Source organism: Oncorhynchus mykiss, chromosome 17, assembly GCF_013265735.2.
Source record: "Oncorhynchus mykiss isolate Arlee chromosome 17, USDA_OmykA_1.1, whole genome shotgun sequence".
NCBI lineage: Eukaryota > Metazoa > Chordata > Actinopteri > Salmoniformes > Salmonidae > Oncorhynchus > Oncorhynchus mykiss.
In genome coordinates, this window is record NC_048581.1 from 69,143,047 (window position 1) to 69,215,135 (window position 72,089).

General features: G+C 42.7%; 1 protein-coding gene across 1 annotated transcript; it reads right to left on the reverse strand.

Annotated features, from left to right (window-relative positions):
* Positions 1-21,541: 21,541 nt before the first annotated feature.
* LOC110494474 (solute carrier family 2, facilitated glucose transporter member 1) lies at positions 21,542-40,908 on the reverse strand. Its single transcript, XM_021569565.2, has 10 exons — positions 40,467-40,908; positions 33,889-33,984; positions 27,365-27,525; positions 26,997-27,237; positions 26,701-26,863; positions 26,278-26,465; positions 25,762-25,866; positions 25,563-25,664; positions 25,209-25,412; positions 21,542-24,321 (listed from the first exon to the last, which is right to left on the reverse strand). The coding sequence occupies exons 1-10, from the start codon at positions 40,482-40,484 to the stop codon at positions 24,121-24,123; spliced, it is 1,479 nt and encodes a 492-aa protein (XP_021425240.2). The 5' UTR covers positions 40,485-40,908; the 3' UTR covers positions 21,542-24,120.
* Positions 40,909-72,089: the final 31,181 nt, after the last annotated feature.

The following is a 72,089-nucleotide window of genomic DNA, read 5'->3' on the forward strand; positions in this document are numbered from 1 at the left end:
GCAGTAGGGAGTACAACATGTTTTATTGATATGTGTGTGAATCTGAGCATAATTCTGTCCTGCATTTGAAATGTAACTAGTACTTTTTGGTGTCAGGGAAAATGTATGAGAGTAAAAAGTACATATTTTCTTTAAGAATGTAGTAGAGTAAAAGTAAAAATAGGAAAAAATATATATATAAATAGTAAAGTAAAGTACACACAGCCCAAAAACAGCCCAAATTTTTTTTTACTTAAGTACTTCAGACCACTGTAAAGCACACTCTCGGCTTTCTGAAATCCCTTTCATTCCGGGGCTAGAGTCTAGAAGGCCATACAAAGCTACTTACTCTGTTCAGAATTAACTGTGTGACTTCAGAAACATATGGTCCCTTTTTTATCTAAAAGTGAAGTGGTGAAGGACTACCCTCTCGGCTAATCCTCCTGACTTTAAAAACTCTGTAAAAGTGTATATTTGATGGAGGTCCAGCATGGTGAGGCAAGATGTGGCCTTAAAATCCATCCAGAGCAGAGCCTGCTGTGCAAATTCTATTTATTTCTTTCTCTGGCCCACCTTCCCACTCTCTCTCTCTTTGTTTCTCTTTTGCTCTCTCTCTTTCTCCCTCTATGAATCAGGCTATTGGCCCAATCAGTCCTCCCACACAGCAATGGATTTTGGCTTGAGATATGGCACTGATCATCAACGATCATGTCAAATCAATATATACACAGATTAAACATTTGCAGCTCTTCTCAGGAACTAACCTTTTTCTTTGCTTTTGAAAACTACAATAACAAATCGAATTGATCCAGCTTTCTAAAATAAATATACAATTGATTTGTTTGGATGATGCTATTTTTCCACAATAACTAAAGAGACCACAGAGTATTTAGTCTTCTGTCCAGACCAAAGACTGAGAAGCGCATGAAAGAATATGGTAAAAAAAGGTCGACCTCCACCCACAAATATAACCTTTGACCCTTCAAAAAACCCTACCATCTGCTGCACAACAAGGCCACTGGACTGTGATGACTGCTGTGCCATAATAAGTGGCTGCTGTGTAATAATAGCAACACTGCTCTCTGCATCAGTAGAGAGAGTCTGGGAGGCGGACGTGCCGCGTCAGGCTCATCAGCACTTGAGAGACCTGGCTGCAGATACACTAAGACAACTTAGATCCACATGCAAACCATTTAATTCTATATATTTTGTCTGGGTAAAGATGGCGGGTATCTCGTAGAACTAATATCTGGGTTAACCTCCTTTATGGGGGCTTCAACCAAATTATGCCCAACAGCTGTCTAATGGATGGGATATTGAAACCCATAGGACTGAAGCCAGTGCTATTCTCCAAAATTACATGGAAAGGCCCATTTCTTGTTCAAAACAAATACATTTTCCTCATATGATTGTTATTCCCTTTGTTATTGCCCTTTTTGTTATTGGATTGTTTTTTGTCATGGGAAATTCAATTTCAGAAATCAAAGCTTGACATTCAGAACACAAATGGTGATTATAAATTAATGTCATATTGAAAGTTGTTTCCAAGGGAAAAACTCATTAAACTCATTACATTTCCATATAAAAATGTTTCTATCGGTAAACTTTGATTGCTTACAATATGAAAGAGGTCATTACATTTGAAACGCTAAAGTGTCACTGAAGGTACATTTCACACCCAGCGTACATTCCATGCTTGGGAAGCAGCACTGCTAAACATTTCCCTTATAACAAGGAAGCATGTTCCATCCACTAAATCAAATCAAATCAAATTGTATTGGTCCCGTACACGTGATTAGCAGATGTTATTTCAGGTGTAGCGAAATGCTTATACTTCTAGCTCCGACAGTGCAGTAATATCTAATATCTAACAAGTAATATCTAACAAATTACATAACATATACCCAATACACACAAATCTAAGTAGGAATGAATTAAGACTATATACAGCGATGCATAGCGATGTCAGAGCGGAACGGACTAAGATACAGTAGAATAGTATTGAAAACAGTATATACATATGAGATGAATAATGCAGATATGAAAACATTAAGTGACTAAGATACCGTAGAATAGTATAGAATACAGTATATACATGTGAGATGAGTAATGCCAGTTATGTAAATATTATTAATACTGGTACCAATAAGTATTGGTACCAATGTTACTGGGGCTCTAAAGGTGAAAGAGCACTCAATAGTGTTCCATAAGTTGCTTTAAAGGCTCATATAGTGAGTGATCTGATATGGCTGGAAGCACTATAAGAATGTGAGTGGCTGTAAGCCTGATTGGGATTTCAGATGGTTTGGTAACATGTTAATGTAGAAATGAACACATTTACTGCACTCTGCTACTGCATTCAGCCACTATTGGAGAGTCTGACTGGCATTGAGATGTACAGTACCCCAATGTATTGTATTACTGTACCATGCTCTTGATGTGCATTTCAGGGGTAGAGACAGAACACACAGTCTGCCAGTCTGTCAGGAGAAGTGGATCAAGGCTGCCTGATTAATGTAGACTCATTATTCATGTCCTGCCTGGCTACAGTGGAGAAATACGCAGAGAAATGTCATCATCATCTGCCAAGGAATTAGCTGCATTGTCATCCCATTTAGAACCATGGCTTCTGAAACAGGAGGTACACTACATTACTAAAAGTATGTGGACACTGCTCGTCAAACATCTCATTCCAAAATCATGGGCATTAATATGGATTTGGTCCCCCCTTTGCTGCTATAACATCCTCCACTCTTCTAGGAAGGCTTTCCACTAGATGTTGGAACATTGCTGCGAGGACTTGCTTCTATTCAGCCCCATAAGCATTAGTGAGGTCGGGTACTGATGTTGGGCAATTAGGTTTGGATCGCAGTCGGCATTCCAATTCATCCCAAAGGTGTTCAATGGGGTTGGGGTCAGGGCTCTGTGCAGTCCAGTCAAGTTCTTCCACATCGATCAAACCATTTCTGTATGGACCTCGCTTTGTGCACAGGGGCATTGTCATACTGAAACAGGAAAGGGCCTTTCCCAAACTGTTGCCACAAAGTTGGAAGAACAGAATCATCTAGAATGTCATTGTATGCTGTAGTGTTAAGATTTCCCTTCACTGGAACTAAGGGGTCTAGCCCGAACCACTTAAAGTTGACCTTGGCAGCTATAACAGGGCAGAAATTTGACGAACTCACTTGTTGGAAAGGTGGCATCCTGTGACGGTGCCACGTTGAACGTCACTGAGCTCTTTAGTAAGGCCAATCTACTACCAATGTTTGTCTATGGAGATTGCATGGCTGTGTGCTCAATTTTTTACACGTGTCAGCAATCGGTGTGGCTGAAATAGCCAAATACACTAATACACTAAGGGTGTCCAAATACTTTGTATATATAGTGTAAGGTGAGGCATTCTTTGTGCACTAGCATCTAAAACAAGTTATTTAAGTTTTGATTAGGAGAGGGCATTTCGCCTACTTTATTACACACACTCTTGAGAGAATGCCAAGTGTGCAAAGCTGTCAATGCAAAGGGTGGCTACTTGATGTAACATATTCAGTATTTCATCCCCACATTCGAAGGGGCTGATAATAATAATGTATTTCCACTCAATACCTCCAACTCCATACTGGGGTAATTAAGTTAACACTCTCACTGACCTAATTCACCACTCTGATGTTATGAGTCCTATCTGATTATGTGGAATAATAGCCTTTACCTCCAACACAATGATCTGAGCATGAGTCACGCTCTCTTTCCAAGTCTCAGGCATCAGTAGCTAGTACTCTCCTGCTGAACTATCACAGAACATTATGTCCCATCAGGAACATGGTACAGTATTAATAGGTTCCCTTCCAAACAATGTTTTCTATGAGTCAGGCTGTGCTTACATATCAGAGAGGGTTGTGAGGAGGCGTTCAATCATGCCTGCTTTTGTGGTAGGTTCTGGGAAAAACATTTTTGCTGACTTGATGATGATAACTTCCACAGTATCACATTTGAGGTAAGACCCAGATGCAGACAGTGTAGAAGTAACAAGAGTCTATTACAACCACAGGGGCAGGCAAACGACAGGTCAAGGCAGGCAGGGGTCAGTAATCCAGAAAGGGTGTAAATGGGTCCAGAACGGCAGGCAGTCTCAGGGTCAAAACCAGGTAGGACTAGAAAACAGGAGCAGGAAACCAGGCAGGAGCAGGGAAACAAACACTAGTAGGTTTTACAAACAAAACGAACTGGCAACAGACAAACAGAGAACACAGGTATAAATACACAGGGGATAGTGAGGAAGATGGGCGACACCTGGAGGAGGGTGGAGACAAATACAAAGACATGTGAAACAGATCATGGCATGACACAGTGCTTTCTTTGTAGTTACTTTTCCCTTAGGTATATCTGTGATGATGCAACTGTGCAGTATGTTATCAGTGAAGGACTAATATTAAACAGCACGATGCCTGGGCCAAAGCATTCTTCTATAATCATAATCATCATCAACATCAATATAATTTATGTTTACAACAGACTATTGTTATTATTGACAATGTTCACGTTTATGAACAGGCTGAGAAATCACATAGGAGTGAGAAAGCTCCAGCCAGCATGTCTCCTAAAAGTTTGTGATCGCTTTTTTTGTTGCCTTGGAAGACCTTAGGAAAGAAGGATGAATTATACTGTTGGAATGAGCTAATTCTAACAAAACATCTTTAAATTTACTTTATCATTTACATCAACTCTCTCCACTCCACCCCCCCAAAGAGAGTTTGCTGTGTGTAACTGTCGATGGCTGTAGATTACGGTTGTTTTTTTCTAAGATGTCCTCTCTAGGGCTGGAGGAGAGCATTTCAAATCCTCTGGGCAGGAAAGAACTGGGAGAGGAGAGGCTGGCTGTATGTTCCATTGAGTGGGGGATCAATACGTTCCTAGTTTAATCGGTGACCTTGTGTAATCAGCTAGCATATTAGTGGTGGGCGCCCCTGAGCAAAGAGCCTCACTGACTGGTGCACCCCATGATTGCAGGCATGCCCATGAAGAGAGAGTGGGGTGTGTAATTGTACTTTCTAAGGGTTGAGGTACAAGGGGTATTTGTTCTCAGTCAAGAACAGGTGAAATTTGGTAAATGGTTTGGTTGGTAGGTGACTGTGCTGTATATACAGTATGTTTGTATTTGTGGGAGAGAATTCATTGTGGACATAGTCCTCTACAACATTTAACATTTTAGTAATTTAGAAGACACTCTTATCCAGTGCAATTTACAAGAGAAATTAGGGTTAAGTGCCTTGCTCAATGACAGATTGTCAAATTTTGGGGAATTGAACCACCAACCTTTCGTTACTGGCCCAACGCTCTTAACCGCTAGGCTACCTGCCACCAATATCTCACCATATTTAACATTATCTTGGTTCAGATCAAAATGCACGGACAACCTGGTAGCCAGTAGTGACATGAGTGTGTTCATCATCAGTGTACTTGAACTGCTACACTATGCATGAAATACACTTTTGACATGTCTGTAAGGATTCATCAAACAAAGCTGATATTTACTTTCTAATCATTTATCACATGGCAGAAGGCGTTCTATTGACCCCACTGGACAGACAAGGTCAGACAATAGAGAAACTACCTAGCAAGAGCATAGCTGCATAGATACACTCATTGAAATGCAACATCCCTACCTCTCCCACCTACTGTGGTCATATCAGCCTTTTGCAGCATCCTACACGATCACTTCACCATCACCATGCAGCTCCATTCCTCCTACCTCCTAAGGCCTTTCTAACCTGTATCCACAACCAGGTGGGAGCAGCCCAGCAGGAGCTCCAAACCAAAGAAGTACAAAACCAATCCGCAGTGGTTAGTCACTCCAATGTATACATAGCTCATTGACAGGAAATTTGCAATTACTGGGAGAGCTCTGATTATTTATCTATGTAAGCATTCTTATTAATGGGCCAGTGTGAGATGCACCATGCACCACACATTTAGCTGGGCTTATGCTCTTTTTCTTCAGCTGGCTGGCATATTTTGTGCGTTGAGCCCTCTGAAAATGTGAGCAGTGATAATTGTATAATTACACATAAAAACTCATCCTATGTAATTACAGTCACTGTACGCCAGAGATGAGATTGTCTTTAGAGTCAAATTGTCGCTGATACCACCCCTGTGTGTTTTCCTTTCTAATTTGTGTGCGTTGCACAGCAACATCCTGAAAACCTCTGGCCCGTAGGTGTGCTGTGCACTATGCTGAATGTCCTTCTACATCATGACTGAGCTGAGGCTCAGAGTGACTCCTGGTTGTCATGGTGACTGAGTTAGTTCCTGTCCTGGTGGTTGTGGGGTGCTGGGTTCAGGGATAATATCCCCCAGACAGGTCACCTTGGGTCTGCCACAGGCCAAGAGAAAGAGAGAAAGAGAGAAAGAGAGAAAGAGAGAGAGAGAGAGAGAGAGAGAGAGAGAGAGAGAGGAGCAGCAATGCATATGGAAGCTGGGTGAGCTGTCCTGTACTACAAGCTCAATATGGCTCCTGTGGGACAGAAAACCTCCTCTCTGTTGCAGGCCTGCTGAATTATGGATGCCTTCCTCCCTGCAGCAGACCCACACAGCATGGTGTTATGACTGTGACCATTAATCTCTCTCTCCACCTCCTGAGTGGCGCAGCTGTTTAAGAGACTGCATCTCAGTGCTAGAGATGTCACTACAGACCCTGGTTCGATTCCAGGCTGTATCACATGTGATTGGGAGTCCCATAGGGCGACGACCAGTTGTCCTGGTTAGGGTTTGGCTGGGGTAGGCTGTTATTGTAAATAAGAATTTGTTCTTTAACTGACTTGTCTAGTTAAATATAGTTTAAAAAATATATATTAAAAATAAACACCTTACTAAACCTTCAGCCAAGCATTTCTGGGGCGGCAGGGTAGCCTTGTGGTTAGAGCGTTGGACTAGTAACCGGACTTGCCTAGTTAAATAAAGGTAAAAGGTTTTTGTATTCTGTGCAGATATTTGTAATATCTCCAAACATCCAGACCCATTCATTGAAATTAAGTGAAGGCTGTTAGCACCATGAAAGTGGGCCAGCAGATGTTAGTAATTTGCCTTCCTAATAGGTATATTACTTTAACGTACCATTGACAGAATTACAGATACTATTTAGAGCACGTTTAGATCACTTTTGTGCTCTCATGCTAATTAGTACAATTCATTACAATATGTTGCTAATACAGTACTATGAAATAATTAGCACACACAAAATTAGCAAGCATGCATGCACACACAAACACTCATACACACATGTTCTCTCTAAGCATTCAGCAGCACGCACACACACACGCACACACACACACACACACACACACATAAACCACGAGTGACCAATCTTACATTTCTATCTTTCCTGGCCTGGGTGTGAAAAGAGGGCTCTAAATTGTTCTGACCTTAAAATATTGAAGGGAAAATAATATGCTTCAGGGACCACTTGTTCTCTGTGTAGCTTTTTTCTCTCTCTTTTTTCTCTCTCTTTCTCTCTCTTTCTTTCTCTCTCTCTCTCTTCTCCTCCTCTTAAATGTCAATTGTGCTTCTCACTTAATGGTCTGCAACACAATACCACCATATATACCATCTCAATGTTTGGAATGATAATGGGGATGTGGTATACTGCTCATTGACATTCATGACGGTCCTAGCCAGAGCGCCATCTAATTAAGACATTCACACAGCCTTCAGGGTAACTCAAGTAGAGTTTTATTCAGTGACTTGTATGAGACACAACTGTCAAGGGGAAATGGATGCTTCATAAACAACAGGCAAATGGAATTCCTTATGTCTCAGCAACCATGCTATCAAAAATACTTGATACTTTCCCCATCTTGCATCACAGTGCTGTACAGGAGATATCTGGGTTAGAAATAATCTTAGGAGAGAATGCCACCTTTCTCAGCCCTGGTTTCTAATACCATGGTGTCTGGCCTTACATCTATCTATGTTTTTGACAGTTTTCACTTGAATGGGAATCATGGTCACATTAATTCAGTGCCACCTTCCCACCTTTTGTCTGTGGTTACCCTTTCGAACCCAGGACTCAAATCCCAGCACTGGGGACATGATTCGAGAATATCCCCTGCTGTGCTTTCAACACATAATAAGGTCCTCTATTATGTTCCCCATAGAGCTCTCTCCTCCCCCATGTCCTCTTCACTCCTCACTCAGCATCCACCCACTGCTGCCCTGCTTGCTGCTGCCCTGCTTGCTGCTGCCCAGCTTGCTGCTGCCCTGCTTGCTGCTGCCCTGCTTGCTGCTACTGTCCTACTATTGCCCTGCTTGCTGTTGCTGTCCTACTGCTGCCCTGCTGCTGCCCTGTTTGCTGCTGCTGCCCTGCTTGCTGCTGCTGTCCTACTGCTGCCCTGCTGCTGCCCTGTTTGCTGCTGCTGCCTTGCTTGCTGCTGCTGTCCTACTGCTGCCCTGCTTGCTGCTGCTGTCCTACTGCTGCCCTGCTTGCTGCTGCTGTCCTACTACTGCCCTGCTTGCTGCTGCTGTCCTACTTGCTGCCCTGCTTGCTGCTGCCCTGCTTGCTGCTGCTGTCCTACTGCTGCCCTGCTTGCTGCTGCTGTCCTACTGCTGCCCTGCTTGCTGCTGCTGTCCTACTGCTGCCCTGTTTGCTGCTGCTGCCCTGCTTGATGACTTTTGTCCTACTACTGCCCTGTTTGCTGCTGCTGTCCTACTACTGCCCTGCTTGCTGCTGCTGTCCTGCTTGCTGCGGCTGTCCTGCTTGCTGCTGCTGTCCTACTACTGCCCTGCTTGCTGCTGCTGTCCTACTACTGCCCTGTTTGCTGCTGCTGCCCTGCTTGCTGCTGCTGCCCTGCTTGCTGCTGCTGTCCTGCTTGCTGCTGCTGTCCTGCTTGCTGCTGCTGTCCTGCTTGCTGCTGCTTTCCTACTGCTGCCCTGCTTGCTGCTGCTGTCCTGTTTGCTGCTGCTGTCCTGCTTGCTGCTGCTGCCACACTTTCTGCTGCTGTCCTGCTTACTGCTGCTGTCCTACTACTGCCCTGTTTGCTGCTGATGCCCTGCTTGCTGCTTCTGTCCTACTACTGCCCTGTTTGCTGCTGCTGTCCTACTACTGCCCTGTTTGCTGCTGCTGCCCTGCTTGCTGCTGCTGTCCTGCTTGCTGCTGCTGTCCTGCTTGCTGCTGCTGTCCTGCTTGCTGCTGCTGTCCTGCTTGCTGCTGCTGTCCTACTACTGCCCTGTTTGCTGCTGCTGCCCTGCTTGCAGCTGCATTCCTACTGCTGCCCTGCTTGCTGCTGCTGTCCTACTACTGTCCTGTTTGTCCTACTACTGTCCTGCTTGCTGCTGCCACACTTTCTGCTGCTGCCCTACTACTGTCCTGTTTGTCCTACTACTGTCCTGCTTGCTGCTGCCACACTTTCTGCTGCTGCCCTGCTTGCTGCTGCTGTCCTACTGCTGCCCTGCTGCTGCCCTGTTTGCTGTTGCTGCCTTGCTTGCTGCTGCTGTCCTACTGCTGCCCTGCTTGCTGCTGCTGTCCTACTGCTGCCCTGCTTGCTGCTGCTGTCCTACTTGCTGCCCTGCTTGCTGCTGCCCTGCTTGCTGTCCTCCTACTGTCCTGTTTGCTGCTGCTGTCCTGCACCAGTAGCCTTGTTGTGTGCTTCGTGGGGCTTTCTCGCTTTTTCTCTCAAGATTTATGTCATTGTTGATTGCTGAGATTGTGTCACTCCCTGACATCTTTCAGAATTTCAAACTAGATTGTAAAAGCTGATGTATGATGTCTACAGACCCAATGGAAGAAACAACTAAAAATAAAAAAAGAAGGAAAACGCTAGTTAGAATGATAAAGGCATATGGATTTGGTTGAATAAGAACTCATTTTAATGAACTCCCTGCAAAGCACAGTTGCCTGTCGTACATTCTAAAACCAAATAACATAACACCAGTAAGCCATTTGGAGGGCAGAGAGAGAGAGAGAGAGAGAGAGAAACCCAAGGAATGGATGGTTCTTTACTAGATTCACCCAAGCATGGGGATGGCTTCCGGGCCTCTGGGAATTACAGGATTTGCATAACTGTGGCCTTGATGACATGCCGATGTTGTAATTGCTATCAGGAGGGAGACGTGTTGTTAATTAATGCAACCCATTTAATGTGAATGATATACAGTAAACGAGGCTAGAGATGGCTAGAGGTTTTCTCCTCCCCTTCCAGGTGTCATACCTCTGTGATTCCTGTGACTGACTCTCTTCGATAACAAACCCTAAGCATCTGTCAAGGATCTAACACATATATCTTAGAGAGGAGAGGTAGGCATAGTACGGTCTGTTATCAAAGAGACTCTTTACAGTTTAGTTTTTTTCCTGGCAAATTATAATAATTCCTCTGATTCCTCTGAATCATTGGATATCAAACGGAGAATGTCAAATTTAGCTGACATGGTTGGTCAGAGCTGTCTGTTGGGCTGAGAGTCAAACTGTGGGTTTCATTTGAATTTCAACCTCATGTAACTGCATGTGATTTCAAGTGCACATTAGAAAGTATAATGTATTTGAACACATCCAATCTTGTTCAGAGAAACAATAATATGAGTCATCATGGTAGTACATTTTCTTCAGATGAGGAAATTATAGAACACTGTAGACTGCAGAGAGAAGCATGCATGCACGTATACGCACACCGACACACATACACGCGTAACAGAGTTCAGAACGTACCGTAAACTCACTCCACAGCTAGCTTGAAATGTCGCAGATGGAACCTTTTTGGGTGGCTCAAACCTTTGGAAGGTTGTCAAGGAGGGCAGTAACGTGTGTTAGCAAAGCAGAGGTCCCGAATTCCAGCCAGGTATGAGTCGAATCAGGGGGAAGTGATACTCGCTAAGCAAGCAACGCAACGTCGGGTACACACACACACACAATGCACCCTATTTTGAGATTACTCTGGTTGCTGTCACACCTTTATACAGTATAGGTCACTATACAACTCAAACAGATTTACATCAGCATCATCTGTGAGTGTTTAATTGAAATATGATCCAACTTCCGTGTTCAGCATTATATTGTGATACATCATTTTTCCATGAATCAGGTAAAAATATACAGCGGTCATTCATGTGGCTGCAGGCAGCGGGCCAGTGGGGAGCATCTCTCATGGCATGACAGGGGGTGCACAGGAATGGCATGATCACCAGGGGCACGAGCTAATGAACACACCACAGGAGCAATAACAATAACAAAAACAATGGGAGGGCACAGCTACAGGACTCTAAACAGGGGAGAATAGGATTATGTATATTTGTGGTGTGTGTATGTGTGTGTGCGCGTGTACATGCGTGTGTGATATGTATATGTGTTTGTGCTTCACTGCAAGGGCCGTATTCTGACCTTGACTTATTTCCCTAACAATTCCACCACCTTTACACGTGAGGAAGACATGAATAAGTTCTAGTGAACCTACCAATTCCAAGTGGAAAAAGCATCTACTTAATTTTTTCCGATAGAAATAATACTATTTTCCATGCAATGTAATTTACAACTTGTTAAGAGATATTGATAAGATCTAGGTAAATGAGTAATATGTTTGGCTAAGGGAATTGTAAATATAAAATTACACTTGTTTTAGATCTATTTTACCTTATAATCGCAGGAGACAAATGTGAAACCAGTCATATGGCAGCAAACAGGAGCATATCAACTTTCCAACAGTAAAGTTTATGAAATATTGTGCCTTTAAGCAGATTTTAAATTGTATGGCTTTTTAACTTGCAGGGATGGAATAGTGGACCAAAGCGCAGCGTGATAAGTGTTCATGATTTTATTCATCAAAGAAACACTCAAACAAAAATAACAAAACGAAAAGCGAAACCTGGACCTATAGGGGAGGGTCTGGGTGGGCATTTCTCTGCGGTGGCAGCTCTGGTGAGGGACGTAGCCTGGTGCGTGGGGCTGCCACAGGGCCCACCAGGAGGAGGCCTGGTGCGTGGAGGAGGCACCAGATGAACCGGGCTGTGGGGGAGCACTGGAGCTCTGGTGCGCAGCCTTGGCACCACTCCTCCAGGCTGAATGCCCACTTTAGCCCGGCCCCTCCAGAGTGCAGGCACAGGTCGAACCGGGCTGTGGGGGAGCACTGGAGATCTGGTGCTTACCACTCGCACCTCTCCCTTAAGCTCAATGCCCACTTTCGCCCGGCAGGCATAGGGCGAACTGAACCCTCCCAGCTCTCCGGAGACACAGTACACAGAGCCGGCAGGATACCCTGGGCCGAAACGGCGCACCGGAGACCAAACGCGCTGAGCTGGCACAATCCGCCCTGGCTGGATGCCCACTCTCGCATGGCACTTGCGGGGGACTGGCATGTAGCGCTACGGGCTATGAGCGTGCACTGGAGACACCGTGCGCTTCACCGCATAACACGGTGCCTGACCAGTACCACGCTGCTTCCGGTAAGCACGGGGAGTTGGCTCAGGTCTCTCGCCTGACTCCGCCAATCTCCCCGTGTGCCCCCCTCAAAATAAATTGGGGGCTACCTCTCGTGCCTGCTGCGCTGCCTTGCCTCATATCGCCTGTCCGTCCAATATCTCCTCCCGTGTCCAGGAGTCCTGAACCCTCTGCTCCCTGTTACCATGCTGCTTGGTACGTTTGTGGTGGGTAGTTCTGTAACACTCGTCGTCGTAAGGAATAGTGGACCAAAGCACAGCGTGATAAGTGTTCATGATTTTATTCATCAAAGAAACACTCAAATAAAAATAACAAAATGAAAAGCGAACAGTTCCGTCAGGTAACAGAGACTAAACAGAAAATAGCTACCCACAAAACCCATGTGGGAAAAAGCTACCTAAGTATGGTTCCCAATCAGAGACAACAATAGACAGCTGTTCCTGATTGAGAACCATACCCGGCCAAAACAAAGAAATACAAACACATAGAAAAAGGACATAGAATGCCCACCCAAATCACACCCTGACCAAACCAAAATAGAGACATAAAACAGGGCGTGACACTCTGTTTCCTATTTGTATCATTAAATACTAGCAACTAGCATTATCGACCGTCAGTAGGCCTAATAAACAAAAATGTTCAACTGCCAATTTAGTTCCCTTCAGTTTGTATAGCTGACATTATCACTCATTGTTTTGTTCACCTTCATTTGCTTCCTCTGTAAACGGCATTACATCCGTGTGGTTGTTGCTGGGCATCATTAGTGGTTGTTGCTGGGCATCATTAGTGGTTGTTGCTGAGGATCATTAGTGGTTGTTGCTGAGGATCATTAGTGGTTGTTGCTGGGCATCATTAGTGGTTGTTGCTGAGGATCATTAGTGGTTGTTGCTGGGCATCATTAGTGGTTGTTGCTGAGGATCATTAGTGGTTGTTGCTGAGGATCATTAGTGGTTGTTGCTGAGGATCATTAGTGGTTGTTGCTGAGGATCATTAGTGGTTGTTGCTGAGGATCATTAGTGGTTGTTGCTGAGGATCATTAGTGGTTGTTGCTGAGGATCATTAGTGGTTGTTGCTGAGGATCATTAGTGGTTGTTGCTGAGGATCATTAGTGGTTGTTGCTGAGGATCATTAGTGGTTGTTGCTGAGGATCATTAGTGGTTGTTGCTGAGGATCATTAGTGGTTGTTGCTGGGCATCATTAGTAACAGTTGATAACATAAAAAAATATATGTAGGCTAATTAAATCGTTATGGAGCAGAGAGCAGACCAAGCTGTAACAATTTGAACCTGACCCTTGCTGCAATACTTAGCCCTGTCATTACAGTTCCATTGTTAGTGCAGGCAATAGATGAGGGTATAGCCTATTATTGTACACTATTCTCCCTATTATAATTATATGTACACTGTGTGGCAATTTTAAGAATTAATCAAACTACCGTTTTATTTCTTTCGTGCATAAAGGCTATCCAAACTTGTTTTTTTTATGATTCATAAATACTTTCCTAATATATTTAGATGGCTTTCTTTCATTGATCCCTAATATTCTGAAGATGTTCTCTCGATATATTCTAGTGAGACTTGACAAAATTTAAATTAAAGGTACACCCTGTTTAAAGGGATGGCTTAAGATAAATGTACTGAAACTCCTATTGAATGAAAACTCCTTAAGAAAATCTGTTGGCCAGCAAGCGGGAGGGTTTTCGGCAGTTAAATTAAATGTATTCAGCGTTTGCAAGGGAACCACGCATGTAAAGCCCATAACGCACCTGCATAAGGTAAGTCTGAATACCAACTACTGAGAAGTGCGTAGGAAAGCCGTGCGTAGGAAACGTTTACATTTCCTAAGTCTGAACCGGCCCCCTAGTGAATTACTCCCATATTTATTTTTTTCACCAGGTAGGCTAGTTGAGAACAAGTTCTCATTTACAACTGCGACCTGGCCAAGATAAAGCAAAGCAGTTCGACACATACAACAACACAGAGTTACACATGGAATAAACAAACATACAGTCAATAATACAGTAGGAAAAAAGTATGTATATATACAGTGTGTGCAGATGAGGTAAGATAAGGGAGGTAAAGACAATAAAATAGGCCATAGTGGCGAGGTAATTACGATATGGCAATTAAACACTGGAGTGATAGATGCACAGAAGATGAATGTGCAAGTAGACATACTGGGGTGCAAAGGAGCAAAATAAAGAAATAAATACAGTATGGAGATGAGGTAGTTGGATGGGCTGTTTACAGATGGGCTATGTACAGGTGCAATGATCTGTGAGCTGCTCTGACAGCTGGTGCTTGAAGTTAGTGAGGGAGATAAGAGTCTCCAGCTTCAGCGATTTTTGCAGTTTGTTCTTGTCATTGGCAGCAGAGAACTGGAAGGAAAAGCGGCCAAAGGAGGAATTGGCTTTGGGGGTGACCAGTGAAATATACCTGCTGGAGCGCATGCTGCGGGTGGTTGTTGCTACGGTGACCAGTGAACTGAGATAAGGCGGGGCTTTTACCTAGCAAAGACTTAAAGATGACCTGGAGCCAGTGGGTTTGGCGACGAGTATGAAGCGAGGGCCAGCCAACGAGAGCATACAGGTCGCAGTGGTGGGTAGTATATGGAGCTTTGGTGACAAAACGGATGGCACTGTAATAGACTGCATCCAATTTGTTGAGAAGAGTGTTGGAGGCTATTTTGTAAATGACATCGCCGAAGTCGAGGATTGGTAGGAAGGTCAGTTTTACGAGGGTATGTTTGGCAGCATGAGTGAAGGATGCTGTTGCGAAATAGGAAGCCAATCTAGATTTAATTTTGGATTGTAGATGTTTAATGTCGGTCTGGAAGGAGAGTTTACAGTCTAACCAGACACCTAGGTGTTTGTAGTTGTCCACATATTCTAGGTCAGAACCGCCCAAAGAAGTGGACGGGCGGGCGGGTGCGGGCAGCAATCGGTTGAAGAGCATGCATTTAGATTTACTTGCATTTAAGAGCAGTTGGAGGCCACGGAAGGAGAGTTGTATGGCATTGAAGCTCGTCTGGAGGTTAGTTAGCACAGTGTCCAAAGAAGGGCCAGAGGTATACAGAATGGTGTTGTCTGCGTAGAGGTGGATCAGAGAATCACCAGCAGCAGGAGCGACATCATTAATGTATACAGAGAAGAGAGTCGGCCCGAGATTTGAACCCTGTGGCAGCCCAATAGAGACTGCCAGAGGTCCGGACAACAGGCCCTCCGATTTGACACACTGAACTCTATCAGAGAAGTAGTTGGTGAACCAGGCAAATCAGTCATTTGAGAAACCAAGGCTGTTGAGTCTGCCGATAAGAATGTGGTGATTGACAGAGTCGAAAGCCTTGGCCAAGTCGATGAATACGGCTGCATATTATTGTCTCTTATCGATGGCAGTTATTATATTGTTTAGGACCTTGAGCGTGGCTGAGGTGCACCCATGACCAGCTCAGAAGCCAGATTGCATAGCGGAGAAGGTACGGTGGGATTCAAAATGGTCGGTCATCTGTTTGTTAACTTGGCTTTCGAAGACCTTATAAAGGCAGGGTAGGATAGATATACTGTAGGTCTGTAGCAGTTTGGGTCTAGAATGTCTCCCCTTTGAAGAGGGGGATGACCGCGGCAGCTTTCCAATCTTTGGGGATTGAGGTTGAACAGGCTAGTAATAGGGATTGCAACAATTTCGGCAGATCATTTTAGAAAGAGAAGGTCCAGATTGTCTAGCCTGGTTGATTTGTAGGGGTCCAGATTTTGCAGCTCTTTCAGAACATCAGCTGTCTGGATTTGGGTGAAGGAGAAATGGGGAGGCTTGGGTGAGTTGCTGTGGGGGGGTGCAGGGCAATTGACCGGGGTAGGGGTAGCCAGGGGAAAGCATGGCCAGCTGTAGAAAAATGCTTATTGAAATTCTCAATTATCGTAGATGTATTGGCGGTGACAGTGTTTCCTAGCCTCAGTGCAGTGGGCAGCTGGGAGGAGATGCTCTTATTCTCCATGGACTTTACAGTGTCCCAGAACTTTGAGTTTGTGCTACAGGATGCAAATTTCTGTTTGAATAAGCTAGACTTAGCTTTCCTAACTGCTTGTGTATATTGGTTCTTAACTTCCCTGAAAAGTTCCATATCATGGGGGCTATTTGATGCTAATGCAGTACGCCACAGGATGTTTTTGTGCTGGTCAAGGGCAGTCAGGTCTGGAGAGAACCAAGGTCTATATCTGTTCCTGGTTCTAAATGTTTTGAATGGGGCATGCTTATTTAAAATGGTGGGGAAGGCACTTTTAAAGAATAACCAGGCATCCTCTGCTGATGGGATAAGTTCAATATCCTTCCAGGATACCTGAGCCCGGTAGATTAGAAAGGCGTTTGACAGTGATGAGGGGTGGTCGTTTGACCGCAGACCCATTACGGATGCAGGCAATGAGGCAGTGAATACAGCAGAGGTGTATTTGAAGGGCAAGTTGGTTAGGATGATATCTATGAGGGTGCCCGTGTTTACGGATTTGGGATTGTACCTGGTAGGTTCATTGATAATTTGTGTGAGATTGAGGGCATCAAGCTTTAGATTGTAGGATGGCCGGGGTGTTAAGCATGTTCCAGCTTAGATCACCTAGCAGCACGAGCTCTGAAGATAGATGGGGGGCAATTAATTCACCAATGGTGTCCAGGGCACAGCTGAGGGCAGAGGGTGGTCTATATCAACCATAGTACTGTAGGCTACACAGATACAAAGGTGTATCATTGGTCGACCTTGTGTTTATGTAAATACGTCCCAGCTTCAAACACCATGCTGGAAAGTGCATGAGTTTGTAGCTACAATAGAGAAACATGGCAGCTGGAATAGGCTTGCCTCCAATCTACAAATGATCTACACAGTATGTTGGGGGACATGATGCGCAGTGCTACAGATATCAAAACATCCCATGAAAAATGTAAGCCCAAGGACAATTTTCACCATCCCAAATCATGTGGAATATCTCAAGACGGGAGATACAAGGAAGATTCTCTCTCTCTCTCTGGCTGACATTACGATTTGGCAGTAAGGTGGAAATATCATACTTTCTGTAGGTGTTTCAGTGGCCTATGAAGCAAATTTGAGCCCTCTACCTTAACCTTCAGCTGTGTTACCTAGTAAGATCTCAGCTATTGATTAACAGCTAACTCCAGCTCATACAAATCTATCATCATCTCCATTACCTATGTGAGGTTATGTGGAGGATGATATTGACATAGTCCATGCAGTTATGTAGTGGACAAAAGATGATTGAGACCTATGAATACCCAAATATCAAAGGGGATATGCATTAATTGTATCTATAAATTGACCTTTACAGTACAACACACATTTTTTTTAAGTAAATAGGAATGACCCAATGTGTGATTGGGGTTGGGATGAATTTCATGTTGTACAAGGTATGAATAACAAATCCTAGCTGGAGCACTGAGAAGAGGAGGCCGTGCCAACAACCATTAGGCCTGCCTGGAAAAGGAGACAATCTATGGCAGATGCAGCCTGTTAATAGAGGTCAATTGATATTTTCCCTCTCTCTGTGAGCTGCATGCCCCTCTTCTCTCCACACACCAATCAATAACAGCATAGGCCTATCGGCATCCCATTTGCATTTAATGCCAAACGTGCCTTTGAGCTAGTTAATCTTATACATGTTAGGAAACCCTTTGTGCTTTATGTAACTGTGTGTGTGTGTGTGTGTGTGTGTGGGGGGGGGGGGGGGGTCAGCCTCAGTGTTTGAGATGGCTGACATGCGGCCATACCGTGGAGGATGGGTCTATCTCAGTGTGAGATGAGACCATGTACCCTGAGTGTACAAAACACCTGCTCTTTCTATGACATAGACTGACCGGGTGAATCCAGGTGAAAGCTAGGATCCCTTATTGATGGCACTTGTTAAATCCACTTCAGTCAGCGTAGATGATTTGAGACATATATTGTGTATATGTGCTATTCAGAGGGTGAATGGGCAAGACAAAGTATTTAAGTGCTTTTGAATGGGGTATGCTGCTTGCTTGGTGGTGCCCCTTGCTTAGTGATGTTGCAGACTCAGTTGAAGTCAGAAGTTTACATACACCTTAGCCAAATACATTTACTCAGTTTTTCACAATTCCTGACATTTAATCCCAGTAAAAATTCCCTGTTTTAGCTCAATTAGGATCACCACTTTATTTTAAGAATGTGAAATGTCAGAATAATAGTAGAGAGAATGATTTATTTCAGCTTTTATTTGTTCCATCACATTCCCAGTGGGAATTAGGATTTGGTAGCATTGCCTTTAAATTGATTAACTTGGTTCAAATGTTTTGGGTAGCCTTCCACAAGCTTCCCACAATAAGTTGGGTTGAATTTTGGTCCATTCCTCCTGACAGATCTGGTGTAACTGAGTCAGGCTTGTAGGCCTCCTTGCCCACACATGCTTTTTCAGTTCTGCCCACAGATTTTCTATTGGATTGAGGTCAGGGCTTTGTGACGGCCACTCCAATACCTTGACTTTGTTGTCCTGAAGCCATTGTGCCACAACTTTGGAAGTATGCTTAAGTCATTGTCCATTTGGAAGACCTATTTGGGACCAAGCTTTAACTTCCTGACTGATGTATTGAGATGTTGCTTCAATATATCCACATAATTTTCCATCCTCATGATGCCATCTATTTTGTGAAGTGCACCAGTCCCTCCTGCAGCAAAGCACCCCCACAACATGATGCTGCCACCCCCGTGCTTCACGGTTGGGATGGTGTTCTTCGGCTTGCAAGCCTCCCCCTTTTTCCTCCAAATATAACGATGGTCATTATGGCCAAACAGTTCTATTTTTGTTTGATCAGACCAAAGGACATTTCTCCAAAAAGTACAATCTTTGTCCCCATGTGCAGTTTGCAAACCGTAGTCTGGCTTTTTTATGGCGGTTTTGGAGCAGTGGCTTCTTCCTTGCTGAGCGGCCTTTCAGGTTATGTCGATATAGGACTCGTTTTACTGTGGATAGAGATACTTTTGTGCCTGTTTCCTCCAGCATCTTCACAAGGTCCTTTGCTGTTGTTCTGGGATTGACTTGCACTTTTCGCACCAAAGTGCGTTCATCTCTAGGAGACAGAGCGCGTCTCCTTCATGAGCGGTATGACAGCTGCGTGGTCCCATTGTAACGGGATTCTTCTGTTGAAGGAGAGGCGGACCAAAACGCAGCGTGGTTATTGTGATACATCTTTAATAAAGATGAAAATAGAACAATATACAAAAACGTCAAAAACCGAAAACAGCCCAACTGGTGTAACAAACAAAGACAGGAACAATCACCCACAAACCCCAACACCAAACAGGCTACCTAAATATGGTTCCCAATCAGAGACAATGACTAACACCTGCCTCTGATTGAGAACCATATCAGGCCAAACACAGAAACAGACAAACTAGACACACAACATAGAATGCCCACTCAGATCACACCCTGACCAAACAAAACATAGAAACATACAAAGCAAACTATGGTCAGGGTGTGAAACCCATGGTGTTTATACTTGCGTACTATTGTTTGTACAGATGAGCGTGGTACCTTCAGGCATTTGGAAATTGCTCCCAAGGATGAACCAGACTTGTGGAGGTCTACAATTTGTTTTCTGAGGTCTTGGCTGATTTATTTTTGATTTTCCCATGATGTCAAGCAAAGAGGCACTGAGTTTGAAGGTAGGCCTTGAAATACATCCACAGGTACACCTCCAATTGACTCAAATGATGTCAATTAGCCTATCAGAAGCTTCTAAAGCCATGACATAATTTTCTGGAATTTTCCAAGCTGTTTAAAGGCACAGTCAACTTAGTCTATGTAAACGTCTGACCCACTGGAATTGTGATACAGTGAATTACAAACAATTTTTGGAAAAATTACTTGTGTCATGCACACAGTAGATGTCCTAACTGACTTGCCAAAACTATAGTTTGTTAACAAGAAATTTGTAGAGTGGTTGAAAAATGAGTTTTAATGACTCCAACCTGCGTGTATGTAAACTTCTGACTTCAACTGTATATATATATACTGAGATCATGTGACAGATCATGTGACACTTAGATTGCACACAGGTGGATTTTATTGAACTAATTATGTGACTTCTGAAGGTAATTGGTTGCACCAGATCTTATTTTGGGGTGAATACATACGCACGCACGCATCAATTTTCCATTTTATATTTTTTCAATTTTTTGAAACAAGTCATTGTTTTCATTTCACTTCACCAATATGGACTATTTTGTGTATGTCCATTACATTAAATCCAAATAAAAATCTATTTAAATTACAGGTTGTAATGCAACAAAATAGGAAAAACGCCAAGGGGGATGAATACTTTGCAAAGCACTGTATCAGATAAAAAGGTGCACTGAACGTTTCAAATCCAGCATTATGAATAAACCATGAAAGAGTATGAGACTCCATGGCCATAAAGTCCCAATCGTATGGTCAGTGAATTCATCGGTTAGATAGGGGTCATTCAGAGTATACTGGCTTGTGTGGTCCCCATGAGAGAGAGAGAGAGAGAGAGAGAGAGAGAGAGAGAGACAGAGAGACAGGAAAGGGGGGGGGGGGGGGGGGGGGGGGGGGGGGCAGCAGCCCGGGGAGAGAGCTGGTCTTGGGGGGAGAGAATTTGGGTTCAATTGTCCTGGGATCAGACTATCTCTGACCTTGTGATCTTCAAAGTTTCCTTTGACGCAGGGAGAACCACCTCATCTGGCCACTTACCCAGACATACACACTCACTGATGCAAATTCACGCTCACACACACATGCGTACGCACACACGTCTACAATTTAATAGAAAGATACATTTTTGTTTCCCTGGCAACAGAATGGTGGCATTTATAAATCAGTAAGGCATCCTCTCCTACAAAGCTTATAAAATATTATACAAGGCGTATGTCTAATTTTGGATTTGATTGGTTAAAACTGCATTCCAGCCGGAGTCTATTCCACAAGTTACCACCGGCTAAATCTATGATGGTTAGATGAAATGCCTATTCACTCTGTTCCAGCTGACTGCGCAATCCACTGCCTCATCAGCCCAGCCAGGCAAATCAATTATTAGAAAAGTAGAAGGCGTTTAGAGCATCTGCAGTCATTGAGTACAATCTGAAATGAATTGTTGTGAAAATAAGACACCCAGCTAATTGACGTTTTCCTGTATGCTTGTTTTATTGAGTCAAACATCCAACCACACATCTTACAAAAGAAAATAAAACCATCAGGAGATTGACACCATGGCACACTGTTTTACAGAAGATCATTCTGTTAGAGGTTTATTTTCACCCAACATACAAACATGCGCTTTTACAAAAATTAAATGCATACTGTTTACTAAAATGTGTAGAAAATAAAAACAACACTAATAAATTAGGCATCTAATAAATAGTATATATCTTTCAATGGTTCATGTACAAAGCTGAAGTAAGATTGTGTTAATAGTTATCTCATACGATATTTCTTCAGACAGGAAATCAGACAAAATAAAGGCAGGTGTGTAGATGCACAACTACCGAAACTAGTCATATTCCTCTATAAGTAGTAACATATTTTATACATTTGGGTCCTTTACTATTTGTTGTATTTACATTATAAGTATTGTGGCCTTTTTAGACAATTATTCTTCGCAGTGATGGATTTCTACAACTCTTTTATGCATATATTCTGTGTTAATAAATGTGTTTATAAAATGCCCAAATATAATTGTCAAACTATACACACAAAGTATACTGCATTTGATTTCAGTCCGTAAGTGCATCTTTTGCTCTCCATCACAAGGTTGGAGTTCAATCAGGCATATCTAAAGGACAGTCAAGTCTTGGTGCCTACATTGATCCTGCCATTTGATGACTTAGGGAGACTTACAGTCAATGAGTTTGCGGTGTCTTAACCGACACATTGTTGGTGGAGAAGAGAAAGAGTCCCATATAATTTAAAAGACACAAACTATATATTTGCATGGATTTGAACACACAAACTCAGCATGGAATGACTACAATGGATATTGCTTGTGGAGTTCTGTTCGGGTCAAGGTGCATTACTAAAACTATTTAGACCACTTCAAAAACGTATTCAACTGGCCAGATTAGCTTATATTTGATTATAAAACATATTCTACCAACCTTATGACCTCAAATAACATAGATCTGTGAATGTAGAGATGTACTAGTTAAACAACAACAATGATATCATGTAATCCAACAGTAGCTCTTCAGTTTCTTATCAGTAACATAAGGTTCCATATTTGGTAAAAACATTTTGAGCCAAGCTCCAACTACAATTACGGAAGATTTTCAGTAACAAAACAGCCAATATTGGGATGATAAAGTGCTGCTAAAAAGAAAACTTTCCTCAAAAATGTTTTATTAGAGAATAGAAAACTTCTTACAGTGGCACAGCAGTCAAAGACAGGAGCCGCCTACATCAATAGATGCTGTTGGCTATATCAGCTGACTATACAGGATTGTCAGCTATGCGTCACAAAACTAAGTTGAACAAGGAAGCAGCAGTGCTGAACTATGCCAAAGGCATTGTGGAGTTACAATAATGAAAAGCACCCAAAAAGAAAGTCACCACTTTTCAAGGAACATGGAGCATTAGCTGGGAGTTTGACCCCGAAGGGTCTAAAAGCACTTTCAGGATGAAGCAGACCTTGGTAAGGCTGGAAGCCACATTACATTTGGTTACTGTTTGAAAGGCAGCCTCCTTTTCTGTCAAAGGCACAAGATCAGAGAACAACGTACAGTCTTGTGAACTGCTAGAAGGCTCTACTGGGAGTGTATTCCTTGTATGATTTTGGACCAGGCGTTTAAACTCAAAGTTGTGAGGGACTTCAGTTACGTTTTAGAGGTGGGGGGGTTGTAAGTCAGATTTGGGTATATTTTACATCTATATTAGTCTGCAGTGAAATGGGCTGATGTTGCTTTTCAACTGAGTATAGTTTGCTATACAAAAAAGAGTAGAAATGTCTCAAATAGTCCCATGATTTCATAGTGTAAAATTCATGCTCATGGGTATTGCTTGGGAATTAAATATAAAATGTATGCATACAGTAACTTATAACAGCTGGCTCATTTGTAACTGTGTCTTTTAACTAAGACATAAACATACAAAATTATCTTTATGATTTTATTTATTTTTCCTTAAGAAATCCATTTGTAAAAAATAATTAAAAGCCTATCCGGACAGAGATTAAAAGTGAGTTGGTAAAAACATATTTCCATGGCATGCAATTTCTTGAGGGTATTCAATGAAAATAATTGAGACCTGCATAAGAGGCAGAAGCATGGATATCAAAACCGACAAAATTAGAAAGATAACAGACAAAGGAAGAAAAATAAAGTAAAAGTAACACAGGATTTTACTGTTTTCTGATATAAAATTTGAAGTTAATTGAAAAGACCACCTTTTCCTTCTATCTACCATGCCAACCCACCCCCTTACACCCAGGTTCCTGCCCCCACCAAGTTTTTGTTGTGATGAGAAGAGAAGGAGCGCTTGAAACTTTGAGACAGAGGATCGAGCAAGAGGTGAGGGGCATCTGTTCTCTGTTTGGTGAACATACCTGAAATGTGATGGCAGCCAGTGTGTCAGTTTAGTAGTCAGTTTGCACACATCAGTGAGTGGGCTACTCTGGTCCCCTCATGTTGGGGTGGTGAAGGAGGGTTCATAGCCAGGCCTCAGCAGGGGGTGTGGGACGAGAGGAGAGGGGAGGGACAGGTGCTTAGAGCTGAGAGTCAGCCCCCAGGCTGTTGAGCTCCTCCGGTGAGTGCTTCTCTCCCCCAGTGCCAGCTGACTGGCGGAACCCGGCAGAGATCTCATCAAACGTCCGGCCCTTGGTCTCAGGCACCTTGAAGTAGGTGAAGATGAAGAAGCTGAGCAGCAGTATGGTGAATATGACAAAGACATAAGGGCCACACAACTCCTGTAGGGCGAGACGGAGAAAAGAAGGAGAGAGAACATTGAAGATCATGTTCATTAAGCAGTGGGCTCCAAACAAACACGTCTTCAAACTAACAGTTCACATACAGTATATCAAGATTAGGGTTGCAAAGAGTGGGTATATTACTGGAAACTTTCTAAGTTTACCAGTAAACTACTAGAATGTTGGTATCTTTCAAGGATTTTATGTAATCTATCACAAGACATCTAGCGGCCCTTTTGGGCACTTTAGATTTTTACAGGTGTCTGTAATTATCCCTGGCCCTTGGTGCGACCTTATCATATGTAAATATGTATGAAATAATTCAATAAGATGATTTTAAAATAAACATTAGAATGACAAAGCTGTAAAACATGATCCTAAATTATCTTCAACTTAGTGAATACCATTGATGTTTAATATGAGGGTTTCAACAAATATCCTTTATTAATTCTTAACACACTTCTATTTATTTTACTAAGTAAACATTTATTAGTTTTCAGTGTTTTGGCATCAAACTGGTGGCAGCTGTGAACAGAATAAATGTTTGGAAGAGTTGCAGAGTTAATGGAAAATAATGCCAATGTTGATTAGATGCTTTTTTCCTTAATTAGGTTATGTTCTCTTGAACCATATGGTTTATGGACAATATGGACACAGATATAACAAATTCATACTATATAGGATTTTTAAATATTTTATTATTAAAGTATAAATTACTAAATGTACGATATATTGCCATACATTTTCTGTTAATTACCAAAATTAATGAAGATTCCAGTAACTTTCGTAAAATACCAGTAGCTTTGCAACCCTAATCGAGATGAGTATGCAGACAACATCTACCATGATGAGCATCAGTGACTAACAAGGCTGTGCTCAGTGCTTACCTCTACATACTGGAAGGCCATGCCCACTATGAAGTTGGCGGTCCAGTTAGAGAAGCCAGCCACAGCGAAGGCCGAGGGCCGGGGTCCTTGGGAGAACAGCTCAGCCACGATGAACCAGGGGATGGGACCCGGGCCAATCTCAAAGAATGCCACAAAGGCAAAGATGGCCACGATGCTCACGTAGGACATCCACGGCAGCTGTTCCTGATGGAGGACAAACAGACAGCAGGGGGTTAAACTACTGGTATTCATTCAACATATTATATTTACAAGGATGTGTATCAATAAACCAAGTGTCATTCCGTATGAGAGCTGCTAGCCTTATGTGAAGTGTGCTATAGTTAGTCTACGTACCAGCAGAGCCAGAGCGACGGTCATCAGAACGGCAGCGCCTGCCATTCCTATCAGCCCCAGCAAGTGGAGAGACCTGCGTCCGGCGCGCTCCACCACAAACAACTGAGAGGAGAGAGGGTTGAGTTACACTGTCCAACCCCTAATGTGGTACACCATGTGCACCATAAATGACACATACACATCTGCCACAGTTACTCACCGACACCACAGTGAAGGCCGTGTTGACCACACCGGCACCAATTGTAGCATAAACAGGCTGAGCAACTCCGGCCTTCTCAAAGATACGGGTAGAGTAGTAGAAAACCTGCAGGACACCAACAGCACAGTTTAGAATTGCAAAATAGGTAGTATACTGTATGTCAGGGATCATCAACTAGATTCAGCCGAGGGCCATTTCTTCTTGAGCAGATGGTCGGTGGGCTGGAACAAAATTACAAATCATTTGTAGACTACAAATTGACTGCAACAAGACCAAACAGATATAATATTTGACAAAAACATAATCACTTCAAACCAGTTGTATACGATCACGTGTCTCTCTATTATTCGCGGGAATACTTGGGAACAAACTTGGAGCTGATTTCCTGGTGTTATTGTAGTCTTCTATGTTGAACAGTAACAAATAAAAAACCTGGGGGGCTAAATAAAACCACCAAATCAGGGGAACCCTGCTGTATGTGTTTGGGGTGAGAAGTGTGTATGAGAGGTGACTCACAGCGTTGATGCCAGACAGCTGCTGGGAGAGCTGAAGCATGATAGCGATGAAGATGGGCTGGCGGTAGAGTGGCGAACGGAACAGCTCTAGGATGGTCACCTTCTTCTCCCTCATCATCTGCCTGGCCTCCTCCTTCATCTCCTGCATGTCTGCACTCACGTCTGTGGTCCCACGCAGCTTCTTCAGGACTGACAGAAACAGAGCGAGAATGGAGGTTACATTACAGTCTGCTAGGGCTGGGTCACTCCATACCAGATCAATTCAGGCAATTCGAGGGATAAATTTAAATTAAACACATTTATTGAAACATGGCCCTTATTTTAGATAATTTTCAACTCATTCAAACTGACAGAACTGACATTGGCTGAACTGATGACATCAAGTGTATGAATGTGTGTTTGTGTATAAATGTACTCTGCTCACCAGTCTTGGCCTTGTTCTCCTCGTTACGGTTGATGAGGAGGAAGCGGGGGCTCTCGGGGCAGAAGGGCAGCAGTGCACACTGCACTAGGGCTGGGATGAAAGTGAAGCCCAGCAGGAAGGGCCACAGAGATGCGTTCCCCATTAAGGCCTCCATGCCAAACACCTGAACCACAACACATAGTTAGACCACCATCAGAATATCATATAGAACAGCTCTCAAAGAGATTCCTTTGGAAAAGCATACAACTCATCCATTATTCACCATCCGAAATATCCCTGTGCCCATTGGCACTGACCTGTGCCATCAGGATGCCTGTGACGATGCCTAGCTGGTGGAGGGTGCCCAGGGCTCCTCGGAGGGCAGTGGGGGCCACCTCACCCACGTACATCGGCACAAAGCCAGTGGAGAGGCCGGAGTAGAGGCCCACCACGAAGCGCCCGATGATCAGCATCTCCCAGGAGCCACCCATCTTAGAGAAGCCCATGAGAGCAGCGGAGACAAAGGCCAGCACGTTGGCCATGAGCATGGAGTTCCTCCTGTAGACACCACAGAAATAGTCATGTCAATTATAGTCCACTTACTTACAGACATTTACATATCACACATGTAATATCATCTCACATAACACAGTTGTAAATAAACATTGTGAAGTGTCGTATTTACCTGCCAAAGCGGTTAACGAACAGGCCCACGGAGAAGGAGCCGAAGATGCCGCCGACAGAGAAGATGGCGACGGAGATGGACCACAGGGTGGTGAGGGAGGTCTTGGTGATGGGCTCCTGGTACCGGTGTGACCATGTTTCGTTGAGGAACCTCTCAATAACCTAGCAGAGCAGGAGAGAAAACAACACAAGCTCACAACACTGCCATAGACAGAAATCCCAGTCAAATGTACCATAGACATACAGTAATGTAAGAGACAGTAAAAAAAGGTGTTTCCTTGTCCTCATTGCCATTGGCCAGGTGGCTGCTGTTTGATGTATGGCCAGTAGATGGAGGTAGAGGATTGTATTTCAGGTTTTCCAGCAACAAGGTCGTTTGTAGGAGAGCGAGGTTTCAGGTTTCAGCCCCTTCCCCACAGTGACTCAGTGTTGATAAACATACATATGTCTGATCAGCTTGTGCTGGAAGTTAAGTGGTACAGGCTGGGAGGAATGTCCCCCTCCCCCCATGTCTCTGCCGTGGCACACTGACAACTGTCATATGTCTAGGACTCCCTCTACCTCTATCTAGCACTTCTAGTACTCAGCACTGAGCCCTGCCCCCTCCTGTCCTCCTCTCCCAAATATCACTGCTGGCTCCTGTCATGTGCTTTACTGATAGATTATACAATATACCCTTTACCAATACTTATATAATGCTGAGTGATTGATATAGAACTGTTAATGTATTTTATAGGGCAGGAGAGGTAAGCTGGGTATGCTCTTCAAGATATGGTATAGCCCAACACTGTCAATATAGTTCCATAAAATAAACATTCTTACAGATAGAGAATGGCAAGTCTACCTTATTATTATTTCTTATTCTTGATTTCTCTGAATAGGCTTGTGTCTGACTCAAAACCTAGCACGCACCTGGCCACAATGAAAAAAGCTGTCCATTCATGACCGGTGACCCTGTACTGATTAAAGCATTACTGTCTCTGTGGACTCCTGGCCTGGCAATGCGGAGGCATTCAGGTCTGTCTGTCTATGCTACAAGGGGCCCAATTTGGAGCCGGCAGGCAGGGTGGAGAAGCAAACCAGGGCACTTGAGAGACACCTAATCTAATCAGTGCTACAGTCTTTAGAGCGGAAGGGCTGCATCACATCGGAGAGAGAGATGGAGATTTGGGCTGGGGGTTATTAAGGGTCTCCATATACACGGAGTGTACAAAACATTAGGAACACCTGCTCTTTCCATGACATAGACTAAACAGGTGAATCCAAGTGAAAGCTATGATCCCTTATTCAGTCAGTCTAGATCAGTGGTCACCAACCTTTTCTGAGTCAAGATCACTTTCGCAGTCAAAAAGCAAGCTGAGATCTACTGCTCAGATTTTTTTTTTTTTATACATTAACCTCACACAAACAGTTTTGTAGGAATGATGTTTGGGAAGTAGGCCTAACACATTATCACAGCATATTGGCTATATCATTGGCCTGCCAATATTATTAATCAGACCATATCATATTTTAAAACTCAAGCTTTGATAACAAAATAGATCAGTTGGTTTAGCACTTGTGAGGCACTGTGGAGCATGAATTGAAATAATTCGCTTTTTTATTTTACTGGACTGATGGTCAACGAGGTCAAATTACGACATCAGGGATCTTCAGGTCGAAAAGTCAGAGCTCTAGAAAGATGCCCGAGTTTCCAACTGACTTGGAATTCCGAGTTGGATGACCGTTCAAAACTATTTTTCCCAACCACCTCTCACGGTCCCTGCTCTCTCATTCCTTTCTTCTATTGAGACTGACCAGAGAGAGGGGACACCGTCTTCCATCTGATCGCGAAACTCGAGTCGCACCGCATCTGCCTCATGCACAAATTCATGCTGTTCCTATGACCAGAGAAAGTTAAATATTCCTTCAAATTAAAATTGACACGACAAGCTGCTAATAATAATAAAACGCAGGGCTATCAATACTTGGCTACTCATTCATTGCAGCTGCAGCCCGAGCGGAAGTACGGAGAAGCGCGTTTTGTAATAGTGTAGAATAGTGACATCAGCTGTCAGAGCAGCTTACTGATCATTGCACCTGTACACAGCCCATCTATAAATAGCCCACCCAACTACCTCATCCCCATATTGTTTTTTTTTCTTTTTCTCCTTTGCACTCCAGTATCTCTACTTGCATCATCTTCTGCACATCTATTACCCCAGTGTTAATGCTAAATTGTAATTATTTCACCACTATGGCCTATTTGTTGCCTTACCTCCCTAATCTTACTACATTTGCACACACTGTATATAGATTTTTATATTGTGTTATTGACTGTATGTTTGTTTATCCCATGTGTAACTCTGTGTTGTTGTTTGTGTCGCACTGCTTTGCTTTATCTTGGCCAGGTCGCAGTTGTAAATGAGAACTTGTTCTCAACTGGCCTACCTGGTTAAATAAAAGGTCAAATAAAAAAACAGTGACAGTGCTGAATATAAACTTAAACATGAACTCACTCATAAAAACAGCATCTCTTTGCCGTATTCGTTGACAGTCTCTCTGTGGTCATGGTTTTAAAAATGATTAAATCTAAAGTAGGCTAGCAGCCTATTAAACTTGGCTGTGGCCAGGGTCATGGAAGCTCTGTAGCCACGGTGATTTGAGCTATCCGATTGGGCAGTGCAGTAGGTGCACTCGATTTAGTAACAGATTTGCCAGTCCGCCGGGTAGTCGGAGTTTGTCTCATGGGAACACTTTGCTTACCCAGTGCGGCAACAGCTCAACATGACTTTAAAAAAGGAGTGCAAGCCTTTATTGTTCGTTGGCTTTTCTACAGAAATATTTGGTGATCGACTAGGAATGCCTTGAAGATCGACAATTGGCGACCACTGGTCTAGATGAAGAGGAGGCAGGTTAAAGAAGGATTTTTAAGCCTTAAGACACTTGAAACATGGATTGTGTATGTGTGCCATTCAGAGGGTAAATGGGCAAGACAAAATATTTAAGGGCCTTTGAAAAGTGTATGGTAGCAGTGTGTCTAGAACTGCAACGCTGCTGGGTTGTTCACGCTCAACAGTTTCCCGTGTGTACCAAGAATGGTCCACCACCCAAAGGACATTCAGCCAACTTGACACAACTGTGGGAAGCATTGGAGTCAACACTTTTGACACCTTGTAGAGTCCATGCCCTGACGAATTGAGGCTGTTCTGAGGGCAAAAGGGGGTGCAACTCAATATTAGGAAGGTGTTCCTAATGTTTTATACACTCAGTAATTAGTCATGCTGTATCATATTTATCATGGATCTCAAATCAAATGAAAGTTTATTGGTCATGTGCACAGGATACAGGGTGTAAATGGTACAGTGAAATGTTCTGGGTGTGTCTCTATGTTCAGCAATACTACTATTTCTGTGAATACTTCCCTGCACTCTGTATGTTGATTCTAAACAGCTGTGGCATTGTGTGGTATTACTGAGCATGTGTCAGTGTGCTTATGTGTGTGTATATACGTAACTGGGACCTCAGCTGAGACTGAGGAGGGGAAAGGAGGGCAGGTTTACACTGGCCCAGTGTCTGAATGACAGCAAACCTCTACATATCCATGTCCTCTACATGTATGTTTGTTTTACTCCATGTGTTGTTGTATGTGTCGAACTGCTTTGCTTTATCTTGGCCAGGTCGCAATTGTAAATGAGAACTTGTTCTCAACTTGCCTACCTGGTTAAATAAAGGTGAAATAAAAATCTAATAAATAAAAATATCCACTCCCTTCTCACTACTGCCCCCCTTGACCACTCTTACAGGAGGGCACCCCACCTCTACACCTCAGCTAGGCTTATACTTAGAACTAGATCATCTGGTCCTACAATCACATTTGAATTATTCACCGCTGGGGGGTTTAACCAATCAGAATGTCTACCGGTCTGTAATAAACAGGTATCAAAGTATTATTTTCTTCCCTATTGTGTACAGATGTAGGATCTTAATTTGATCACTCTTTTGTTGCTGAGAATTTTCCTGAACATCAGGAATTGCACACTTTTTTAAAATTTTGAGTTTTAAAAAGGCTTCTAAAGTTTGTCTTTGTCACCTTGAAATTTCAGACTTGATTTGCCTTAACAAAAAATATATAAATTCCTACAAAAATGTCCATTATAATCCACATAATAATTCACATTTCCTGTTACTGTAGGATTATTTTTCTGCTGTAGCAAACTTGGCTCAAATTAAGATCCTACATCTGTAGCCTACTATTCTATTCACAAAACAGTGCTGGCTCCCAAACATCAATTGAAGCACTTGGTAGGTATGACAGGTAGGTACTGACAACCAAATGAGTGTGTGTGATGGAGCAATAAGTGGTCTCCTGAGAAAGGAACATCAGGACAGGAGACAGCTGGGACTGTAGATCACACAGAGCCCCTCATATATCAAAAGTAATGGAGAGGGCAGGTGTCCCATGTATTCAGGCAACAAAGCACCTGGAACTATGAGCCCAGCTGCCAAAAGGCTTGTTCAGACAAAGACCAATACTGTGTGGATTAGCCCTTTCACCTAAATAACAAATAACACTGAAGCATGCATGAGAGCACCAGCTGTACCGGAAGACTGTGTGATCACGCTCTCCGCAGCTGATGTAAGATCTTTAGACAGGTCAACATTCACAAGGCCGCAGATGGATTACCAGGACGTGTGCTGCGAGCATGCGCTGACCAACTAGCAAGTGTCTTCACTGACATTCTCAACCTCTCCCTGTCCGAGTCTGTAATACCAACATGTTTTAAGCAGACCACCATAGTGCCTGTGCCAAAGAACAGTAAGGTAACCTGCCTAAATGACTACCGACCCGTAGCACTCACGTCTGTAGCCAGGAAGTGCTTTGAAAGGCTGGTCATGGCTCACATCAACACCATTATCCCAGAAACCCTAGACCCACTCCAATTTGCATAATGCCCGAACAGATCCACAGACGATGGAATTTCTTTTGCACTCCACACTGCCTTTTTCCAACACAGGGGCCCCTCAGGGGTGCATGTTCAGCCCCCTCCTGTACCTCCTGTTCACTCATGACTGCACAGCCAGGCACGACTCCAACACCATCATTCAATTTGCAGATGATACAACAGTGGTAGGCCTGATCACCGACAACAACAAGACAGCCTATAGGGAGGAGGTCAGAGACCTGGCCGTGTGGTGCCAGGACAACAACCTCTCCCTCAGCGTGATCAAGACAAAGGAGATGATTGTGGACTACAGGAAAAAGAGGACCGAGCACGCCCCCATCTCATCGACGGGGCTGCAGTGGAGCAGGTTGAGAGCTTCAAGTTCCTTGGTGTCCACATCCCCAACAAACTAACATGGTCCAAGCACACCATGACAGTTGTGAAGCGGGCACAACAAAATCTATTCCCCCTCAAGAGACTGAAAAGATTTGGCATGGGTCCTCAGATCCTCAAAAGGTTCTACAGCTGCACCATCGAGAGCATTGGTTGCATCACTGCCTGGTATGGCAACTGCTCGGCCTCTGACCGCAAGGCACTACAGAGGGTAGTGAAAACGGCCCTGTACATCACTAAGGCCAAGCTTTCTGTCATCCAGGACCTCTATACCAGGCAGTGTCAGAGGAAGCCCCCCCCCCCCCCCCCCCCCCCCCCCCCCCCCCCCCCCACCACCACCACTCTCTGTTGTCATCTACGCATAGTAACTTTAATTAACTCTATCTACATGTACATATTACCTCAACTAACCGGTGCCCCCGCACATTGACTCTGTACCAGCACCCACCTGTAGATATTGTTATTTTTTACTGCTGCTCTTTAATTACTTGTTACTTTTATCTCTTATTCTTATCCGTATTTTTTGAAACTGCACTGTCGGTTAGGGGCTGGTAAGTAAGCATTTCACTGCAAGGTCTACTACACCTGTTGTATTCGGCGCATGTGACTAATCAAATTGTATTTTATTTGAAACTGAAAGATTATTATGACCCACAAGACCTAATATCCCCTGGATATTGTGAGCTTTCAGTAAACAAAACCATTTTGTAGATTTAGCAGCTACAGTACAAAACTGTTCACGGGATCCAATTTAACGAGAAATGTGAAGGAGTAGGGTCAAAGAAACACATTTTGTTTAAGTAAATGGAAAATAACTTATTTCCATTTTTGGAGACACGTCTCACTGAGAGCTCCTAAATGATGTTCCCTTTAGCGGAGTGAGTAGCGCTCTCCTGGCTGTCACCTCACTTACAATCTGAGCCCCTTCGGGGCATGAAAACAGTGCTTTGCACATCACAGAGGCCCTTTAATGGAGAGTGCCTTGGACGAGATACTTGAGATATTATTAGCTCCCCTTTTTTCACGTGTTGCAGGGAACATCTTGACTGGCCAAGGCAGACACAGCGGCAGTCTCATCTGGGAAAAGGTGTTGGGGAAGATTCGAGCACGGTGTCACTTGGATAAATATAGATAAGCCTTTCCCATCCAATTCCCATAAGACACATCAGCCCCACCTCCCCACCCAATCTCGTTCCCGTGGACTCACCTTCTGAGGGGCGTTGATGACACCCGTGTTGTAACCAAACTGCAGCGAGCCAATCACTGCTGTTCCCACCGTCAGCATCAACTGGAAGGTCACTTGCTGCATATAGACAGGAGAGAAAGTCTGTTAGAAATCCCCTCTCTCCAAATGTCTGTACTGTATCAGAGCATGAAAAGAGCAGCTTGGAGGTACTTGGAGTTGATAGACTTATTGTCTTAAGAATACAAATCTCTAGGCTAAGCTATCCTGTTGCTGCCATTCCATATAGCCTAGGCCTAGGCTAGACAGGCCTTAAGGCATATTTTGGTGAGAACCTCCTTGGCACACTGTACTGTAAAGGTTAATCAATTTAGTTGTACAATATCCATTGACTTTATCTTGTTCAACTCGTTTGACAAGTAACCACTATCAACACCCTGAAGACGGCATACAAAACATATTGATTGTCCCGTCATGACTCATGTCATTTGTGTGGATCTCCTGTGTTGTTGATTAACTACAAACCAATCTAAGGATTTTGGGCCTGGTAATGCTTTAGTTTCTACATTTTTTTTTTCCTCTCCCGAAATGTAAAAGAACTTGCCTAACTTGAGCTGCAGTTTCTATAGAACGGGCTAGTGTCCTACATTGCGCAATAGGTGATTGTACTGCCCCAAATGTGTGTGGTAGTGACATAACTTGCAAGAAGGCAACCTAGCCTCAGGCCAAGCACAGAGAATGGGGAATTCATCCTAAATCTGTCCACCTCAGGTGGTTGATTGTAGGCCTAAATATTTGTGCATTAGGACCACGTGTCCACACCCAGCCCTCTCAGGAGAGGGGGGATCTAGCCTCAGTCATTGTCTGTGTTCCTGTTATTTCTAAAATGGTTTGATTGGCATAATCCCAGTGGAGCCACAAGGAAGGCAGATATTTTCCTCTTGCCATCAAGTTAACACACTAGGCGAGCCATTATGCAGTGTGTCTGTGGCGTATTGTCTGTATTGTAGGCATATTGGGATTTCGTTTTTTGTTGGTTACAATTGTGTGGAGAAGAGGTATGTGGGCTACTGGTACTGGGCGTTTTCCTCTGTTTAGGAGTTGTCTGTATCTGTGGTGATGTTTTGATAGTGACATGGCTGTTCTGACATAAGATTTAGCCTTAATGCTTTACACCAGTTGCTATGGAAGCTGAGATCCTCTTTCGTACTCATGTTGTGACTGATTCTAATCTTAAAGCCAGTGTAGTTATGACAAGGTCCTAAATGTCTGTAAAATGTGAGGGAAAATGAACCATCCCAAAATGCATTTCTGCAAGGGTAAATATACAGTAGGCTCTGACACATTGTCACAAAAAGCACTCAACTAGATAAACTTGCATGATAGCCTATATGTGCTTCCTATTCATGAGATAAACTAGGCCCCCCAGGAAGATCAAATCAAATCAAAGTTTATTTGTCACGTGCGCTGAATACAACCTTACAGTGAAATGCTTACTTACAGGCTCTAACCAATAGTCCACCCCAAAAAGGCTATATACAGACACCTGTTAGTCAGGCTTATAGAGGTAGTATGTACATGTAGGTATCGTTAAAGTGACTGTGCATATATGATGAACAGAGAGTAGCAGAAGCGTAAAAGACTATCTACATTTTAGTACTTCAGCAGACGCTCTTATGCAGAGCAACTTAAGTTAGGCTCCCGAGTGGCGCACTGCATCTCAGTGCTAGAAGTGTCATTACAGACCCTGGTTTGATCGCAGTATCACAACCGGCCGTGATCGGGAGTCCCATAAGGTGGCTCACAATTGGCCCAGCGTCGTCCAGGTTGGGGGAGGGTTTGGCTGGGGTAGGCCGTCATTGTAAAAAATGAATTTGTTCTTAACTGACTTGCCAGGTTAAATAAAATAGTGAGCATACATTTTCATACTTTTTTCATACTGGTCCCTCGTGGGAATCAAACCCACAACACTGCAAGAGCCATGCTCTACTGTACCAACTGAGTTACACAGCCATATCTGACATGGGATTATCTGACAGGGAAATTGTATTTATTTAAGGATCCTCTTTTTTAAAAATGCTGCTTTAAAGGGCACTAATGAACTAGGCCTACCTCACCTAAAATATCTGTTGAGAACAAGTGCTCAAGGCTATTCTAAACAAAAGGGAAGGCATTCCATTTCTGTTCATTCTGAGATTCTTGAAGAGGGTGGGAGCTACAAAGTGGGCTGTGTTTGGAAACACTCACTACACAGTAAGCTTAGTATAGCTCAGTAATAGAGACCTAAACAAGGGCAGGTCTGAAAGTGAGGTGGGGTAAGTGTAAGTCTGAAAAAGTAGCAGCTTAACCAATAAAGTTCCACACAAGCAATGAGTCGCAGGGGTTCAACAACTCCATGGCTGGGTTGTTATAACCAGCCCTAGCACAGGATGTAAACACACGCCATCAGGGTAGATCTTGTGTTGTATGGTTTGCTATCAGAAAACGATGAAGTCACGCCCTCCAGCTCTGAGATGGTTATCACAGCCTTAAAGACTACACTGGCCCTTTAAACAAACACCATTGTTATAAAACAGCTGCTGCCACCAGCCAAGTTTACATTCCTCCCAAAGATAAACTTCCATGCAAATCAATCTCCTCCTTCTCAGGAGTGAGTCTGTAAATTTTAGCCCAGTCACAGTGAGTGGGCTGTAGTATTGGTGACGGTTGCTTTAGGCCTAGTTAGCGCAAAGGGGCTTATTTCTCACTATTTAAATTAGTACTAACACAAAAAGATAAATGTCTCAAATGTAGCCTATAATTTTAGTCACATCTACCTCGGATCAATAAAAATGTAATATTCAGATGTAAAATGGAACAAAAAAACAACAACAATCTCTCTCCAAATATATGATTATAGTGAATTTTTACGTTTCAGACCTGCCTCATCTAGCTAAATGCATTAACAGTAAAATCTCTTTACATTGATGTATGAGATAGTCTGGGCTTGAGCAAACATCTAATGTGATCATAAGGCCTGTTCCTTGAGCAACAGTTTACTCAACACAGTTCATGGGTTATATTGGAGGCCGTTAGGTCAATTAAAATCGACTTTATGTGATCAACAAGCAGTCCAACAAGGAAACATGGTATACTGCCCTGACGAATGACGATGGTGAGCAGGGATGGGCCAGAGTTGTATAACAGAGGTATGTGGAATTGTGAGAGTCAATTCCAAGTAGGTACAATGTAAGACGGAACCCTTTTTCACATCATATCAGCACTTTGTCAGGTGACCAAAGCCTTAAAACTGACCTCACTGGTTTTGGGAGGATGTCTGATGAAACATAATTACTTCCTGCTGTGAAATGTTTACAGCCACATCTTCCCTGTAAGTGACACCTATAGTATAATGCATTAGTCATCCAGTTCCAGTGTACTGTATAACCTTTCTCTAGTCCCCCTCTTCAAACACCTCAGCCTCTGCTAAAAGTACCGCTGGGAAACACTGTATCATATTGATTAGCAAGGCCATGCTACAGTGACAGTCTGTAAGTGACAACAGTACATATAGATGTAATGTGAATCACCCTCAGGTGCTGTAAGGTTAAGGGCCTTCTCTAATCTAAACATCTGAGGTTTACGATAGGCCTAGTTCTGTTCAGAAAGCAGAAGCCATGGCTGGCTGTGCCACAGCTCCCAGTTCCCCACATACTCACCTCGCCTATGGCTCTCAATGATGGCTATGCCGCCAGCCTCACGTCCCTGCAAACGTCACCTCCTTGACAGCCTCGGGTTTCACAGGGGAACCTAATATCACTCCCTCATCCTCCTCCCTAACCTGACTCACAGCACAGGACAGCACAGAGCCCCTCCTGTGTATCCTGACTGCCTCCCTTAGTCATTCACTGAGTGAAGAGTTCACAGGAACAAGTCTATGGTCCATAACATGGTCTAAAACAAAGAGGTCAATGGATCGACTGCAGTTGAAAATTAGGGGGATGGCAAAAACTGGCACATTTACAGTAATGTGGATGAATTAATATGCACTGTACCTGTCAAACTAAATGTAATAAAGTAAAGACTGTCAGATACAAACAAAACGTTTCCATACATGTGTATTTCTGATCCGTCGAATTTCCCACTGATATCTGGTGCAAGTGTTTGTTCAAACCTGACACAATCTCAGATACAGTATAGCTTTATGGAGAACAAGCGAATGAGCCTGTACAGTACACTACAGCTTTACAGATTTAACCAAACTATCCTTCACATGAAAAGCGATTAGCAGAGGTCAGTACAGTGTGCACAATGCCTTCCACTTTTTCTGAGGAAATGAATTAGGCCCTACGTTTCTGCCTGTTTCAATTACAGCATTCACAGATCTCTTAATCCCATCTTTTATATAAAAAGTATTTAGGCCTCATTAGAACACACTGACACTTATATTGAAAGGGCATACTGAAGGGGCAGTCATGCAGAGGGAAATAAAGTGAGTGGAGGAAGCCAGTGGATTGAGTGGAATTAAGTTTTTAGAAGGAAGGAACTGAATGCCGGCTTTGGGTTTAATCAAAAGCCAGAACTGTCCACTCAGTTAAAAATCTAATTTCTTCTTAGAGTTATTCCACCCACCACAGACCAGGTCAACTGTACGCTTGCCCCAATTACCTTGTTTCTTACCCAAGAGAAAAAGAGGCTTCCACTGAACTAAAACAAAGCATTTTGTTCAGTCGAGCTTTAAAGGGACTTACAACTTGTGCCCAAACTGCCCATAAATCGGAAGGCTTTGTGTCAGAGGGAAATGCTTGTTATCCAGTCTATAATAGGACCTAAGAGGTTAGAAAGTATTTTGTTTTGGAGAGAGGTTGGGAGAAGTTATTTAGCAACGGTGCTGGTCCCAGATTTGTGACAACATAGTCTTAACCGGTATATTTTCGACCTAGCTTTTACTTTTTGCTTTTACTTCCTGCTTTTCTACCATGGTTACACTCACGATGGCCACCAGCCAACTCATTATGCCATCATTGATTTGAATGAGGATTCCTGTTCTTCTATTCAAATATTTTTTTTATGGCAGCACATGTAGTCAGGAGTGGAGGAAAGGAGAAAATGTGCTATTTGAATGGTTATTACGGAGACCACGGTCATTTGGTTGGCCAAATACAGTCATCCAAAATTCCATGAACGTCACAGCCATATGTAAAATGCAATACAATGATTTCCTTGGAAAGCTCTAGACTGGCAATGAGGACATTTATCCTAGAGCCAAAACGTAGCCTGCTTTACCTTGCAGACATACAGTATGAACCAGAATATAATTGACAAATGCTTATTACAATGTTATGCACACAGGACTGAACCATGGCTGGGGACAGCTCATTGGTATTTTGGCTTTTGACATATAGCCAGATACCCGCCACACCCTATGTCACCAACCCCTGGTTCTACCCACACGCTGACTGCCCCCTCCCTGTCCAGCTGTGCTGCACACACTCAGGGATCATAAGCACAAGCCAGAGTGCGATGCCCAACCACGAGATGCTGATTATAAACCAGTAGACATGCTCAGTGCGGTGTTAGCCTGGACACATGCTCAAAGCTCAAGCTGTCTGACAAAAGCTAAACACTGGCCTAATGGGAATGAATGGAAAGGGGTAATTTTAATTGTGTTCCAGCTGAGCGCCAGGAAATCAAACGTCTATGCCTAACCATAAAAGGGGTTACAGACAAATAACAATAAACATGTTTACCATTTCAACCAGAAGTAAACTCTAAGTGAGGGCTGGGGGAAGTGACTTTAAAGTTGTCAGGGGGGTAGCTAACCACACAGCATCAGCAGTCAGTGGTAAGTCAGCCATATCAGAGACCAGATGAGTCACGTCTCACTCTCTTCCTTTTACTATTGTAAAACAACAATAAGCAAATGTTACATCAAATGCAATGTGAAAATGAACAAAAATGATGTGAAGACCTCATATGCTGTGATAAAACAGATAATATTTAATCATCTTTAGACTTTAATGTGCTGCATTCCTGTGAGTAATGCCATCATGCTCTTCATTGAGCTAATTTTAATCCCACTACTTTATAAATGGATTACTACACCAGATACAGTCATGTTGTCAACAGAGGGGATAGGGTTTACAATTGGCCAAGACGCAGGTAGTTTGTAATGTATGGAGGGGGATTATGAATAGCCAATTAGCGGCCATGAACGTAGTAGGTCTACCCCACGACCTGACTTGCGATCGCGCGTGTGCTGCATTTTCCCCAGCAGCCGCATATCCGACTGCGTCCAAAGACGATGGTGAGCAGCACAGCACACACGTTTTACGTTTCAATTGAATAAAACAATTACATGATGGGCTAGCTAGTGTAACTTCTTTAAAAAATACTTAGTATTCGGAATCCATTGACATTAACACAGCTAGGCAGTTTGAGAGTCTCAAGCTAACCTAATCAGTTTTCAATATTACTGGGAAGCTAGCTTCCCTCTATCTCTCTTAGCCTCTCTCTATCTCTCTCTTTCTCTCAGAGAGACACAAACACATACACAGTTTTGTATATTGGTTTCTACGAATACTGCCAACTAGTCGTTAGCCTCACTCATACAATTAGCCTACCTTGCTGCCTGAATCCATTGCCGCAGTATGGCTTGTCGATATTATTGCTGGCAATCTTGAAATGTCGAGAATATAGTTTGGGTAACTTCCGCGGCAATTTTTTTTACTCAGACGAGGTGTCTCATTTTTAAGATGATAATGATACAATATGTCATAAACAATAGTATCTTCTTTGTTCTTCTTCTTTATTTTCAGCGTAATTATTTGATTCCAAATTATCCTCAGTTTATCGTGTTTATTCCACTAGTGTAATTTCTGTCATGAGCTCAAAACTTCAGATTCATCATGCCTCAAAGTTTTCTTGGGTTGTTGAAGTAGTTCGTTCTTCGAGTACAGACTGTCTACTCTTTGGGGAAATAAACCGGTGAATATATTTCCTACAGCCCGTCTAGAGTGATTGGCTGACGCAAGAGTTTAGTTCGGCCTCAATGTGAGTTGAGTTCAGCCTCAATTTGTAAGGAGGAGGCCCGTTTCTATCTCTGAGCTTCTATTGGTTTATACTTGCACCCCTATGACGACGTTAAGACATGTAACTCTGAAAAGTGTCACTTCGTTTTGTTGAAGTACTAGGTCGGATAGTTATGTGTTAAGCACATCGTCCTCGATGTATTTAATTGAAATGATACATTTTGATTACAATTTGGTGGAGGCGTGAGCAAAGTATTATATTGTAATAACATGGTTATATAGCCTACTGATCAGACGCTTGCAGCAGGGGGCGCTAATGTACTCACCATTGCTAATAGTTTGAGGTCATGGCAGGAAATGACACTGGCATGCACCACCTTTTCATCCCACTTGCAACCCCCACGTAGGCTATAAGTAAGCAATAACGTGACCTTGCCTACCACGGGTAGAATTTCTATACTTCATAGGTCTACTTGCTCCTAGTACTTTATCCCAACAATACTAAAAGAGAAGAGGTAGTAGTAGCCTAGTAATACATTTGAATGATCCATGACAACACTCATTTTTAGGCACACACAAAAAAACATCCAGTCTAGAGGTCGACCGATTAATTAGGGCTGATTTAAAGTTTTCATAACAATCAGTAATCAGACTTTTTATTTAAAACTAAATAGATTTTATTTATGTATTATATGAAGTAAAAATAAATGGGTTCATTGTTCATTCAGTATTGTTGTATTGTTCATTCAGTATTGTCATTATTACAAATATATGTAATAATCGGCTGATTAATCAGTATCTACTTTTTTTGGTCCTCCAATAATCAGTATCGGCGTTAAAAAAATCATAATCGGTCGACCTCTAATCCAGTCAGTCATCCTTTATTTCTCAGCACCTTACTGTATCCATGCGTGCTCAGTCCTTCATAAACAATGTTTCAAACATCCAACATCTGTGATCTTTGACCAAAGCTGGTAATGTGACATTGGTACCCTCTATTCAAAACCATAAATTGTGATGGAGATGTTTGTTATTAAAGGTGTGTAAAAACAAATATTTTCATGTAAATTAATGAAACTGCGTAATACCTTTTGTTTGAGATGGCGGGGAAGGGTCCGGTCAGAGTGCATGCAAAAAAATTAGGAAAATAATCATTACTACAGAAAGGAAAATGTGTGTGTTTATACAGTGCAAATGAAAGAGTCGGGAACAGGAGAACAAACATATAAAAATTGAAGAAATGTGTTCCCTTTTTATATAATCTATTCCCTTTGAAACCATGGGAAAACAATAACAGGCAAATACTGAGACAAAGGCCGGTGAGTGTGCCATATGTACTGACCTGGCCTAAAGCAACAGGCTGAGGAACAGAGGTAGAGGAAGACCAACATGGTATTTCACATTGTCTGTGGGTTTGTCATGTCTGAATAATCATGAGGCAATGTAAGGTTTATTTGTAAGATTGAAAATTGTCACTCAAAACTAGTTCAACTGGTTACACAAAAAATGGACTAGTTCTTTGCTGACAAACACTTTGTGATGTAAACATCAGTAGTTACCAAGCAATGTTGTAGGAATGACTGATGAATGAAAAAATCATCAAAGCTTGTCAAAAGGTGTGATACACTTTCAGGGGTTATAATGCAGTTCTAGAACACCTGACTGTTGCTTGTTGCTGTTGAATGTCTTTGCATAGTCTTACCTATGATTGATTGACCTGGCTGACCATGTGTTCTCAGTCAACTTACTATGTAAAAGAAATACATTAAAGAAAAATGTATATTCTTGAATCCAACAGACAATGCCATGGCTAGTTACGCTTGCCAGATTCATGGCTCTCCACAGCGGTTGTGGGAGGAGACTATGGAATGTCTTATTTATGAGGCTTGCAATAATTTCTGACCTAAAAAGTAATGCCTTTAGTATGCTAGTGTTCAGGTCATGTTAGACTATAGTTGACCTTGTAAACAAGCATTGAGACATCAAAGTGTCTTCCCTCTGTTATTCTCTGAGCCTCATGGTCCACAGCACCCAGATACAGGATGAGGGGAGGAGGGAAAAGGTGTAGAGTCACTTCATTACAACATACACGATGCACCTATATCTTTTGTTAGAGATGGCGGGGTACATTTAAATTAGAAAGAAAATAGTGCAGAGGGGAAAAGGAAGGGAGACTGGGAAGGACTGACACATTTTAGGAACTGTGTTCTTTTCTGTCCTTTATGAAATTCCTTTGAAATCTAATGAAAACAATAACAAACAAAGAGGGGGTGTATACTCTGAGCGGGCCTGTATTGTGCACTAAATCAAAAGTAGAACATTACGGCATGGGATACATTATAATAACATGGTAAGAGTATGCTAACACATTCCAATATTACTTTCCCAGGTATCCTTTATTGAATTGTTGCTATTTCATTTTTGATCATGGTACCTGCAGTAACAATGTGTGAAACTCCTGACCTGATGCATAGCTTATTGGGTGAAATAAATCAATACAATTACATATCGGGATATTATTTTTGATGATATATCATATTGTATAGTTTTGACAATATTTCAATATTATTTTTGCAGTAGTTAGCTGTACCTGCACCAAAACAGTATTTTTCCTTCATAGCTTGTTCCCTACATAGGGAGCCAATTTGTTCTCAGCACTTTTATATCCATAATTGATCAAAACTAATTTTCTCATGTCTCTTTCTTGTCCCTCTGCTGTAGACATAACGTGAGCAATGTTTGGAACATCAAATCGTATTACATATAGAATCGTAAGACTCGCAATGCATATCGTATCGGCACCTAACTATCATGATAATATTGTGAGGTCACTGGCAATTCCCAGCCCGAATAGCTTAGCTTGCCCCTACCTCATCCATAGGTTATCACAGCTTATAGCTTTGCGTTTCCCCAGAACACAAATCTGGAGGGATAATTTACAGATGAGCCAAATCCAATTACTCCATTTACTACTAGGCCATAAAATACCGGGCCTGTGGGCTCATGCATGTACTTCTGAGCCTCATTCATCAGCTTCTTTGTCTCAGTAATGCTTTGGTCCTTGCTATTTGGAATCCTTGGGATGTCCAACACAGACGTCACCCCATTGAAGTTGACATTTAAAATGGTTAAGGTAACGGTTAAGGTTACGGTTAGGTAAGGGTTATGGTGAAGGTTATGGTAAGGGTAAAGGTAAAGGTAAGGGTTAGGGTTTGGGGTAGGAAAGTCCCAAGAACCTGGATTGCACTAACCCTAATGATTTGATCAATAGTTGCTCTCATCAAAGATTATTTCATTGAGTGTTCTTTAAATGGCCTTCTCGTCATTGAGCAATGCTCTTAAGCTCAATCCTATTCCATCACTATTTTCTTAAAAACGAGGACGCCTAGAATTGTGGTTACATTTTGCATAAATTCCCAGCACATTTTGGACCTAATCCAAGGAAAGGCCTGGAAGGCGAATCATGGTCATCCATCCCCATGCACATGAGCACTGGATAAGAAGTAGCCTATTAGTTACCTGAAGCAGGCTGTCAAAAATGAAGGCCACACAATGTCTAGAACCTTTGAGTGTTTGTTCGCCCTGTCTTTCCATGTCTAGTCCATGTCCTATTAAAAGGCCCATCTACAGTTGTTGTAACATCTCACCTTTATTCATTGACTGGAATGGAATATTTTTATGTTACAATTCAAATGGAGCTCATTCAGATGATTCACTGTTTTCCTCAGGGAGAAGGAGGGCTACTGAGAGCTAGTTTTGATTCGAGAATTTGTATCAGCGGAAATATGACAATAGAAAGCATCTTACGCCTTCAATCCATGACAGACAAAGAAGCGCACCTTGCATCTTTGCTGGGTCTTTTCCTCCAACTGAGCAGGCAGACGCTGTCTGGAGACATGCATGAGCTTGGGCTTGGGCCTGGGGAACACAAACACTTCAAACGGCCTCTTTCTTTATGGAGCCACAATGCTCTACGTCAGTGGCACCTTCATTTCCGTCCACTGCCTGGGTGTCTGTCTGCACATACTGTCAGACCCTGAGCCGCCCTCAAGATCTGCACCCATTGGCCCTGTTTTCTTTCTGTCCAGGAGAGCCTTCACATATTTTTCCTGTGTGACTGCAAATTCTGAATGCAACCATGGATGTCCTTTTCTCAAAAGGGGCGTGACTCTGTGGCTTCTCGAAGTGTATGCAACGTTTGGCTTGGCTTTCTTCTATATTTTCATCTAAACGGCATTTTAAAATGTGTACATGATACTGCAAAGCATTTCCCCCAAGGGGACAATAAAGTCAGTAAAATAATGCTTGGAAGTCTGCTGCAAGCTAACAAATTGGTTGGCAGGAGTGAGAGAAGAGAGACCCAAAACTTGAGCGTGAGACTGTAGTAGAGGACAAAGACCCTTTTAGAAGATTACTGACCTTCTATTAGACATTGGTTTATGTCACTAGTGGGATAGTAACATACCTGTTCTGTAGTTGAATGGGCTCATTTGGCTCAGTAACACAATGTTTGGTGTGCCAAGGCCACTCACTGAACTGCCATCCATCTTTTTAGTCACTTAGATGGTACTTGGCCAGCTGGCACCCTCGCCAAAGCCCGCCAATGATCATCCACTTCATTGCACATTACTGTCTGGTCACAGTCTTTTTGGAAACGTCTATCACTCAAGCCAGTATCATGTGGGCCACCCTCACTGCCCAGAACTGACTTGTCATCTCTTTAGGCTCCCTGTCCACACCATTTCTTTCCCAATCAATGGGACTGTACTGGTCAGCTGGTGCCCTTTGCTAAGCATTGCCCGCATGTTACTCTGAAACAACCCACTGGGCACAGACGTCAGTTCAACATCTAGTTTTTATTGACATTCGGTTGAGTTGTCAACTAATGTGAATTCAACGTGAAATATACAAAACATGTCACCATGTAATTGGATTTAGGTTAAAAGTTGGGTGATTTAAAAAAAAAAAAACATATCTTACAGTGATTACTTTTTTCAAATCTAATCAGTTTTCCACGTTGATTCAAAGTCTTTACGTTTTATCTTTTGGTTGAAATGAAGTGGAAACAACGTTAATTCAACCAGTGTTTGCCCAGTGGGATATCTTTTCCATTCACTCACTTTTTCTTTGTAAACTCCTCATTTGCAAGAAACTGATGAAGGCCCATAATAACTCCCATTCTGTCTGCTGAATCTGGGCCCCCACTATTATCTTTGCTAAATTTCACAACCTCCTATGCACGACAGCAGTGACAAAGATAGCGATGTCCTCTAGACAGAAGAGCTTGAGCATCTCATTATGCAGACTGCTTTATTGGGCCACTAACCTTTCTTAGCAAGGAATGTGTCAAAGGTGTTTCTGAAAACCAGACAGGACCGCTCCTGCTTAGAAACCTATCCTACAATCTGGCATCAATATTCAAGCCTTCTATAGAGAAAGATTACCTAACTCAGAAGTTGTACTTCACTGAGAGAGTTTGGTTCACAAAATCTGTGTAGCAACATTTGTCATGTAAAGAGAAAATAGAGAATGTTCAATTGACCAAGGAAGTGGCCAAACAATTAACGGCCTGTTGTTGTAGAAGAGAGTATCTACGATGGATCAAATAGGTTAGTACAGTATGTATCAATTTAATCAATAGTTATTCACCATTTGCCCAGTGACCCCTTGAACCCTGCCTTAGCTGACAATGTTTTCATGTTTTCACAGCTTTTAGCATACACTGTATAAATTAAAACACACCTCCCCAATGGCTTTGCTAGCCTTAAGTATCTGGTCTTCTCAGCAGCACCATACAATTGGGCCTCTGTTATTAAGGCTAAAGCCGTGGCATGTTAATCTAGTGCCATGGAGATTGTTGGCCCTCCAATACTTAGAACTGTGGCCCACTTCCAACAATTATTTCCCAGCTAATGAGCTAATGCTGGATAGCATTGTAAATTCCCAATTAGGGGATAGGGGGATACCTAGCCAGTTGTACAACTGAATGCCTTCAACTGAAATGTGTCTTCTGCATTTAACCAAGCCCCTCTGAATCAGAGAGGTGTGGGGGGCTGCCTTAATTGACATCTACGTCTTCGGCGCCCGGGAACAGTGGGTTAACTGTTATGGCTTCTATGAATGGTGGGTGGAGGAGTCAAGCGCAGAGAGCAGGTTAGTTCCGTACGTGGATCTTTATTCCAATGACAGCGAAAAACGGACATGCAAAACACAAGGGCGCATGAAACAACCTGTCCAAACAAACAGGACTAAAACTGTCCGGAAAAATAGAGACCACAAATTAAACCAACATCATAAAACAGAGAACAAGCCCGCACAAGAGCCAGCGGGCCTAGTGCCCTTAAATAGCCTACAAACAAAACTAAACTCAAAACAGGTGTAACCAATTAGACCAAACTAACAGAAACAAAAGGAAAGGGAATCGATGGCAGCTAGTAGGCCGGCGACGACGACCGCCGAGCGCCGCCCGAACAGCAAGAGGCACCATCTTCGGCAGGATTTGTGACATTAACTGCCTTGCTTGGGGGCAGAACAACAGATTTTTACTTTGTCAGCTAGGGGATTTGACCCAGCAACCTTTCTGTTACTGGCCCAATGCTCTAACCACTAGGCTTATTAGCTCAATGGTTGCATGTTTGAGTTATTTTAGAATGATGAGGAATTATTCAATTGTTATCCTCCTCTGTATGATGAAACTGGTCTGTAAGGACATCCCTTTGTTAAGATGGTAACACACCACCAGCTTTAAGGGGAACTATACTGAAGGAATCTCCACTCTTCATTGGTAGGTAATGGACATTGCAAACTCGTTTAGGCTAATTGGTTTTCGTGACTACTTACATCTAAGTCCTATGTTAGCCCTGTGTTGGCAACTTCCCAAGATAGTGAATCTGACCTACAAAAAAGTATGACTGTATTTGTAATTGAAGTAATGCAGTGCAGTCTATGAGAAGAGATCAGGGAGAAAGCTTGTGCATTATAAAACACCATGACATTTTTTTCACTTTGATCATTAGTGCCAAGGCAATGGGTTATGACGTAATAGACCTGATCCTGTTCCTTGTCAACACTCTCTCATTTGAGACGGGAAATGCAATGTCTTCCTCATGGTACTCTGTTAGGATCAAAGGTGTGCACTTGATTGTTTGCTGAACAACGTGATGTTAAGTGATATTTTCACAGAAGAAGGAAATTATGCAGACAACTGCAATAAAAGGAGGAGGGTGTGCATTTTTTATGAGTGCCTTTTGCGTCCTTAATAATAAAAGTATACATTTTATTTTTGGAATTTTTCTGGTGTTTTGTGGTGGAAAACTGAACAGTCATTTTAATTTAACCTCTTCAGATTGGAAAACATATTTTTAAATATGTGCTCTTTATGACAGAATGTTACATTTTTTACCAAATGACACTTCTAAAAAGGTGCAGACTTGGTGAAACAACCTATTTGGGAGTTCACTGGAAGTTAATCTTATTGTGTAGATACTGTACAGTTAATCACCAGTGCCATGGGCTCTGGCACAACCTAGGCTAATGTCTGTTTGCATCAATTAATATATTATTACCTTATAAAGCAGTGAAAGAGGTCCAAGAATGCAGGACTATCATGCTAAAATATTTACTCAACTATGACAATATACAGCTGACCTTCCATTACCACCAATCTAATGACGTAGTTACTACAGAACAAAAGAAAGCTGGACACTAACACTAACTAAAATACTGAAGGCTAGTAAGAACATTATACACAACACTAACCCAGTGGCGTTGCTCAATTTGACACATTCTGATGTTTTATTGCTAATCTCATGCTGTTTTACACATTTTGCCATGAGACGGAGAGAAAATGTTGCTGTTACACATTTTGCCATGAGACGGAGAGAAAATGTTGCTCTTACACATTTTGCCATGAGACGGAGAGAAAATGTTGCTCTTACACATTTTGCCATGGGGTAGAGAGAAATATGTAGTTGTATAGTTAATCTCATTCTATTCTACACGTTTTGCCACGAGACGGAGAGAAAATGTTGCTGTTACACATTTTGCCATGGGGTAGAGAGAAATATGTAGTTGTATAGTTAATCTCATTCTATTCTACACGTTTTGCCACGAGACGGAGAGAAAATGTTGCTGTTACACATTTTGCCATGAGACGGAGAGAAAATGTTGCTCTTACACATTTTGCCATGAGACGGAGAGAAAATGTTGCTGTTACACATTTTGCCATGAGACGGAGAGAAAATGTTGCTCTTACACATTTTGCCATGAGACGGAGAGAAAATGTTGCTCTTACACATTTTGCCATGAGACGGAGAGAAAATGTTGCTGTTACACATTTTGCCATGGGGTAGAGAGAAATATGTAGTTGTATAGTTAATCTCATTCTATTCTACACGTTTTGCCACGAGACGGAGAGAAAATGTTGCTGTTACACATTTGTCCATGGGGTAGAGAGAAATATGTAGTTGTATAGTTAATCTCATTCTATTCTACACGTTTTGCCATGAGACTGAGAGAAAATGTTGCATTTTTAAGATAATTTCCTGCTATTCTACACATTTTTCCATGATGTGAGAGAATCTAATTTCACATAATTTGGAGAAAAAAAATGTCCATACAACTGCATATGATGCTATCTGGGGAATGGGGGGGCCAACAACCAACGCAGAGTAATTGGCTCAGGTAAAAGAACATTGCATAGATAATCTGCCGATGAATTGTGCCATTTTCCTTCACGCTGAAAAAGTTCTGCTGGTGCGCGATGATTGACAGTGAACATGATTTGAACTGCTTGACACTGTGTTCTTCACTGTGTTTTTTTTCGATGGTCTGGGGGTCAAAGTATCAATGGAATATCAATGAAAATCGATCTACCTAAAAATAGTATTATTTATTAGGGAACATGTTGGTGCTCGTTTTAAAGGCCAACGTCTTGGCTGCATCCAAAGGTTTGAATCATGCTACCCAACTACATAATGGATTTTAGTCAATGGAGTAAGATAAAGGTTTCTCTCTGATAGATGTGTCTATTAATGTCATGGGTGTGTAGTGAATGAATAAAGCAGTTGTATCTGGGTCGATGTCTGCTACAGTAATCTGAGCTCATGCCAGCTCCATCACAGCGGTTATAGAAGGGGAACTGTAGCCTTCAGTGACCCTTACAAATGGCCATTCTTTCTGAGGGTTTAATAAGCAGCTTAGCAACCTTAGGACTTGTCTAAAAATGTGTAGAGGGACAAATGCTATTATCCTGTGACTGATATGTAGGTTATAAAGAATGGTGCACAGTTTCACTTTACATAATCTTATATTGTTTTTCTGTGTTCTCTTATAGACCTTAAGGGCTTACTAAACTTGGTGCCAGTCAGGTTATATGAATAAGGACAAAGGATTTGTTGGTCCACTCTTGTTCCTGGCACTTCGAGTTTGAGCTGGTGTGGACCAGAGAGGACCAGTAACTGACTGGTGTAAGCATGGTATAAGGACCAATCCCCTCAGGACTTACCCACTGTCACCTTCTCACTCCACTATCTTCTTTCCTTCTCTCACTTCTCCCTCCCCTATCCCTATCTCAGTTCCTTTCTGCCCATTTAGCTGGCACTGCCACTATGACCATTTATGTGGGTGGCCATGAGACAGCCATAGCTCTCCCTCCCAAAGTGCTGACATTCTGCTTTCCTTTCTCCGCAGGGCCTCTGGTCTCTGTGCCCTTAGTGCCACAGTGCCCCTAAACCCATTAAGGTGCCCGACCTGTGTGGAGGGGGAAGGGATTTGGGGAGCACTAAATGTGTTTAATCCCACAGTAATTAAACAGTAAGAAACAGAGGTTGAAAAATATGGGGGTTTATTGTAAATGTTCACCAGCATAACTTTCCCAGGCCCACCTCCTGCCATTTTTAGAAATAGCCTCCTACTTATCTTGCTATAGTAGTCTGTGGTCGATGACATTCTTTCCCTCCATTCTGTACGTGTTGGTCACTGTTTCTAGGCTTGGTATCGGTGCAGTTAGTATAGAATACTTTATCAGTGCCTGGAAACAAAGACACTTTGCAGAGCCCCTTTAATTACATTTTTTTTTAATATCAAAAGGAATGGTGTCAGTTTAATGTATGGGGTCAGTACTATAGTGTGCACTTACGCATGCAGGTTTCCATGGAGTTTTGTGGGGCTCGGTGTATACAAACCCATTAAAAAAAAATACCCTGAATACTGAAAGCAGCAAAAAATATATATATTTTCTCAGATTGTTCTGGCAATTCTCACATACAGTGTATTCAGAAAGTATTCATGCCCCTTGACTTATTCCACAGTTTGTTGTGTTACATCCTTAATTCAAAATTGATTAAATATATTTATTTCTCACCCATCTACACACAATATCCCATAATGTCAAAGTGGAAGCATGTTTTTTGACATTTTAGAATTTAAAAATAAAATAAAATACAGAAATATCAAATTTACATAAGTATTCACACCCCTGAGTCAATACATGTTAGATTCACCTTTGGGAGCTGTGAGTCTGTGTAAGTCTCTAAGAGCTTTGCAGAAGTTTACATACAAGTCAGAAGTTTACATACACCTTAGCCAAATACATTTAAACTCAGTTCACAACTCCTGACATTTAATCCTAATAAAAATTCCCTGTTTTAGGTCAGTTAGGATCACCACTTTATTTTAAGAATGTGAAATGTCAGAATAATAGTAGAGAGAATTATTTATTTTTGCTTTTATTTCTTTCATCACATTCCCAGTGGGTCAGAAGTTTAAATACACTCAATTGGTATTTCGTAGCATTGCCTTTAAGTTGTTTAACTTGGGTCAAACGTTTTGGGTAGCCTTCCACAACCTTTTCACAGTAAGTTGGGTGAATTTTGGCCCATTCCTCCTGACAGAGCTGGTGTAGCTGAATCAGGTTTGTAGGCCTCCTTGCTTGCACGCGCTTTTTCAGTTCTGCCCCAAATTGTTCTATAGGATTGAGGTCAGAGCTTTGTGATGGCCACTCGAAATCCTTGACTTTGTTGTCCTTAAGCCATTTTTCCACAACTTTGGAAGTATGCTTGGGGTCATTGTCCATTTGGAAGACCCATTTGCGACCAAGCTTTAACTTCCTGACTGATGTCTTGAGATTTTGCTTCAATATATCCACATAATTTTCCTATCTCATGATGCCATCTATTTTATGAAGTGCACCAGTCCCTCCTGCAGCAAAGCACACGCACAACATGGTGCTGTCACCCCCGTGCTTCACGGTTGGGAGGGTGTTCTTCGGCTTGCAAGCCTCCCCCTTTTTCCTCCAAACATAACAATGGTCATTAAGGCCAAACAGTTTGATTTTTGTTTCATCAGATTCCAAAAAGTACGATCTTTGTCCCCATGTGCAGTGGCTTTTTATGGCGGTTTTGGAGCAGTGGCTTCTTCCTTGCTGAATGGCCTTTCAGGTTATGTCGATATAGGACTTATTTTACTGTGGATATAGATACTTTCGTACCTGTTTCCTCCAGCATCTTCACAAGGTCCTTTGCTGTTGTCCTGGGAATTATTTGCACTTTTCGCACCAAAGTACGTTCATCTCTAGGAGACAGAACGCGTACCCTTCTTGAGCGGTATGATGTCTGTGTGGTCCCATGGTGTTTATTCTTGCGTACTATTGTTTGTAGATATGAAAGTGGTACCTTCAGGCGTTTGGAAATTGCTCCAAAGGTTGAACCAGACTTGTGGTCTACAATTTTTTTTCTGAGGTCTTGGCTAATTTCTTTTGATTTTCCCATGATGTCAAGCAAAGAGGCACTGAGTTTGAAGGCAGGCCTTTAAATACATCCACAGGTACACCTCCAATTGACTCAAATGATGTCAATTAGCCTATCAGAAGCTTCAAAAGCCATGACATCATTTTCTGGAATTTTCCAAGCTGTTTAAAGGCACAGTCAACTTAGTTTATGTAAACTTCTGACCCACTGGAATTGTGATACAGTGAATTATAAGTGAAATAATCTGTCTGTAAACAATTGTTAGAAAAATTTCATGCACAACGTAGATATCCTAACCGACTTGCCAAAACTATAGTTTGTTAACAAGACATTTGTGGAGTAGTTGAAAAACGAGTTTTAATGACTCCAAACTAAGTGTATGTAAATTTCCGACTTCAACTGTAAATTGTAAAATATTTGCACATTTTTATTTTTTTAAATTCTTCAAGCTCAGTAAAGTTGGTTGTTGATCATTGCTAGACAGTCATTTTCAAGTCTTACCATAGATGTATGTCTTGGTAAGCAACTCCAGTGTACACTGAGCATATCAAACATTAGGAATACCTTTCTAGAATTTAGTTACAACCCATCCACAGTGGCCCATGTTGACTGCAATGCTTCCCACAGTTATGTAAACCTGGCTGGATATCTTTTGGGTGGTGGCCCATTCTTGATACACACAGGAAACTGTTGTGCCTGAAAAACCCAGAAGCGTTGCAGTTCTTGACACAAACCAATGTGTCCTGGCACCTACTACCATACCCTTTTCAAATTAATTTAAATATGGTGTCTTTCCCATTCACCCTCTGAATGGCACACATATACAATCATCTCTCAATTGTAAAATTCCTTCTTGAACCTGTCTCCTCTCCTTCATCTACAATGATTAAAGTGGATTTAACAAGTGACTAGGTGTATTGATACACCATCCAAAGTGGAATTAATATGCTAAATGGGATATTCAATATCTGCTATTTTTTTTTGACTGAGGGACCTTACAGATAATTGACATTACGTTCTTACTTAATCATCTTTGTGCCTTGAGGCGCATAAGGCATACACAAGAGAGCATCACTGCTTCCGGATACGGTTGGGCGGTTTCTGTTACGCCCTGATATGTTTCACCTGACTCCACCCCCTCCAGGTGTCGCTTATTTTCCCCGGTGTATTTACCCCTGTGTTTCCTGCCTCTCTTTGCCTGTCCGTCTTGTATGTTCAAGTCAACCAGCGTGTTTTCCCCGTGCGCCTTCTTTTTCTATTCTCTTTTTGCTAGTCCTCCAGGTTTTGACCCTTTCCTGTTTCTGGACTCTGTACCTGTCTGCCTGACCATTCTGCCTGCCTTGACCTCAAGCCTGTCTGCCACTCTGTACCTCCTGGTCTCTGAACTGGTTTTGACCTTTTGCCTGTCCACGACCATTCTCTTGCCTTGATTATAATAAATATCAACGACTCAAGCCATCTGCCTCCCGTGTCTGCATCTGGGTCTCGCCTTGTGCCTTTATAGGCTTCTAGATTTTCATATCGTCATACTGGCCTTCTCTCATCCCGGGATTTCCAATATTATAGTTTTAGTACACAGGGGGGTGCTAAAAATGCAAAAAAAAAGACAGCTGGACACGAGCTCCCGCTTTCTCCCATTGTGCTATTTACAAAACAAATACATGACTGGCTCAACTGTTCTGGGGAACTACATAAAGCTTCATAATGTAAAATAATGTGACAGGTGAAATGAAGAACGCAATCTGCTTATATTTCACAAGTTGACTGTAGGAATTAACTTAAAAAGTAACTAAAATATTCAAATTTATTGAACATTTATATACAAAAATTGTTTGGACGGTATTGACGGTATTGAAAAACCATCCTATGGCAATTTCCAAATACCCCATGCATTATATATGGTATAACCTGGCCAAACCTTCTTGGCTGAGGTGCGTCCATGACCAGCTCGGAAGCCAGATTGCATAGTGGTTGAAGGTACGGTAGGATTCGAAATGGTCGGTGATCTGTTTGTTAACTTGGCTTTCAGAGTGTCTCCACCTTTGAAGAGGGAGATGACCTGCAGCTATTTCAGAACATCAGCTGTCTGGATTTGGGCGAAGGAGAAGCAAGGGGGGGGATTGGGCAAGTTTCTGCGGGGGGTGTAGAGCTGTTGGCCGGGGTAGGGGTAGCCAGGTGTAAAGCATGGCCAGCCGTAGAGAAATGCTTATTGAAATTACCGTTTAACGTAGATTTATCCGCGGTGACAGTGTTTCCTAGCCTCAGTGCAGTGGACAGTTGGGAGGAGGTGCTCTTATTCTCCATGAACTTTACAGTGTCTCATTACTTTTTGGAATGAGTGCTACAGGATTCACATTTCTGTTTGAAAAAGCTAGCCTTAGCTTTCCGAACTGACTGTGTATATTGGTTCCTGACTTCCCTGAAAAGTTGCATATCGCAGGGGCTATTCGATGCTAATGCAGTACGCCACAGGATGTTTTTGTGCTGGTCAAGGGCAGTCAAGTCTGGGATGAACTGAGCGCTATATCTGTTCTTAGTTCTAAATCTTTTGAATGGGGCATGCTTATTTAAGACGGTGAGGAAAGCACTTTTAAAGTGCAACCAGTCGTCTTCTGCTGACGGGATGAGGTCAATATCCTTCCAGGATACCCTGGCCAGGTCGATTAGAAAGGCCTGCTCGCTGAAGTGTTTAAGGGAGCATTTGACATCGATGAGGGGTGGTCTTTGACCGCAGACTCATTACAGACGCAGACAATGAGGCAGTGATCGCTGAGATCCTTGTTGAAGACAGCAGAGGGCAAGTTGGTCAGGATGATATCTATGAGGGTGCCCATGGTTTTGGATTTAGGGTTGTTCCTGGTAGGTTCCTTGACAATTTGTATGAGATTGAGGGCATCTAGCTTAGATTGTAGGACGGCCAGGGTTTTAAGCATATCCCAGTTTAGGTCACCTAACCGTACGAACTCTGAAGATAGATGGGGGGCAATCAATTCACATATGGTGTCCAGGGCACAGCTGGGGGCTGGGGGGTCTATAACAAGCAGCAACGGTGAGATAATCACTTCTGGAAAGGTGGATTTTTAAAAGTAGAATCTTGAATTGTTTGGGCACAGACCTAGGTAGTATGACAGAACTGCAGTACATTGCATCTCCGCCCTCTATGGCAGTTCTATCCTTTCGGGAAAATGTTGTAGTTGGGGATGGTAATTTCAGAATTTTTGGTGACCTTCCTAAGCCAGGATTCAGACACGGCTTGGACATCCGGGTTGGTGGAGTGTGTTAAAGTAGTGAATAAAACAAACTTAGGGAGGAGGCTTCTGATGTTAAAATGCATTAAGCCAAGACTTTTACGGTTGCAGAAGTCAACAAATGAGAGCACTTTAGAAATAGATGTGGTTCTGGGGGCTACAGAGCCTGGGTTAACCTCTACATCACCAGAGGAACAGATGAGGATTAGGAGGAGGGTACTGCTAAAGGCTATAAGAACTGGTCGTCTAGTACGTCGGGGACAGAGAATAAAAGGAGCAGATTTCTGGGTGGGGTAGAATAGATTCAGGGCATAATGTACAGACAAGTGTATGGTAGGATGTGAGTACAGTGGAGGTAAACCTAGGCATTGAGTGACTATGAGAGCGGTTCTGTCTCTGGAGGCACCAGTTTTAAGCCAGATGAGGTCTCCGCATGTTTGGAGGGTGCGACAAAAGAGCTGGGGGCTCTATAGTCACGCCCTGACCTGAGATATCTCTGTTTTCTTTATATTTTGGTTAGGTCAGGGTGTGACTAGGGTGGGTACGCTAGTTTTTTTATTGTCTAGTGTTTTTTGTATTGTCTAGGGTTTTTGTAGGTCTAGCTGATTTGTATGTTTATGGTGGCCTAATATGGTTCCCAATCAGAGGCAGCTGTTTATCGTTGTCTCTGATTGGGGATCATATTTAGGTAGACATTTTCCCTTTGTTGTTTGTGGGATCTTGTTCTATGTTTAGTTGCCTGTCTGCACTATTCGTATAGCTTCACGTTTCGTTTTGTTATTTTGTTGGTTTATTCGGTGTTCATTCTTTAAATAAAAAAGAATGTACGCATACACGCTGCGCCTTGGTCCTATCTTTATGACGAACGTGACAAAAGTCAAAATCCAATTGTCATACTTGAGTAAAAGTAAAAAAATAAATAAAAAAGCGTAATAGAAAATGACTCAAGTAAAAGTGAAAGTCACCCAGTAAAATACTACTTGAGTAAAAGTCTAAAAGTATTTGCTTTTAAATTTACTTAAGGTTCAAAAGTAAATGAAATTGCTAAAATATACTTAAGTATAAAAACTAAAAGTAAAATGTATTACATTAAGCAAACCAGACTGGGGCACGCTCCAACTCTCAGACATTCAGAAGCATGTTCAGGGATGTTCTCTTGTATGTTAATTACACCATTTTCCTGTCCTGCTAAGCATTCAAAATGTAACAAGTACTTTTGGACACCAGGGAAAATGTATGGAGTAAAAAGTACATAATTTTCTTTAGGAATGTAGTGTAAGTAAAAGTAGTAAAAAATATAATATTAAAGTACAGATACCCCCAAAAAACTACTTAAGTAGTACTTACAAGTATTTTTACTTAAGTACTTTACACCATTGATATTGTCATGTCATGAGGTATCGAAGTAGTTTTAAAAGATGCCCTTGCCTTAAAGTTGAACCTCGGGTAGATCTTTAGTATACCAAAGCTGATTAAATCGGAGTCATGTGAATAATGATAAGGATGATAATGGTACAGCCTAACCCAGGGGTGTCAAAGTCAAATGGACGGAGGGCCAAATAAAAAAATCAGCTACAAGACGAGGGCCGGACTGTTCGAATGTTCATTGAAAAATTTTTAAATGACGCATATAGTCTAGTGAACCTAATTGAACCTACTGAAAACCTAACAAATATATTACAATATGATCAGATAAATAAAGCAATATTTTCTTATGGCTCTGTCAGTAATCTTTAATTTTCAACAGACACAAAAGACAAATTTCCTTTATATAAATATCCCCATAACATGAACATTAAATGAAAGAAACCGGTATTCAAGGCACCATCAGTAGACTATATTTTCTATTTTAGCAAAAGTGGGCTAAATTTACTTCAAAGAAAAAACAATAATAGCAATTTTCTATCATCCACTCAACTGAAATATTTTTAAAATATAATTGGATTGAAATACAAAAAAATAAAGTGCAAAAATCTATTAATCAAAAACAACACTTTGTTTAAGGAGAAGTAACATGCAGTGAAAACAAATATTAAATTTTAACTTTTAAACTTGAACTGAGTAAAAACTCTAAATATGTGATTGCACAGTAATGTTCACTTGTTTGAGGTTGAGGGTGATACTTGGTGGTGTCCCATCTTTTCCACAAGTTCATCAATGTTCGGGGTAAGGCTCTGAGCTGAAGAAATCCTCAGAATTGAGTGGAGGTGTTCAGCAGTAAGTCGACTTCTGTGTGATGTTTTGTTCAGGTTCATCAAAGAAAACAGTTGTTCACACAGGTATGTGCTGCCAAACATAGACAACGTTTGAGCAGCCTGGATGCGCAGCTGGGGCATTGTGCCGGGGAGGAAACGGGCGAACTCCGCAGCACCCACTGCCGCATATTTTGCCCTCAGTGCATCATTGCATTGGAGGTCAATCAACTCCATTTGGAGGTTTGGTGGTGAGCTTTCCACGTCAACAGCAAATGGGTTACCGAGCAGTTCCAACCTGCTTTTTTGTGCTTCAAAGTCAGCAAATCGGCGTCGAAAGTCAGCGGCAAGCATACCTATTTTATCAGCCAACTGTGTGCTCGGGAACGCACTGGTAGAGAGCTTCTCTTTCATGGTCTGGCAGCTGGGAAAGTGGCTCAAATTTTCTTTCCGCATCTGCGTCTCCCACAGAGTCAGTTTGGTTTTAAATGCCTTCACTGTACTGTACATATCAGAGATGACACGATCCCGACCCTGCAGCTGCAAGTTTATTGCATTCAGATGACTCGTAATGTCACACAGAAAAGCCATTTCACACAGAAACATTTCGTCTCGGAGTTGTGTTGTGTCTTTCCCTTTGCTGTCCAAGAACAGACAAATCTCCTCACGAAGCTCGAAACATCTTTGAAGCACCTTTCCCTGGCTTAGCCATCGCACCTCTGTGTGATAAGGCAAATCACCATGCTCCGTTTCTAACTCCGTCAGAAATGCCTTGAACTGGCGGTGATTCAAACCTTTGGCTCTGATAAAGTTAACTGTGCGCGTGATGATGCTCATTACATGCTCCATTTTCAAGGCTTTACCGCACAACGCTTCCTGGTGTATGATACAATGATAAGCTGTCAGCTCACCTGTCGCGTTTTCCTCTTGCATCTTTTCCCGTATCTTCGCCACCAGTCCGCTCCTGTGTCCACACATCGCAGGTGCTCCGTCGGTTGTCAAACCCACGAGTTTTTCCCAAGGCAGCTCCATCTCATTTACACATCTTGACACCTCTTCATACAAATCATGCCCCGTAGTTGTGCCATGCATAGGACGTAAAGCCAAAAACTCCTCTGTCACGCTTAGGTTGGAGTCCACTCCGCGGATGAAAATTGACAACTGGGCAATGTCAGAAATGTCGGTGCTCTCATCCACAGCCAAGGAATATGCAATAAAATATTTTCCCTTTTTCACAAGCTGCTCTTTTAGATTGATGGACAACTGGTCTACTCTCTCGGCAATGGTGTTTCTGCTCAGACTCACATTTAAAAAGAGTTGCCTTTTTTCTGGGCAAACTTCGTCACAAACTTTAATCATGCAGTTTTTGATGAAATCCCCCTCCGTAAATGGCCGGGCTGATTTAGCGATCTCTTCTGCCAAAATAAAACTGGCCTTGACAGCAGCCTGGCCTTGTGATTTGGCTTTTTTGAACAGAGCCTGTCGAGATTTGAGGCCTTGTTTTAATTCCTCTGCCTTTTGTAGCCTTTGTTCCATGTCCATATTCTTGTTTTTGTCCGCGTGTTTCGTTTCATAATGTCGTCTCAGATTATACTCTTTCAGTACCGCCACACTTTCTCCACACAGAAGACACACAGGTTTTCCAGCTACCTTCGTGAACATATACTCCGACTCCCACCTTGTTTGAAACCCCCGGTTCTCAGTATCCACCTTCCGTTTTGCCATTTTTGATGGGTATCTGAAAGTTAATTTTACTGTGATGCTGACGACTGCTGTGCCAATAAATATTGAAATGAAGCAGCCTACTGCTCGGTGCGTCACCTTTGCATTGTGGGAAATGTAGTATTGGTGCGTGTAAAAGATCTGCGGGCTGCCGGCTTGCTGCGGGCCGGTTCTAATAATAAATCAAGATCATCCCAGGGGCCGTAAAAAACCTTCTTGCGGGCCGGATGTGGCCCGCGGGCCTTGACTCTGACATATGTGGCCTAACCCTTTAATCATAGGCCATTGTTACTTTGTGTCTCCAAAATCACAACGCTTACAATACTGTAGTCATCTTTTTTAATTGAAACGTTGAAGTGTCTACCCTTTACCAGAATTTTTTTTGGCATGGAATGTTCTATTTTCATAACTGATCAAAATTATAGATGATATTCTGGCCATATGAACACATTTATTTTAGGCCATATAAAGAACAGCTAGCTATTCAATGAAAAGCCATAAATTAATAAAAAAAACTCAGGCAAAAGGCTATGAAGCTGGCTTCACAGTTTCCCAGCCAAATAGCCCGCCTACAAGGAAAATCGACATATCTCAACAACGTTGAGTGTGCAAGAGTGTCTGTGAGCTGTGTTGTACCTTCCACAAAGTTTTTCTCTTCAAAAAGACATGTAAGCAGTCAGGCCACACCCCATGTTCTTTTCAAACGTCGTTCTCCATATCTCTTTTGGGAAACCTGGCTTTCTCTTGCCGTCTAGTGTCCAGCGTAGAGCAATCGTAGGGTGTTGATCTGATGGTAATTTGCATACATGTCCCAGCCATCCTTCGGAGTGCTTTATTTTGAAATGTTTTCAGTTTGTGTGCTATTGCTGCAAGGATTTTTTGAAGATGTGGATTTTGAGTGATTGGCAGATGTTCTTGGCTGTCCATACTGGTCTTAACATGGCAAAGGCCTGGTTCCCTTTAGTGAACCTGGTGTTCACATCGCTCATGGAATCGCCAACCTTGGTCATCTTGCTCCCAAGATAAATATACAAATTCACCCCTTCCAAAGCAGTGTTGTTGATGTTGATTCTTGTGTTGATTTTTGTGTTAATCCTGATGGATTTTGTCTTTTGAATGTTGATGTCGAGGCCTGCCATTTGTGAGATATTTACTATCTTTGGAGTTTTTCCCAGCATGTCCTGATGTCGACTTGCAAAAAGAGTTAGATCGCCTGCGGAGGCCAGGGCACCGTTGCATAAAACACTAAGTTCATTTTCCCTTCAAGTTTCCAGATCTTTAAGTAATTTGCACAAAACATTTTAAGTGGAATTTCCCCCTTAAATGAAGTGAAAAAGTTAAGGGTGCCCCTGAGGTCCCTTAACAACTGCTTCATTCAGTTTGGATATCAACATACTGCAAACAGCATTTGTGGAGGTTAATGTTGCTTTCATCTGCTCTGGTTACAAAAGGAAAACATCAACCAGCTAACGTAAACTCACTCACTTTTGTCCATCGCCTTGGTCCGTACAATTTACCTTATTTTAGCACCCCAAAAGCGTAATACTTCCAGATCAACTGTAATGTCAATACCATTGTAAAGCACAATTTCTCCCCTTTCCAACAGAATCAGTTACATGAGCTCCACTCTGCCCGTTTCTGCATGATTCAAGAAGGCAATGAGCTTCGTTTGGTCTTTTTAAAAATGGTGGGTGGGGAAGCGAAACTAATGCGTGATAGTGAGAAAGAGAGATGTCATGTGGGAAAACTGCTTTTTTTTCACTCGATCTGACCAACTTATCACCTTATCGCCTCTAAAATGTAAATAAAACACTATAATGAGTTTATATAATGTGTCTTTACATACCTATTTGAAGGTTTGTGTCGAATTTGAATCGGGTTTTTAGGACGGTGCTAAAGTGATCTTCAGAAGTAAACACTGTATACTGGCCCTTCTTTGGACACTGTATTAACTAGCCTCCAGACGAGCTTCAATGCCATGCGACTCTCCTTCCTTGGCCTCCAACTGCTCTTAAACACAAATAAAACTAAATGCATGCTATTCAACCGATCATTGCACGCACCTGCCCACCCATCCAGCATCACTACTCTGGACGGCTCTGACTTAGAATACGTGGATAACTACAAATACCTAGGCGTCTGGTTAGACTGTAAACTCTCCTTCCAGACTCACATTAAGCATCTCCAATCAAAAATTAAATCTAGAATTTCCTATTTCGCAACAAAGCATCCTTCACTCATGTTGCTAAACATACCCTCGTAAAACTGACCATCCTTGACTTCGGCGATGTCATCTATAAAATAGCCTCCAACACTCTACTCAGCAAACTGGATGTAGTCTATCACAGTGCCATCCGTTTTGTCACCAAAGCCCCATATACTACCCACCACTGCGACCTGTACGCTCTCGTTGGCTGGCCCTCGCTTCATACTCGTCGCCAAACCCACTGGCTACAGGTTATCTACAAGTCTCTGCTAGGTAAAGCCCCGCCCTATCTCAGCTCGCTGGTCACCATAGCAGCACCCACCCGTAGCACACGCTCCAGCAGGTATATCTCACTGGTCACCCCCAAAGCCAATTCCTCCTTTGGTCACCTTTCCTTCCAGTTCTCTGCTGCCACTGACAGGAACGAACTGCAAAAATCACTGAAGCTGGAGATTCCCATCTCCCTCACTAGCTTTAAGAACCAGCTGTCAGAGCAGCTCACTGATCACTGCACCTGTTCATAGCCCATCTGTATACAGCCCATCTATCTACCTCATTCCCATACTGTATTTATTTATTTTGCTTCTTTTGCACCACAGTATCTCCACTTGCACATCCATCTTTTGCACATCTACCATTCCAGTGTTTAATTGCCATATTGTAATTACTTCACCACCATGGCCTATTTATTGCCTTAACTCTCTTATTTGACCTATTTTGCACTCACTGTATATAAACTTTTTAAAATTGTATTTCTACTGTATTATTGACTGTATGTTTTGTTCATTCCATGTGTAACTCTGTGTTGTATGTGTCGAACTGCTATGCTTTATCTTGGCCAGGTCGCAGTTGCAAATGAGAACTTGTTCTCAACTAGCTTAACTGGTTAAATAAAGGTGGTGATGACGCAAAAAATGACTAGGTATCCCACCTTACCCCCGTCACTGTCCATTTCTTGTACACCTGGTGGAGAGAGATTGTAAGACAGAAATAGTTGCTTTATGCGTGCTGTACGTTACGACATGACACGTCACGATGTAACGGAGGGTCAGTTTTTTCAACTTTTCTCCAATACTATAGAGCCATTGCCATCTCGACCCATGCTTGAATAGAAACGTAGTTCACACCCCAGATTTTGAAGTCAACACAGTCGCTACAGTCCCATTAGTTTTCTTTGCAACCTCGTTTGAATGTCGTGGTTGCGCACATTTGTACGGAATGGGGTAAGTTTACGTTAGCTACTTAGCTAAACAATGAAAGGTGCACAATCCATGGGTACAAGCTAGCTGGATAGTTAGCTATGGCTAGTTAGCTAGCTTGACGTACTAGAAGGTAACAAACAAGTTCTGAAGCAATTTGGTTATCCTGTCATGATTGTAGAAGTTCTATTTTGCTATCTCACATAAATGAAAGCGATCTCTTTGACGAGATGTTCAGTCAGTGAATCAGGCCTTCTCCATGGTAACCAGATACTCTTTCTACCATACATGCCTTCAAACTACTGTAAAACCCCTTAAGTATGCACTTAAATATTTGAGAGGCTCTATGCAATGCAATCACATTAAGTAAAGGGAAAATTATTCCTTAAAGGAAACACTTAAGATGTTTTATGTAACAGAGCCAAGATCCTCAAGCACTGAGTCAAATGATCTCATGTTTTCCATCTTTTGTAGTTTCCTCCATCAGCCAGTTAACTGCCAGGACAATATGGTGACCATATGCATCCCAGTCTGTCTCCTGTGTTAACTGTAAAGCTGTTTGTGAGGTGGTTGTTACAGATGACCTTGCATTCAACATCAAAATAGAGAGCCTTAGTGATGTTGACAATCTTGTTTGGGAGGCCATAAAGCCACAGGATTTTCCAGAGTAATTCTCTATGAAGACTGTCAAAGGCATTCTCAAAGTCAACGTAGAGTGGCAAGAAAAAGTATGTGAACCCTTTGGAATTACCTGGATTTCTGCATAAATTGGTCATCAAATTTGATCTGATCTTCATCTAAATCACAACAATAGACAAACATAGTGTGCTTAAACTAATAACACCCAAATTATTGTATTTTTCTTGTCTATATTGGAATACATAATTTAAACATTGACAGTGCAGGTTGGAAAAAGTATGTGAACCCCTAGGCTAATGACTTCTCCAAAAGCTAATTGGAGTCAGGAGTAAGCTAACCTGGAGTCTAAACAATGAGACGAGATTGGAGATGTTGTTTTGAGCTGCCTTCCCTATAAATAACACTCACAAAATTTGAGTTTGCTATTCACAAGAAGCATTGCCTGATGTGAACAATGCCTCGAACAAAAGAGATCTCAGAAGACCTAAGATTAAGAATTGTTGACTTGCATAAATCTGGAAAGGGTTACAGAAGTATCTCTAAAAGGCCTATAAGGCCTTGGAGAAAGTTCAGCCCTGTGGCTACTCTCCCTACGAGTGGCCATCCTGCAAGGATGACTGCTAGAGCACAGCGCAGAATGCTCAATGAGGTTAAGAAGAATCCTAGAGTGTCAGCTAAAGACTAAAGACTTGGAACATGCTAACATCTCTGTTGACGAGTCTACGATACGTAAAACACTAAACAAGAATGGTGTTCATGGGAGGACACCACGGAAGAAGGCACTGCTATCCCCCCAAAAGATTTCTGCACGTCTGAAGTTTGCAAAGGTGCACCAGGATATTCCGGAGCACTACTGGCAACATATTATGTGAACAGATGAAACTACAGTTGAGTTGTTTGGAAGGAATACACAACACTGTGTGTGGAGGAAAAAGGCACAGCACACCAACATCAAAACATCATCCCAACTGTAAAGCATAGTGGAGGGAGCATCATGGTTTGGGGCAGCTTGCTATCATCAACGGAAAAATGAATTCTCAAGTTTATCAAGACATTTTGGAGGAGAATGTTAGGCTATCTGTCCGCCAATTGAAGCTTAACAGAAGTTGGGTGATGCTACAGGACAATGACCCAGAACACAGAAGTAAATCAACAACAAAATGGCTTCTACAGAAGAAAATACGCCTTCTGGAGTGGCCCAGTCAGAGTCCTGACCTCAACCTGATTGAGATGCTATGGCATGACCTCAAGAGAGCAGTTCACAGCAGACATCCCAAGAATATTGGTGAACTGAAACAGTTTTGTAAAGTGGAATGGTCCAGAATTTCTCCTGACCGTTGTGCTGGTCTGATCCGCAACTACAGGAAAACATTTGGTTGAAGTTATTGCTGCCAAAGGAGGGTCAACCACTTATTAAATCCAAGGGTTCACATACTTTTCCCACACTGCACTGTGAATGTTTACACAGTGTGTTCAATAAAGACATGAAAACGTATACAGTTGACGTTGGAAGTTGACATACACCTTAGCTAAATACATTTAAACTCAGTTTTTCACAATTCCTGACATTTAATCCCAGTCAAAATTCCCAGTCTTAGCTCAGTTAGGATCACCACTTTATTTTAAGAATGTGAAATGTCAGAATAATAGCAGAGAGAATGATTTCTTTCAGCTTTTATTTCTTTCATCACATTCCCAGTGGGTCAGATGATTACATACACTCAATTAGTATTTGGTAGCATTGCCTTTAAATTGTTTAACTTGGTTCAAATGTTTTGGGTAGCCTTCCACATGCTTCCCACAATAAGTTGGGTTGAATTTTGGCCCATTCCTCCTGACAGAGCTGGTGTAACTGAGTCAGGTTTGTAGGCCCCCTTGCTAGAACACACTTTTTCAGTTATGCCCACCAATTTTCTATGGGATTGAGGTCAGGGCTTTGTGATTGCCACTCCAATACCTTGACTTTGTTGTCCTTAAGCCATTTTGCTACAACTTTGGAAGTATGCTTGGGGTCATTGTCCATTTGGAAGACCCATTTGCGACCAAGCTTTAACTTCCTGACTGATGTCTTGAGATGTTGCTTCAATATATCCACGTAATTTTCCTTTCTCATGATGCCATCTATTTTGTGAAGTGCACCAGTCCCTCCTGCAGAAAAGCATCCCCACAACATGATGCTGCCACCCTTATGCTTCACGGTTGGGACTGTGTTCTTCGGCTTGCAAGCCTCATCCCTTTTTCCTCCAAACATAACGATGGTCATTATGACCAAACAGTTATTTTTGTTTCAACCAGACCAGAGAACATTTCTCCTAAAAGTACGATCTTTGTCCCCATGTGCAGTTGCAAACCGTAGTCTGGCTTTGGAGCAGTGGCTTCTTCCTTGCTGAGCGGCCTTTCAGGTTATGTCGATATAGGATTTGTTTTACTGTGGATATAGATACTTTAAATATTAATATTTATATATTGCCGTGGAATATTTCTGATTCAAAGGAAAGAGATTTCTTCAAACATTGATCTTTATTTAATATTGATTAATTATTGCAACAATGAAGCTGGTCGATCCCACACTCTGAAATGTGATGCAGAGAGCTCCACTAGCAGAACCGAGCCACATTATTTTATAGTTAAGACACATCCTCCTGAATACATGACAAATAACAGATGTCTGGAATAGGTTAAAAAAAAGTTAGGATTTGTATGTGAGAAAGGAGTATCCCCATGCCAGATAGCATTTACTGTGAAGACTGTTCCAATTCTATAGAAACCAGGATTTGGCCCCTAAGACAATGTTCCCCCATCAGCCGGCCACACCAGAGACATCTACTCCCTGGTACCTCACAGTATTCAAACACCAACTCATTCTATGGAATGCAGGCTGTAGATTTTTATCACCAATCCATCATAAATCAATTGCTAGCGCCAAGGCCCAGATGTCCAACTCAGTCCCACAGACACAGATGAGAGTACTCATCAAACCTTGTTTGATGCATAAACAGTATTATAACATAATCTTGTAATTTTTCTACCATATTCTCCTGGTACTTACCACTTTTCTGGGCTCCTATTGCATATTCACTTCTGAGATCGTTATAGGCCCAAGGTAGATGTCAAGGTCTTCTTCAGATTCAGGGATATCAGCTGTGGTTGTTTGGTCAGAATGCTTTGAAAGTGTTCCTTCCACCAAATATTTTTGTATTTTTCGTCTGTAATAAGACTCCCATATCTGTTTTTCAGTGGGACATCCTGGCTGGCCTTTTCGTCTCCTGTGCGTTTCACCAGATTGTGGTCGCTGCCACTGTCTGCCTGTCCTTTGACTCGTATATCATGCAGAGATCTTCTCCACTTTTTGTTCCAAGATGGCGTAGCAGTCGAACGTCTTGTCGTGTCGTGTCCCATTTTTTTCTAAAGTACTTATATTTACTTCGGATCCGGATCCCCTCAACTGAAGCTAGCCAGCTAACTACCAGGGATCAGTCAGCAAACCATTGCAAGCGGTCTTCAGCTAACCGGTCATCAGCTAACCTTTAGCTCGGAAAGCTCTCGCCAGTTCGAACAACGCGACTCTAACCAGAGCATAACGGACCTATATTTTTTTATCCCCGGATTCCCACCGTAAACGGAACATCTTCAGCTGGATCTTCACAACTAGCTAACTAGCTAACCGCAACCCCGGATGATTACTCCTGGCTAGCGTTTCCACCCACTTAGCTTGAAGCTAGCCCGGCCAGAGCTCCTGTGCTACCACCGAAGCATACTCCTGGGCTACAATATCCGGACCCACGACCGGTCTATCGATGTCACCGCATGAAGAGGCATAAATAGACTCACCCCATCGCGACGCCCCCCAAAGGCTAACTTTCTAGCCTTTGCTATCTCCTTGCTTGCTAACTGCTAGCTTGTTTAGCCCCGGTCCGCTAACTGCTACCTTGTTTAGCCCCGGCCTACTAACTGTTAGCTTGTTAGCACAGGCCTACTAACTGTTAGCTTGTTAGCACAGGCCTGCTAACCATCTGAATCGCCGCGTCCCAAACACTCACTGGATCCATATTTACTTTCAATCTCTTTTCGATTTTTAATTTGTTTATACCTTCCGGTAACCTGCCTCACCCAATGTGATACGGAATCGCTATTATTTTTTATTTTTAGTACACACTCAAGAACCTCCAGAAGCTAACCAGCTAACTAGCTACAAGCTATTTAGTCATTGTTAGCCACTGCTAGCGGCTTTTACCTTACCTGGATAATACTCGCCAGTCCAGCTTCCCTGCCCCATCCACCGCTGCCCCCTGGACACTGATCACTTGGCTACATAGCTGATGCATGCTGGACTGTCCATTAATCACGGTACTCCATTCTGCTTGTTTATGTTTTATCTGTCGGCCCCAGCTGCACTCAGGCTCTAGGCACTCGGGTGTGTAGTTAATCCGACGCCCCCTGCATAGTCAACGCCATTTTACCTGCTGTTGTTGTGCTAGCTGATTAGCTGTTGTTGTCTCACCTACTGTTTTAGCTACTGTTTTAGCTAGCTCTCCCAATTCAACACCTGTGACTACTGTATGCCTTGCTGTATGTCTCTCTCAAATGTCAATATGCCTTGTATACTGTTGTTCAGGTTAGTTATCATTGTCTTAGTTTACAATGGAGCACCTAGTTCCACTCTTCATACCCCTGATACCTCCTTTGTCCCACCTCCCACACATGTGGTGACCTCACCCATTACAACCAGCATGTCCAGAGATACAACCTCTCTCATCATCACCCAGTGCCTGGGCTTACCTCCGCTGTACCCGCACCCCACCATACCACTGTCGGCGCATTATGCCCTGAATATATTCTACCATGCCCAGAAATCTGGTCCTTTTATTCTCTGTCCCCAACGCTCTAGGCGACCAGTTTTGATAGCCTTTAGCCGCACCCTCATTCTACTCCTCCTCTGCTCCGCGGGTGATGTGGAGGTAAACCCAGGCCCTGCATGTCCCCAGGCACCCACATTTGTTGACTTCTGTGATCGAAAAAGCCTTGGTTTCATGCATGTCAACATCATGTCTTTTATCGATGGCGGTTATGATATCGTTTAGTACCTTGAGCGTGGCTGAGGTGCACCCGTGACCGGCTCGGAAACCAGATTGCACAGCGGAGAAGGTACGGTGGGATTCGAGATGGTCAGTGACCTGTTTGTTGACTTGGCTTTCGAAGACCTTAGATAGGCAGGAAGCCTCCTCCCTAAGTTTGTTTTACTCACTGCTTTAGGACACTCTGCTAACCCCGATGTTCTCGCCGTGTCTGAATCCTGGCTCAGGAAGGCCACCAAAAATTCTGAGATTTCCATACCCAACTATAAAATTTTCCGTCAAGATAGAACTGCCAAAGGGGGAGGAGTTGCAGTTTACTGCAGAGATAGCCTGCAAAGTAATGTCATTCTTTCCAGGTCCATACCCAAACAGTTCGAACTACTAATTTTGAAAATGACTCTCTCCAGAAATAAGTCTCTCACTGTTGCCGCCTGCTACCGACCCCCCTCAGCTCCCAGCTGTGCCCTGGACACCATTTGTGAATTGATCGCCCCCCATCTAGCTTCAGAGTTTGTTCTGTTAGGTGACCTAAACTGGGATATGCTTAACACCTCGGCAGTCCTACAATCTAAGCTAGATGCCCTCAATCTCACACAAATCATCAAGGAACCCACCAGGTACAACCTTACATCTGTAAACAAGGGCACCCTCATAGACGTCATCCTGACCAACTGGCCCTCCAAATACACCTCCGCTGTCTTCAACCAGGATCTCAGCGATCACTGCCTCATTGCCTGTATCCGCTACGGATCCGCGGTCAAACGACCACCCCTCATCACTGTCAAACGCTCCCTAAAACTTAAACACTTCTGTGAGCAGGCCTTTCTAATCGACCTGGCCCGGGTATCCTGGAAGGACATTGACCTCATCCCGTCAGTTGAGGATGCCTGGTCATTCTTTAAAAGTAACTTCCTCACCATTTTAGATAAGCATGCTCCGTTCAAAAAATGCAGAACTAAGAACAGATACAGCCCTTGGTTCACTCCAGACCTGACTGCCCTCGACCAGCACAAAAATATCCTGTGGCGGACTGCAATAGCATCGAATAGTCCCCGCGATATGCAACTGTTCAGGGAAGTCAGGAACCAATACACGCAGTCAGTCAGGAAAGCTAAGGCCAGCTTCTTCAGGCAGAAGTTTGCATCCTGTAGCTCCAACTCCAAAAAGTTCTGGGACACTGTGAAGTCCATGGAGAACAAGAGCACCTCGTCCCAGCTGCCCACTGCACTGAGGCTAAGTAACACGGTCACCACCGATAAATCCATGATTATCGAAAACTTCAACAAGCATTTCTCAACAGCTGGCCATGCCTTCCGCCTGGCTACTCCAACCTAAGCCAACAGCTCCGCCCCCCGCAGCTACTCGCCCAAGCCTCTCCAGGTTCTCCTTTACCCAAATCCAGATAGCAGATGTTCTGAAAGAGCTGCAAAACCTGGACCCGTACAAATCAGCTGGGCTTGACAATCTGGACCCTCTATTTCTGAAACTATCCGCCGCCATTGTCGCAACCCCTATTACCAGCCTGTTCAACCTCTCTTTCATATCGTCTGAGATCCCCAAGGATTGGAAAGCTGCCGCAGTCATCCCCCTCTTCAAAGGGGGAGACACCCTGGACCCTCGGTTTTTCGGATGACTGCCTTGCCTGGTTCACCAATTACTTTGCAGACAGAGTTCAGTGTGTCAAATCGGAGGGCATGCTGTCCGGTCCTCTGGCAGTCTCTATGGGGGTACCACAGGGTTCAATCCTCGGGCCGACTCTTTTCTCTGTATATATCAATGATGTTGCTCTTGCTGCGGGCGATTCCCTGATCCACCTCTACGCAGACGACACCATTCTATATACTTCCGGCCCGTCCTTGGACACTGTGCTATCTAACCTCCAAACGAGCTTCAATGCCATACAACACTCCTTCCGTGGCCTCCAACTGCTCTTAAACGCTAGTAAAACCAAATGTATTCTTTTCAACCGTTCGCTGCCTGCACCCGCACGCCTGACCAGCATCACCACCCTGGATGGTTCCGACCTTGAATATGTGGACATCTATAAGTACCTAGGTGTCTGGCTAGACAAACATCAATCGAAAATCAAATCAAGAATCGGCTTTCTATTCCGCAACAAAGCCTCCTTCACTCACGCCGCCAAACTTACCCTAGTAAAACTGACTATCCTACCGATCCTCGACTTCGGCGATGTCATCTACAAAATTGCTTCCAACACTCTACTCAGCAAACTAGATGCAGTTTATCACAGTGCCATCCGTTTTGTCACTAAAGCACCTTATACCACCCACCACTGCAACTTGTATGCCAGACCCACTGGCTCCAGGTCATGTATAAGTCCATGCTAGGTAAAGCTCCGCCTTATCTCGGTTCACTGGTCACGATGGCAACACCCATCCGTAGCACGCGCCCAGCAGGTGTATCTCACTGATCATCCCTAAAGCCAACACCTCATTCGGCCGCCTTTCGTTCCAGTTCTCTGCTGCCTGTGACTGGAACGAATTGCAAAAATCGCTGAAGTTGGAGACTTTTATCTCCCTCACCAACTTCAAACATCTGCTATCTGAGCAGTTAACCGATCGCTGCAGCTGTACATAGTCTATCGGTAAATAGCCCACCCATTTTTACCTACCTCATCCCCATACTGTTTTTATTTATTTACTTTTCTGCTCTTTTGCACACCAATATCTCTACCTGTACATGACCATCTGATCATGTATCACTCCAGTGTTATTAACCTGTTGATCCTACTTGAGACGCAGACGTCTCAAGTAGGCACCTGGAAATGCAAATGCGCTACGCTAAATGCTAAATGTACTCGTTAAAACTCAAACGTTCATTAAAACACACATACAGGGTATTGAATTAAAGCTACACTCGTTGTGAATCTAGCCAACAAGTCAGATTTTTAAAATGCTTTTCAGCGAAAGCATGAGAAGCTATTATCTGATAGCATGCAACACCCCAAAATGCCTGAAGGCGACGTAAACAAAATAATTAGCGTAGCCGGTGCTACACAAATAGCAGAAATAAAATTTAAAACATTCATTACCTTTGATGAGCTTCTTTCTTGGCACTCCTATATGCCCCATAAACATCACTATTGGGTCTTTTTTTCGATTAAATCGGTCCATATATACCCAAAATAGCCATCTATGGAAACTGTGTAATTCAGAAAAAAACATAG

Excerpts from the sequence above, each read along its gene's own strand:
- LOC110494474 (XM_021569565.2), bottom strand. Across the intron at positions 27,526-33,888 it reads TCATCAACGCCCCTCAGAAG|GTTATTGAGAGGTTCCTCAA; the intron begins GTGAGTCCACGG and ends CTGCTCTGCTAG. Across the intron at positions 26,864-26,996 it reads CAGGCATCCTGATGGCACAG|GTGTTTGGCATGGAGGCCTT; the intron begins GTCAGTGCCAAT and ends GTTGTGGTTCAG.